Source organism: Dipteris shenzhenensis, chromosome 4 (genome assembly GCF_047967505.1).
Source record: "Dipteris shenzhenensis isolate YYH24624 ecotype China chromosome 4, Dip_SZ_1.0, whole genome shotgun sequence".
Taxonomy (NCBI): domain Eukaryota; kingdom Viridiplantae; phylum Streptophyta; class Polypodiopsida; order Gleicheniales; family Dipteridaceae; genus Dipteris; species Dipteris shenzhenensis.
This window is the reverse complement of record NC_141599.1, coordinates 19,176,179-19,248,267: the sequence shown is the minus strand read 5'-3', so window position 1 is coordinate 19,248,267 and position 72,089 is coordinate 19,176,179. Positions and strand designations below refer to the sequence as shown.

General features: G+C 42.5%; 2 protein-coding genes across 6 annotated transcripts; both read left to right on the top strand.

Moving 5' to 3' along the window:
• Positions 1–8,265: 8,265 nt before the first annotated feature.
• Positions 8,266–10,699, top strand: ORC6 (origin recognition complex protein 6). The gene is made up of 10 exons (XM_087373707.1): positions 8,266–8,492; positions 8,707–8,753; positions 8,847–8,951; positions 9,035–9,115; positions 9,255–9,366; positions 9,557–9,619; positions 9,731–9,818; positions 9,918–10,006; positions 10,095–10,191; positions 10,281–10,699. Exons 1-10 carry the CDS (start codon positions 8,373–8,375, stop codon positions 10,361–10,363), a joined length of 885 nt encoding a protein of 294 aa, XP_087229833.1. The 5' UTR covers positions 8,266–8,372; the 3' UTR covers positions 10,364–10,699.
• Positions 10,700–24,613: 13,914 nt separating this feature from the next.
• On the top strand, positions 24,614–65,796 carry LOC147902558 (HVA22-like protein i). Of its 5 annotated transcripts, none has more exons than XM_087373741.1 (7): positions 24,614–24,806; positions 24,930–25,030; positions 25,123–25,221; positions 40,988–41,044; positions 41,128–41,191; positions 50,711–50,941; positions 57,709–58,270. In XM_087373741.1, the coding sequence occupies exons 2-7, from the start codon at positions 25,002–25,004 to the stop codon at positions 57,724–57,726; spliced, it is 498 nt and encodes a 165-aa protein (XP_087229867.1). In that variant the 5' UTR covers positions 24,614–24,806; positions 24,930–25,001; the 3' UTR covers positions 57,727–58,270. The 5 variants fall into 5 exon arrangements, with proteins under 5 accessions (XP_087229867.1, XP_087229868.1, XP_087229864.1 ...); XM_087373742.1 differs by having other exon boundaries at positions 24,616–24,806; positions 50,711–50,923; positions 57,709–58,269; XM_087373738.1 differs by lacking the exon at positions 57,709–58,270 and adding an exon at positions 64,617–65,795 and having other exon boundaries at positions 24,659–24,806.
• The last annotated feature ends 6,293 nt before the right edge of the window (positions 65,797–72,089 follow it).

Below are 72,089 nucleotides of genomic sequence, written 5' to 3'. Positions count from 1 at the left end.
GAAGGTAGTTCACCTACAGGTGGACATTGAGGGGGGGTGTTAGATATGCTCAATGCCCCACCCTCCTGCTAACCACCAGTGGTCCAAGGTGCTCAAGTTGTAAGGCCTCCATATGAGGAGAAGCCATGTGTGAGCTTGGGACACTGGATGGATCCTAACTTGCATGTCAAATGAGGTCTATCAATGAGACCATTGATGGTAGAAAGGTGATTGTGTGGGAGCCCCTTACTCTTGCTAGGATCTAGGGACTAGCTGGCCCCCAGCTAGGGGGTCCTAGGGGGGCTAGCGGCTCCCTTGGTGGGGGTTCGGGGGCAAGAGCCCCCGAGGTGATGGTATAGGGAATATTCCATGAATATTCCATGGATGACTATTCAGTTCCACCGACTAGGTTGACTGGTCGGCTTCACTGACTAAGTTGATTGGTCGGTTCCACCGACTATGTTGATTCGACTATCGCCCTCATAGCTATAAAGAGGCGACCTCCCCAGTCCATTGTACCAGATCAAATCTTCCAACAGAGATCTTCCAGCTAGTAGCTCTTCACCTAGTATTTGTCTAGATCGCCATCTAAGCTCCACTGTGGGAGCACACAGGTGGATGGAGCCATCATCTATACTACATCACTATTGAAGGAAAATTTTGTTCATCTCCAGTTTGCTGTGTACTCTTTATTCTTTGTTCGGTTTCTATTTTGCTGCACCGTGTAATTTAACAGAGAGTGGTGACACGAACGCAATGTTACCCATCTCCTTCCATGATAAAAAAGCTATGACAATCTTAGATGGAGGAGCATGTATTAACATTATCACAAAAAAATGTTGGGAAAAATGGGGAAGGCTCGACCGAGTCAATACTTCCTTGGTAGTTAAGTTGGGTGATAAAGACACAACTAATAGGAGTACTCAAAGACATTGAAATCAAAACCTTTGGTCTCATATATCAAGTTTGCCTTGTTGTAATGGATTTCCAAAATGACCCTACGTAAGAGGCCATACTAGGAAGTTCTTTCTCAGGATTGGTCCATGATTGGTGGTGCTCCAACATTATTTATCTAAAGAAAGATCAGCAAGTCATGAGGGTTGATATCCAAACATGGAAGGCTCACACTATGTCTAGAAATTTATTTACAATTGAATCAGATACCACTAATAGGTCTGTGCCAGTAAAGATGGTTTTAAAATATGAGAAAGAGGATAATGAGAAGAGATGAACGTTGGTGTGCTCCTTTACCAAAACTAGAAGACTCACTAAATCGAATGCATACACTGGCGACAACAGATCTACCAACTGCTGAGGGCACTTAGACGATGCACCATGATTCTGAACAACTTAACTCCATTTAGTTTCCGCAAGTATCTTAATGGCAGCTGCCGCCATGCTTGGTAAAAGTTGGATCCAAGAAACTCATTGAGGGTTGTTTGGTGATGATCATCCCATCAAGATGCACCAATCGCTAGCCAAGGATCAACATCAGCATCTACTTCCACCTCCTACCTTGAAAAGGATGCCACTAAGGAAGAAGACAAAGACAAAAGTCAACCAAGCAAATATGGGTCCAAAAGGATCTACTGAAGGCTCAAGGATACTATGAGGGTGAATCATATTTTTGGATTCCAAAGAAATGTCAACATATAAAGCCAGCCCCTCCTCTAAACATCAAGCCTCACCATCGCCAACTGCCCTCTCATGTAAATGACACACAACAAACCTCAACATCAAAGAAGAAGATGATGCAATCCACAAGACTACTCGAGCCCAAGGATATTACCTTGGCAACTCTTATATATGGGTACCCAAGCCTTTCCAGAGCAATCAACAACCCATCCATGCTTGCCATAAGCCTAAATGTGCACCATGTCCATCGCAAAAGTAGGAGCAAAGCCCCAAATCTATCAATACAAAAGCATTAACGAGTGCAGATGCACCAATAAGTCACACAAGGACCTACTCTACAAAGATGCCAAGAACAACGAGAACCTACTTGCAAGGACAAGGGAAAAGAACCAATGTAGGAGGATCATATGAAAGGACTTCATCTACCTCCTCTCAAGTAGTTACACAATAACTTGTCTTAAAAAGCGAGACAGTAACACAAGAACCTACTCGACCACAAGTCTATCAAAACACATGTCAATTTATTACATCATCTTCGAACTTGTCTTGGAAAAAGAGATAGTAACACAAGAACCTACCAAGAAACAAATAGAATCCACTTTGGGAGCCATACAATAAACTTCCTTACTGAGAAATTCGACATCTATCATCAGGGCAGCTATGCAAGAATTGGCCATACTAGTAATGCCCATCACAACGGAAGTCCCACAAGAACCTTCCAATGTGAACAATGAATTATCTTCATTACTGACAACTTTCTCAGATGAAACTTGGGCTCAACAAAAGCAAAAGATCTCTAAGACATTGTGATCCTACTCACATTTGATATATAGAATATATATCACTTTATTAGGGTGCGTATCATAGAAGTGGTACATGTGGAAGAAAGCAATGTTCAATGTTGCAACATTGACAACAAGGAACATGCCAACAGTAGATCCACAAGAAACTACTCCTAAAAATGGAGTATCTCCACAAGGACCTATTGCTTTGCTATCAAAGATCTCAAAGAGCTTCAAGCAACGCTGCTGCCAACAAGATGACAATTGCTCGCCAATAAAGATCTCCATTGATGTCTTAGTGACTCTCCTTTGAAGTTATTATCACACTTACATGAGGCCCTGAATAGCGATACAATTCATATTCCTCTGGTGGTCTACAAAATGATGTTCTTGCTAGGTCTAGGTCATAATTGGTCAATTTGTCACCGCACTCACCTTCTGATTCACTCACAGGTACTAAGGCCATTTAGGCGAATGGGAACTCAATTCAAAGTGCTAGGACTAGATGTGTCCATAAAGAGCAATAAAGTTAACATGTGGGAGTCCTACCTCTCTGCTCACGTCAAGGCAAGTCCTAGGTGAAAATAGGTGGTCAGCAGAGTCTTGAATACCTAGAACAAGTGATTCTACATCAACAGCTCCAAAAGATGCATTCAATTGCAAGGTGGAGTTCAAGACATCAATATGGGTTTGGATGAGTTTCTTGTGACTCAAAGCTTTTTTTCCAAATTCCCTTACATCAACCTCTACTAACAAGTTTTTCCTAATAACTTACCCCTTAGATTTTTCTTTTTCTTTTTCTTCTTCCTTCTTTGAATGGTCACAATTACACAATTTGGCTCACTCAAACCCTGAGGTGCTAGTTCCAAAAGAATCACTCATCCATACTTCTAACAACAATTCCATAACAAGGATCCACTACATCCCTCTATTGCAATGTAGGAAAAGAAGATTCAACCCAGTGCACAAGAAAGACTACTTTGCATGATCCTCATTGACAACCCTCCAACAACCATGAAATTTGCACAATACGTACAACTGGATCAAGATCAGGAAGGGGCAAACGTGTTAACCGATTGGTTAATAATATGCCACTGCTAGTTAGTGATGTCATTTGATGGATAGTGGCAAGTCCATTGAGCTAGGATTGTACCTTGGATCCAAAAAGCCCCAAGGTGGTTGTAAAAGAATGAGGAAAGAGAGTGGTGTAAAGGGAATAGGGTTGGCCCTCCCTTCAAAAGGTGGCATGTATAAAAGGTCAAGTGGTTGACTTTGGTCTTCATTGTTGGATGCACAAGTTTGGAATACAAGCTCCCTCTTCTCTTCCAAGAGTGTTTTTGGGTGTTCTCTTGTTTCCTTTGTAGTGCCTTTGTGTTTGCCACTCCATTCCCCTTCATTCCCATCTTTTTCTTCCATTTCTCCTCTCTTTTCCCATCTCCCATTTCCCTCTTTCTCCCCTGGAAACACATTGCAACAATTCGGGAGCCGCTTGAGTGACACTTATGGATGGCATGTGCTTTGCATTACCGTCACGAGGAGTAGCTTGGAGTGGAGGCTCCATCGGCATTCCTTCAAGATCCCCACGACAGGTGAGTCACCATCAAGATTACACAATGATTATCACACGAGTTCAATAGAAAGACATATTTAGTTTCATTTTAATCATTTCCACTTATAAAAGGGTGCCATAAAAAGGATTTTGGGGGGGGGGGGGGATTAGACTAAATAGATAAAGGGTGCCTTTTATTCATGAAAAATTCATAGATAAGGGGTTTTATAAATAGGCCTTAAACAGACACGAAATATAGGGTTTATACATAGCGAACCCCCCAATCTAACATTCTTGGCATCATGTTTTGGAAGATTCACAAAACCTAGATACTGCATCAAAATACTCAAAAGATGGTGTCTCTTCTGTAGTTTAGAAGGAAAGATGGCCTCTCTGTTGTAGTTTAGAAGGAAAGACCTCCAACACACCCTCCCCTATGTATGGAGGGGAACACCAAGGCCTGTTTTAACATTATCCCCATCACCTTGGAACCATTGCTGCACATCATCACTCTCATCTAGCACAATATCATAATCCGTAGTGTCAAAAGATAAACAAGTTGTATACAAGTCCCTTCAATGACCTAACACATGAGTATTCAGCTTCTTAGACTCAGCAAAAATCTTCTCAAATACTATGGTAAAACTGATTCTATCTGAAGAACTTATGTTTGATATGCTCATCCCGTACATCCTTACATTCATCTTTTGCAAGCAATGGGGTCTCACAACCCTCAGCAAATAGACATAGGTACTTTCGGTGAGTTATGGTGAGGGGAGTTTGGTGTGGCTATGAGAATCTAGGGTGGTATCCCTGGGGGCTAATGAGTAGAGACAATTGTGAGGTGGGAGGTTCTAGTTAGGGGGAAGACTTTGCTCTAGCTGAGAGAAGTATTAGAGAGGGGAATAAGGCTGAGCGAGAGGGGTTGACAAGGGATTTCACGAAGGGATCGAGGGAGGGGTGAGAATTGTTGTAAGGGGATGGGTACATAGGAGAGGCCAAGAGGAGAGGTGGGAGAGACAACATGGGAGGAATGAGGAGATGGGATGAGGGGCATATTGAAGAGGTAGCGCGAGCTGGCAGAGAGGCTTAAGAGGGAGAGATAAGAGGGACTCACAATAGCAAAGAGGAATTGAGGTTGGAATGTATGAAGCGAGGACAAATGGGTAGTAGGGCACACGGCGGAGAGGAGAGTGAGTGGGATTGGGGAGAAGTAGAAGGAAGGCAGCGGGGAGATTGCACAATTGAGAGGATAGGGGAGTAGAGGAAAAGTATAGGCAAGAGTAGAAGGATGGTGGTGGGAGGGTGTGTGACAGAGAGGAGTAAGAGAGTGGAGATTAGAGGTAGGGGGAAGGAGGAGGGGGGGGGAATAGGAAAGGGGGTGGTAATTCACTCCAGTAAAAGGGAGAAGAGCAGGGAGGGTGGGAAAAGAAATTAACTCAAGGGGGGGAATATTTTCCTCCTAATAAACAACTACTATTTTATTTTCTTCTTCTCTCTTTTCATTGCTTGTAATGATCAATATAGAAGAAAACACAGCACAATAAAAGGAGAAGAGTAAGAGAGTGGAGAGTAGAGGTAGGGGGCGGGAGGGGGGGGGAATAGGAAAGGGGGTGGTAATTCACTCCAGTAAAAGGGAGAAGAGCAGGGAGGGTGGGAAAAGAAGTCAACTCAAGGGGGGGAATAGTTTCCTCCTAATAAACAACTACCATTTCATTTTCGCCATCTCTCTTTTCATTGTTTGTAAATGATCAATATAGAGGAAAACACAAAGCACAAAAAAAGTAGAAGATCCATAATATTTTCATGTCTCCATGAAGGATATACATGATGTGTGTCGTGGAGATTCGCATCCCAGTATCCACCAAAATTGGGAGGGAATTTGGAGACCATCGTGGTGTTGCTTCGTAGTTGCCAATGTTCATAGTGGCGGCATTAAGAGCACCGCAAGTATTTGAAAGGATAAAATATTGACAAAGGGGGATGAGGATACAAGGAGAAAATGTGTAGAGAGAGTGAAGAGGAGAGAGAAATCCATGTGGAAAAGAGGAAGAAGGCTTACAATATGTACAAGAAGGCTTAATAAAAAGAGTATGTTGAAGAGTACAAATGTGAAAGCGTGCTGCACCAAGTAAGAGCCTCCATTTTATAGCCAATTCTTCCTCATTAATTTAATTGGCATCCCACAAGCACAAGGTGGGAAGGGGTATCTTTCATGTGGACATCTTTGCCTAATATCTCTCAATGGGGTATGAAGATCCTTAGCCTGTGTTCCACATAAATCAAGATCATATCTCCTGAGTCATGAGTGGATGACTCACGTCCTTTGGACCCTTATCCTATTTAAAAATACACAAAAGCATCTTTAAGAGAGAAGGTGAGGGCTACCCTTACATCGCTTGGTGACATTCCTTTGGTGGAGGACCAACAACCTTAGTTGGATTGGGCATTAAGAAAGCCTCAAAAAATAGTTCAACGTACAACAAACCACGTGTATGATATGATGATGAAATAGAAGCACTAGCTCACTTAGAAGGCTAATTCAGTATGACATATCCAAAAGAGTGGGGCAAAGTAGAAAGATATTATTTTGCAAGATGCGTGCTCTAAGGCTCCATTTCAAGGGATGGTGTTTACTTGGTGCAACTTAGTGGGAGGCCTGGCCATGGGAGACCAATTATGAAAGCCACGGATTGCTTTCACTCATTGTGTGTTTTGTATTACATGCTTGGAAATTTCTCTGCATCTATTTATTTCTTTCCCAATGGCAACAAAGGTGTGGGATCTCATTTCTCACATACAGACCTTGTTGACCAATAGGCCCCTAAAGGTTTTAAAAATAAAAATAAAACAAGCTGAATATATTAGGGGATGGTCAGCCCCAAAAGAAGGACCTTAATACAAAATTTGGCCTCCTTATTCTAGCAAAAGCCTATCCCAACACAAAATTGGCGTCTACTGCCATCATGGCCCCTAAAGGTTAGGGAATGGGTTTTTAGCAAGCTTTTGCACACCCAAACTTTGTAGTCTTCTTTCATTTTTTAAGATGGATAAGTTCATGGTATTTTTGGTTGACAAGAATTATGGTGATTTTGGTTGACATGGATTGCTTTCATACTTGATGCAAAAGTTGGGGTGGCATCAAAGGGCTCTTATTTTAGCAAGTTTCTTTCTTAAAGTTAGCTTATTTGGTGGAGAATGACATTGCTATATATTGTTTGTGGGTACTTAGAGTTGGTCCAGTGGTTTGGAATTTGTAGGAGGGATAGCTTGGATATCAGATGGTGGCAGCGTGTGAGATAATTTTGGCAATATATCTCTATTATGAAGAGAGAGAGAGAGAGAGAGAGAGAGAGAGAGAGAGAGAGAGAGAGAGAGAGAGAGAGAGAGGCCGGGGGAGGCCTTTTTGGGAAGGAAAGTGCCACACCAGTGGCAAGGGGTTGACGATCGCGAGCTATTGGCCAAGCACTTTTTGACCCAAAAATGGTCGATTCCCCGAGGTGGAGGGTCCTGGGGAAGCGATTGGAAATTTAAAAAATTGTGTCGTGGGAATTTGGGAAGTACTTGTGATGGGCTAGGTCATGGAATTTACTTGCCTCAAAGGGCTAGCCATATTTTTATTCTAAAAATGCCTTGATCCAATGGCTGATCTCAGCCGATCTGGGACCTTTATGTGTTGAGAGTGTTCTTCATTATAATTGGATGGCTCCCCTTCCTATCGATCCTTGCTTGCTAATGTAGTTCGTTTGCATCCGATTGGCTTTCGTTAGACATCTGATTGCCTTCCTTATATGAAGCTATTGAGAGTGTTCTTCATTTCTATTAGATGGCTCCCGCTCCTATTGATCCTTGCTTGCCTATGTAGTCCGTTTGCATCTGATTGGTTTGTGTTAGACATCCGATTGCCTTCCTTATATGAGAGTGTTCTTCATTTCTATTGGAAACCCATTCTTGCCGATCCTTGCTTGCTTGTGTAGTGAGTTTGCATTCGTCAGGCATGTTCATAAACATTCGATTGCCATCAAGGTCGGGGGGTGCCACTATTAAGTGCAAAACCGGCTGCATTGGACTGGCAAGAGCGTCACATGTCCACCTTGACGCCCATTAGGTGTGAATGAAGAGTGCCAAAAAGTGCTACATGTGAGAGAAGTGGTGAGTAAAACAGATTGAAAATATGTGGGAGATTTCCCGCCTGCCATGTTTGTTAGGAAAACTGAGGCTCAAGAGCTAATGAGCTATGGCGCCTTTCTTCTTCTTCTTCTTCTTCTTCTTCTTCTTCGTCATCTTCTTCTTCTTCTTCCCGCCCTCTCTGCCGCAATTTCATCTTTCCCCCTCCTCCATCGCCATACCCATTTCCATTTATCCCTCCTCCATCGCCATAGCCCCCTCCTCCTCCTCCTCCTCCCTCTTCCCCTTCCTCTTCCCCCATGGACTTCACCCGCCTTGGCTCCCAACTCGCCTTGGCTTCCTCCCCCTCTGTCCTTCGCAAGGCACAAGAACTCCACCGTATCAGTAAAGTCCAGTTCGATTCCGCCTCCTTCGGCTTGGTACCCCTCCCCTCCCTCCTTTTTTTTTTGCCTGCCTTGCTCCTGCATGCTCTCCTTGCCAACCCGCTCTCGTACGTTACTTGCGTCGCTTTTTCGGAACTTGCATTGTTGGCCCGATCATTCCCAACCTGTTCTTCTTTGCATCCCACACCGATAAACGGAAGCTGCAATGACAATTTCCACTCTGACTTTATATTTTTGTCGGATTTAACAGGGCGAAGTCTGCAAATCTGTTTTGTGCTTCGAACTAGCCTGCACATTGTAAGTTCGCGAGGCTAACTAGAGCTCATTTCCCCCTTACATCCCGTTCAGCAGGCGCTTGAGATCTGACCATTGTTTAAACCTCCTCTGCAGGTTGCATGTGGATTTCGATCGACAAAAGGCTATTCGTGTCAGTGGATTGTCTGAGAAAGCATATATAAGATCTTTGACAAATTTACAAAATGCCCTCGGCGTGAGGTAGCCTTATTACTCAAACGAAGTTATTTTTTTACAGGTGACTAAAGATCTACGATGTGCTGAACTTTGTTCAATTTTTGCAGGCCCAATTTGGACGTTCGAGAGTTAGCTGTTCAGTTCGGTTGTGTGAGACTTATAGGTTCTGTTCATAGAACTCTTGCCCAGTAAGTTGCTTTCTTGGGTGGGTTACTTACGTTTTGCATTTCGGTTCGATCAATAGCGTGTTTAACAACAAGCTGCCATGTGTCACCCATAATCTTGTGGAAATGTGTTGATGGTCAATTTTAAGCTCTTTATAAACAGGTACAAGCAAAGGTTTGTTGCTGCTTTGCCAGAATCTCGTAAAGGCAGTGCCGATTTCGGGCGACCTGTTTTTACAGCCGTTGCTTTCTATTTGTGCGCAAAGAAAAATAAGGTGGTTTGCTCGTCCCCGGTCGATCTTTACATTAGCTTAACAAGTCGACCGCAGCGGATGCCTAATTATCTCGTTGTAATGTCCGTTGAGCTGACGTCTTATAAAGTCTTCTTGGTCAATTGCTCTCTTCGCGGAGCTCTAATTGTTTTTCGTGCATAGTTTAACATATTTTTGGATTGTGAATCTGCAGCTGAAGGTGGACAAGCTACGATTAATTGAAATTTGTGGCACCTCAGACTCAGAATTTGCGACGGTATGTTCGTGAAATGAGCAGCTTCAAACTTTATGTCCATGTGTCTAGAGAAGCTATTACCCGAGAGAGTTGCATCCTTCATTTGATGTTACTTGCTATGATCTCTTGCAGGTATCAACATCCATGTTGGATCTATGTTTTGATATGGTGGGCATAGAGAGGGAAAAAAAGGATCCAAAGGCTATAAAATGCAATAGAGGTAACAGTAATATCTTAATACGACGTGTGCATGCATGAGACCATGGTAAGCAGCACAGTCTTGATACATATTGTTGCTATGTTGGGTACATTCGGACAGACCTGCTGGATGCTCTCCCAAGCAAAAGGAAGCTTGAACATGAAGATTCAGAAAGTGATCTTGAGCCAATTGATGAAGATGGACCTGAGGTTAGTGTTGTGCTTGATCCCTAAGCTTTGCATGGAAGTGCAGATTCTTCTGTCCCAATCTTATGCGCCTAGATTTACATGTTACTAGGTCCCAGGGATGGGCACGTCAAAGAAGCCTAAAGCTGATTATGAGGATTGGAAGGCCTCAGTCATGGCAGCTAGGGAAGCTTCAAAAATAGTGCCAGGTATCACTTGTTCGACTTTCTTACAACTGTAGCACCAACGTGGAGATTGCTTTACTAGTTATGCTGACTCTTCTGGTTGTGTACTACAGGGAAATGTAAGAGAACCAAACAGGTCACGCTTAGCTTCATTAAGAGTCCACAAACATCAGCATGTGCTCTTCCAATGTTGTAAGCAGACAGCAAGAAGGTTTTCTGACATGCCATGTGCATTCAATATTTATTCTTACCTATAGCCTTGTTGAAAATTTGGCTTAAATTGAATCTTACCAGTACCGGAATAGCTTTTTGTACCTGAGTTCATTATACGGAAGCAGAGTCACGTGTCAAGATTTTTTCTCATTGCGGCCCATTCTCCAACAAAAACCACCCATCTCCTGGTGAAGAAGGGTGCAGTGCAGGCTTCTCAAGGTTCTGTGCTTTCAAGCTCAAAGGATGTGGTAGTTCATGTTGGAAACATCAAACTGTATACAATAGTTATCTGATTCATTCAAAGTTTTCAAAAATTCAATTTGACTATTATTTCGATTACAATAAATTATGGCTGGGAATGCTGTTTCATGTTGATTCCAATCGCCAAAGTCTTGTTTGTGAGAATTCTACAATGTAAAGGAGAGCCATAAATTGGTTCACACTCATTCTTCTTATTTGGAGGTGTTGATGCAAGTATAGATTAGGTCTAGCAAGGCAAGTTCTGAAGTCTCCAAACACTTTTTAAAATGCATCCTGGAGAGTACAAGCAAGCACACTGAACTGTAATCCCTTTTGCATACAATGTGCAACAGGGAGGCTCTTTGCATTTCCCTTGAGGTCTCCATGTCCTGTTCTTTTAAGGGAGGCGACGAAATTGTCAACAGGAGCTGCAAGGAGAGCACAAAGGCAAGCTGGTCATCATACAAGTCGTCTATAATGGGGTGCAACTTTCCTTGCTGCCTTGGAGGACTGAGGATGGACTTAGGCATCTGTAGTAATTGACAAGGGAATATTAACAGGCCAAAGGACTCTCAAGATTGCAATAAAATTGTGGATTTAAACCAACAAGGCATAGTGGCAGGACTTAATTGTCCATGTGTATTCTGATACTCTTTCATAAAAATGGAATATAAAATCTTGGCATCCATGTGCCAATATTTGGAGGCCTCTATTGCAATTTCTATTACATCATGCAAATACAAGTTTTTGAGGATCTATTGTTGGACGATTATGGTATAGAAAATTTTGCATGCAGCCAACTTCTGATTCATATGTTGGAGGTATATGGACCTTGGCTTAGATGGATTCATTAAGCTAATATTACCATTATACATGATCAAAAGTGGTTTTGGATATAACCATTAAATTTCACACTTTCTAGCAGGCCTTCCTTGGATAGGTAGGCTATAGCAAAGACTCACCTTTAACGAAAGTGAAAATTACATTTTGAGGAATTTGTGCACACATTTTTATTATTGGGCTAAAGTTGCACTTGCGAGATTTGTATCCTTGATCTAGCTATTTGTATCCCATCTTTTTCTCCCCCCTTTCTCTGTCTCTCTCTCTCTCTTCTTCTCTCATCTCTCTCTCTCTCTCTCTCTCTCTCTTCGTCTTCTCTCAACTTTCAATTCGCTTCCTTTCTGCGCACCATCTTGGTAGGTCACATGAATGAAGTTCATCTTGTTTTTCTTCTACAACTCTTGCGTTTTTGGAAGCATAACTAGAAAGCTCTTTTCTTTTGAGAAAAAAAACTTCCCTTTAACTTGGTTATTTGGAGTCACATTTATCTAAACTGAACTTGAGGTATGGGTGTAGTAAGCTTTATCCAATCCAGCAAGTTTGATCACATCAACTCAATTTAAACCTTTGTTATGTACTCCTTCTGGTCACTTCTTAACCAAATTTGCCTACATCTCAACCATTTGACATCTAATGTTCAATATGTACATTGGTGTCTTCCAAGAGTTTCAAAACTTAACACATATTTCAAGTTTAATCTTACAAAAAATGACCAAGTCTTCTATGGAGATGCCAAATTAGTCCATAACCACTCTCTAGTTCCATGGTAGCTACTAGAGCAACATAGAGCCAAAGACACCATGGAGAGCCCATGGATGAGGATCTATGAACCATCCACCATCACTAAAGACGAGGGTTTTGACATTTTGCGAGTTTGCGAGTTTTTTAAGTATTTTTATGTGAATATTATAGCTAGTGGTTAGTTATAATTCTTGCATATCACCATGCAAGTATAAATAATAATAAAACCAGGCAATATATTTCTTAAACATGGGAAACACTCAATGGAAACTACGGAGCTAGTTTTATTAGGGGACAAGAATTCATCATAAATACCTTGAATCAATAGCTCACCGTTAAGCTACAAAGGCAAGCAAGCATTAGCCATGCATTCGTGCATTCGTTGAGCCAAGCATAAGGAGCTTGATACAATAGCTTGCCAATGAGCTACAAAGACAGGGTGTCAAAAACTTTTCTCCCAGATGGCATTTTGGGGTTTCATCTAAAGGTACCCATGTTTGCAGTCGTTTTCAAGGTTTTTGGCCCTTCTGGACTCATTTCTAATGTCAAAGAGGTCAAATTGTGCATGTATCAAAAGTTTTGTTTTGTTCCAAGGATTTTATACCCCTCTGGTAACATAGTACAAGTTTTGTTTTGTTCCAAGGAATTTGTATCAATGGAGCAGAGTAACGATGGTCATCCATAGGTCAAACATTTGAACATCTGTAATTTCTAGTTTTGTGGGAGATGTGTTTGTATTGGGTCCTCTGCATGTAAGAATACAAGTTGTGCACATAATATTATTTTAAATTTCTCCCAATGTTAAATGCATAGTTTAGCTTAGATTTTCCCATTAAAAAAAACATTATGGTTGAGTCAAATCAATCCTTGTAGTTTGAGATCAATGTGGTTGTAAGAGTTCTACACCATACGATCTTTAATGGCATGCCATGAGTAATAGAAATTTTTAAATAAAAACTTGCAAAACTCGCAAAATGCCAACCCCCTAAAGATGACCACTCTCAGAGTATGAAGAATAGCATCATGACTCGGCTCCTTCTTTGTCACACTAAGCAACCTCCTAAAGACATGTCTCTCCTCCTTGGTGCTAAAGAATGAAAAATGAGAGTCTCAACGTCTACAAGCCACTCATGACCAACTCCAACTCGACCATGGCCTTCTACTCCACCAATACAATGAGGCCATGGGAATTCTCAAAACTGCCTAGGAAACCATAGCCTCCTAGTGCAAGTTGATGGTCCATTAGGAGTAGAGGCTAAAGGCTCTCAGCAATGGTCACACTGAGTTACAATAGAGTAGGGGAGAGAATAAGGCGTTGCGCTAGTGGGTTGCCCAACTCAAATAAATCCAGGCACTACTTCAGGACCTAGAATAGCCATTAGAGCATCCTAGCATGCCTCCAAGGTGGAATGACCAGAAGACGACGTAGATGCTGTAGGCCAAGGTGGACCACCTCATATGTTCTAGCACAATGGCTCAACTCATGTGGAAGATACTGCGGATAGATCTAGTGTGGCCACAACAATCCCCGTCATTGCATCAAAAATAGTTTAGTAATGGGAGCCGCACACTCCAACAAGGTGGATGCAGACATTGAAGATCAGAGCATCACCCAGCCAATGCTATTTTTAGATCCCGAGTCTCAAATGAACATAGGGGTATCTCATTTTGATCCCCTCAGGTTCTTTGATAAAGAAACACAAACCTCCCCTCATCATTTTGGTACTGAAAGGTTGACACATTTTGAAAATATGAAGTATGGGATAGATTGTATACTAGGTATACACGATAGAAATGAATAAGTTGCCTCAAAATACCCAAATTTATCTATATAGTCCCCCTAGGTCATCGTATATACTTGATAACAAATGGTTTGATCTCCCAATGCATTCCTTTTGGTTTAAGCTATCGATATCAAGGGAATTTATCTGTGGCCTCTTGAGTCTCCAACTCAATAGTGTGAAAAGAGTGGTAAATCCCAGGACTGCTGTCTTCATGGGAAATAGTGCAATGACCAGTTGCTGATGACACCACTCATCTTGAGATTGCACGACCATTCTTGATGAGAAGCCCAAGGTTGAAGGTTAGGCCGTGCTAGTTAGCACAACAGACCTCCTATGCAAGAGAGCCTTTGCATCCACTTTGAAGAGGAAGGCTACATCAAATGAGGAGTAGCAATCCCCACCACGCAAGTGACACAAGCGAGCATCCAAGCAAAAACATACTATTAGCACATTTGAGTGGAGGTTGGAACGGGTCTGAGAAGATGAGATATGAGGCCATAGCTCATGCTAAGTCGAGGAGAGTGCTAACCCCTAGGTTAATAAGCGACTTAAGTCGGGTCCAAACTACTCTGGTTACACCAGCTCAGGTGAAGATCATCTTGAAAGGATTGGAACGTGTTGTTGAGCAAAGCGGTATATCCCTAGAGATCATGGATGGATGCAAACACAAGGATTAACACTGGGCTAATTAGGGGATGTGGTCCAATAAACAAGGAGAATGAGTTTGAAAGGCGGTGAACTCAATTGCCTTAGGGTGGGTTTAGACTGCCCGCCCAAATATGGGCAAAACAAGGAGAATAGGGTAGTAGGTCTACTTGGACCAATAGTGAAGTAGGGCCTAGACGACTAAAAGAAAAACAGATGTCCGGTGTAAGGAGGCCACCCATGGAGTGGGCGACTCAAAAAAAAATACCGCGAAACAACTCCCCCGCTAGGTATTGAACCTAGGCCACCTAGTCAAGAGGAATCTACTTTATCCACCAAACCAATCACATTTTCTTGACATTCAATGTCATCTTAGAGTAATTAGATTGTACTCCTGGTGGTGTGAACCACCCTACTCGCCTTCCACCTTGCCATTTGTTTTCTCCTCTATAGTTGGGCGTGTGGTTTGAACCTGGTCTTAGTTCAAGCAGCAAGTTTAGATACATAGGAGATAGAAAGTGTGTTGAAAAGGGGAATCTAATTTGGATTCTCGATCTAATCTTGACCATCCATGTGTTTAGAGACTAGAGGTTGGACGATAGAGTTTGAGCTACTTGCTCATAGAGTTCAAAGTCTAAGTTGAGGCCAGGAAAATTGAGTAGAGAGAAAGAAAGAAAGAAAGAAAGGTTATTAAAGTCTTCAGAAGACCGATGGGTCTATGAGACTATGAAAATCCTGGTGCAAACGAGTTGTGGTGGTGGAGCTACTAAATGAGCATCCACACCAATGCAAAATGCAAAAAATGCAGAATGGTAGTACTAAGTACTAAGTACAACATAGTCATGTCAGTGGTCGACTATATATAAATCTCATCATCATCATCATCATCATCTGGACATCAGGGTGGATGAGGCAATGGAGGCATGAGCGATAGAGGGTTGTCGCCCACTCACGGGTTCGACGTCTCCTGGTCATAGCTCTGCACCTAACAAGGGCTACAGTAACCCTTGTTGATCGAGCTCCAACTCTAAACAGGGAGGGGATATCCCCAAGTGTAATTTGCATGTGAACCCTCTATCTGAGCGGTCAGGTCACTGGCTTTGGGTCACGGTCATGTCGAGGCCTCATATTGTGGGGGTCCTAATTTGGCTGAAAAAACTCAGTGATAGAGCTCTGAGAGGGATCAACCAAGGAAGAAGTCTTCTCCTATCTCCGTGCTCGAAGTATCCTCTTGTGGTGTGTGAGTACCTCATGAATGAAGCCTACCAAACATCTTTGGTCTAGGTAGGAGAGGAATCGGGCTATCTCTGAAGAGGCAGTAGAAACTCCCTTGGATCTCATAGTAAACAAGACATCTGAAGATGAAGTGCTCCTCTGTCTCAACCTCCTGCATGTCACATAATGTGCATATGCGCCTCTCCCTAGGCACTCTACTCTACCGCTCTCGATACGAAGCCTATGTGAAGCTGCCCAATAGAGATCCTCAGTGAGTGGGGTAAGTAGATCTGTGTGTACCTGGTGGGTCAATGAAACCCTCCTCTGTGATATGTAAGAAGTGATCTCTATAGAAGCTAAGCTATACTGGGAGTTCGTGCCAACCAGGTCCGGAATGTGTGTAGCTGTAAGAGATCCTCACGGATAACCTGGTTGGATTCATGTGATAGGAGGGGAGAAAACGGAGCATCCATGCTGTATTGGAAGGGAGGAACTCTATCGATGTGGATCCCCAGTTGCTCAAACCATTTGTCTGTGTGTGCATACTAGCATCTCTAGTCCCCTCCCGCTGAGAGTGCCATAGAAGAGGACAGTGCTAGCCATGGTAGCTTGTTGTGCCCAAAAGTGTAATCCCCATACTCCTTGACTCGGTACAGATAGGTGATGACCTAAAATGCAACATCTAGTTGTAATGGGGATGACCAAACTCAGCCTAAATGATCTGGTGAGGAATGGATGCCTTACCGTGAATCATCCATGATAACATGAGAACTTGTAGCCGCTCCACACGATCCCACTCTGTATCTGACAATTCTAGCCCCCAACAGGGGTTGCCATACATCCTCGATGGGCTACTTGTATTTAGTTTAAACTATTAGATTAATACAATCACTCATTGTTAAACTGTGTTGTATTCCTATGGTATTTCCAATTTTGCTTAAGTGAGTATTATACGGTTTTCCCACACAACACAAACCCCCATCTATTAGAAATTCATGGTTGGCATCGATTTCAACACCCCGTATGGAGTGGGAAACCTTGCAGAGTAGCCTTAGAATTGCAAGAGAAAGCATCTTCTTCTAAGTTGTGCACACACCTACATTGAGTTGGGCATAGTTTAGTCAATAGTCAAACTCGGGCTTAAAACTCGGGTTTACAGAAAAAGACCGTCAATATTTTGATACTATCCCCTATCTCTATGGTGTAATTTACACCACCCACAATTATCTGCTATTCAATGATAAATAAATTATGTATATAGTATAGTCCGTTTTTTTTGCTATAGGATTTACCACAAATTATGTGGCTCTCTAGGCTAGTTTTTGCTTGGGACTATTGCATAAATAGTCTATCTGCTATGCCACAATTTGCATTGATTGTAGGTGCCTTGAAAGGCTAGTATCTACTGCCCTATTGCGGAAAACAAGGCTTGGAGTATCAAACAAACACCCAACCATAGATCTCTTCTGGCTCAACCCCAACCCATGATAACTATTCAAATGTAGTTTTTGATGTGCATGATTACTAGCACATGAATGAAACTACCACATTCTTAGATCATGATTGTCCTTCTCAAAGGGACTTTATATACGTACATTCAGAAATCAGAGCTTTGTGTTGCACCATCATACTTGAGTTGATGAATTGCAAAAAGAAATTTGTATCAACTTACGAGAAGATAAATTGCAAAAAGAATAAACAAGGAAGATAAATTGCAAAAATAATAAAACAAGAAGATAAATTGCAAAAAGAATATCATTTAAAACTTGTGAGACCAGCTCTCATACAATGTCATTTCATAGACGATATGGTCCTAAAATTTAGGGTTGGGCATTTGCTAGGATCAATCAAATACGACTTAGTAACTATTTGACCAAATTTCCTCTTCTTTGTCCCCGCAAGGAGAAGGCTACCTAGAACTACACACACATGCACATAAACACAAAGACTTTCATATATGCATGCATCGACATAGAGTCTCTCTCACTCTTGTTATCTAACACTCCTTTGTCTTTACCCTTTGCACCCTCTTACCTCTTCAACAGGAGTTGTAGAGTTCTTTTTGAGATTTGAGTTATCCCTTTTACCTTGATCAATATAATGGATTTGGTTGGTCCCCTTCCACCTTGATTGGCTAAGAAAATAATTTCATTTACAAATATGACCTCAGGGTCCTTTAGGAGGACATCATACTAAAGCATGGATATGAACTCATTGGTATAATTTTTGTCTCTCATCCCTCAAGAAGCTAGGTTCCTGGTTGGTACTTTGCAATGCTCCCTTTAGGCTGGATACCCCACCTCATGGAAATCACGCTACTTCTTAAGGTATTATTTTAATTAGACTTTTAAATACCCTAGACATTGTGACTTGATTCTTTCTCTCTCTATTGGGAAATGAAGGAAGTCATTCATGATGCCTTATCACCTTCACTATGATCCAATACTTGAGGATAAGAACTATTCAATTCTCTCCATGATTCCATGGCCGGCAGCCTAGAGTGTACTCCAAGCTTTTGTACATTATTGGGGAGGGATTTGGGTAGGTCCAAGAGATTCACCAACTTTTATGTGCCCATACATTAGCACCAACAATATCTACCTTAGAGGGAGATGCACCAAGAATTTGAGCCTTGACTTAAAGCATACAAACTTTGGAAATACTAGACATCTGTGATGACAATGTCTTTCTTCAGACACTTTATAGGATCTACATAGACATAATTATAAGAACCATTGCCACCAAATATGTATTATGGCACCTCACATGAGATTGCCCTTGGAGGACCAAATATACCACGAGACACCTAGGATAGCCCCCTAGAACAACAAGCCCTTCTACATCCTCCTCCCAACACCCCCTAGCATTAGGCATAGGTTTGGAACCATTGATCCCGAGATACATGAGAGGCTTGCGATTGCATACTAGGAGTAGGTAGCAACTTTTTCACCATATATTAGAGTATCAATACCATGCTCTAGAGGCGTGTTCTACCAAATTTGGTTGAAGATATAGCCAACACTTCTTTTCCACCATGGGACAAAGACATGGTAGCGTGGGCGTAAGGTAGAAAGGGCGTATGTAGCTTCAAGATCCTCATCAAGTTCTTTAAATAGAGCACCAGATACTCAGATAGATTGCGCTTGGATCTTTTATCACTCATTGGTACTCAATTGTTGGTAATACCATCACTATAGACTTCTAAGAGATTTAGGATTTTGGTTTCATACCTCCCTATCTCTCAGAGAGATTGTTCATCTCAAGAGGGGAATAGGATGCTCATCTCCCAACGGAGGCTTGTTACCATCCTTGGCACTCTTTACAAAATCCTAGCCAAGGCAATAAGCCTCAAAGTCCTTCCATCCCTACTTGATCCCATACATGACACTCAAGTTGGCCTTATCTTTGATAATATCTTCTCCTTTAAGCAAGATATTGACCATGCCAAAGGAGATTCATCATTCGTTGGCCATGTTCCTAAATGCCTTTAAAAAGGCATACTACATGGTGGGATTGTCCTTCCTTTGCACTATACAATAGTACTAGCATGCATTTTTTCAATACTTCTACACAATAGCCCACTTGTGCCAATCCTTCCTTTGTCTTTGGATTTATTTGGCATGTCCATGTAGCTCATATGCACAAGTCATCAAGATCATGAGCTATTGGAAGTGTCGCTTGATGGATACTGGTTCACTGAGATGAGGATCAACAACACCAACACATAAGCTCATAATAAAAAATTACATTGGAACTACAACTTCTAATGCAAATACCATTGGAGCTCTTCAACTTCTAATGCAAATACAATACAAAATGCAGTGACGTTGGTCGTTCTTGTCACTTTTCCTCTCGTTTCCAAGTTTCAAGGGTGTTCGTCACCTATAGTCATGCCATTGCTTATTGTAGCATACATGTTCACAAATGTAGCATAGGTCCTTGGGTCATGTTCTAGTCAGAGGTGTAGGTTAAAGCATGAAAAACAATTCTTGGGTGTGCTCAAATGAGAAAGAAGCAATGATAACTAATATTGAGGGAGGTTCTCACCTCCATAGAAATTCAAGGGTTTAGGAAAGGGTTGCAGGGTCTAGGAGTAGGGTAGGGTTGAGAAAAGGACTAGGGTTCCAAGTTTAGAAAGAGTTCAAGGTTGAGAAAGAGTCATAGGGTTGAGGAGTGGAAGCTTTTCCTCTCGTTTCCAAGTTTCAAGGGTGTTCGTCACCTATAGTCATGCCATTGCTTATTGTGGCATACATGTTCACAAATGTAGCATAGGTCCTTGGGTCATGTTCTAGTCAGAGGTGTAGGTTAAAGCGTGAAAAACAATTCAGGTTCTCACCTCCATAGAAATTCAAGGGTTTAGGAAAGGGTTGCAAGGTCTAGGAGTAGGGTAGGGTTGAGAAAACTGACTAGGGTTCCAAGTTTAGAAAGAGTTCAAGGTTGAGAAAGAGTCATAGGGTTGAGGAGTGGAAGCTAGTCTCCTCTGTGGAAGTCGATTTCCAAGAGTCTTTGAATCAAGGTCGTCCTTTAGCAAGGTCCCTGCCTTCAGGCTCCCACACTTGTGAGCCTTCTATTTGGGCTTTGATACCATGTTAGAAATCGACCAACAGAGGGTATGCACAATGAAAGACTGATAAAATATCCCGGTAGCTCACACAATGTGTGGGGTGAAAGGAATCACAAACTTTTTAACTTATGTGCTTCAAATAGATGTGCAAATTCATAAATAGACAATGATCCAACCAGATATAGAAGCTACTGAAATAATATATTTTTGTCCAAAGCTATGGACATAATACAAAAGCGATAGGTCCCAAAGTCCCACCAGAGCATGGTCCTTTGATCTTACCCACCATGTAATTATACTATCTGTCGAAGTCTCTAGAGCTTGAACCTGTGTGCTCCGAGCATATGTAGACTCTCCATCCTTTTACCTCAGCTCCTTGCTCCCTTGAAAGACAACCAAGGAACTAGCCCTATGTGAGCTCAGTCTGCAGCCTTTCTTGGACTCCTTTGCCTCTAGGATGTAGGCCTGAGGGTGAATGAACTGCTGCTCCTATTGCTCCTTGATTTGTTGGATTGCTGGATAGGTGAATGAGGCACTAAGCCTCTCTTTTGTAGGCCCTAAGGGCTGCTTGAAATAGCCAACCAGTCTGCCCATAATTGGCCAACTAAATTAGCCCTAAAACTGCCCCCACAACTCCTATAAGTGGGGGCACATATCCCCTGGTTGTGTGTACTTGGCTCAATTACATACTTGACCAACTTTAACCAGCTGACTTGCTAGTTGGCCTAGTTGGAGGCTCTCCTACCTATTTAAGGGCTCATTCTCAGCTCTTTGTGGTGCTACTGTTAGGCCCTTTTGCAGGCCATTAACTTGCCCATAGGCCAGCTCATCCGAGGCACCTTTGGCCCAGGATATACCTCTTACTTCCTGCTCCACATTTGCCTCCTTCCAAGCCAACTCCATTCCTTATACCTGGGGCCATTTATTGCAGTCTTCTTCTCTTGTGAGGTGTTGCCCATGTGGCGGCCCCCTCTCTCTGGCATGTCCTGCCCTAGGTCTCCCTCCCCCATGCTCTCCTCATTTGGGGGCTTATAGATGGGGAGGTGACCTTTCCAACAACGACATGCTTTTTTGGTGTAACGTGGAGTTCGTAGTGTGGAAAGTGGGGCTAATGGTTGGAAAGTAGCTTTGAGTGGTGACTCGTCAGGTCTCCCCTCAACTTAGCTTGTTGGCCTTATATTTGTGTTGCTATGATGCTAGCTCTGTGAGTTGTTAGAAAACAATTAGGTTTTTGTTTGAATGTGGGTTTAGGGCATAAAGAATCGATGATTGTGGTTGGTTTGACATTTATCTTTTAGGATCTAAGCTGGATGACTAGCAAGAAAGATGGCTTAATCAGCTCATGTTTGAGTGATGTGGTGTATGTGCTATTATCAAAATCAATGTGTTGTTGTGGTGCAGCGTAGACCATGCATGGACACTTTGTCCCAAGGTTGATGGCCAAATTTTGTATAGTGATCTTTCTTCGGGGACCGCCGACCTCCCCTTTAATAAAGGCCCATACTTTATCTCCCCTCCTGCCTGCCGCCACCCCTTCCTTCCCTCGCCCCCCAACCCCCCTTTAAAAGGAAAAGACAGGAAATGGATGAGTCTTTACATTATGGATTCTAAATGAAGGTTCTGATGGGTCCTTACAGGGGGGATATGTTTGCAAGATAGATTTTATTTATTGCATATGTTTCATTAAATAGGTTTAAGCTTACACCTAAATATACTAATCAGCATTTATATATGTTTGTACATATGTTTGAAACAATAAAAGGATATGAAGTCATAGCTCAAACCTTCCTATCACGTCAATGCTTCAAGAGCTTGCATATCTCAACTAAGAGAGCTAAATGTCCCTATGCAAGGCCATACTCCTTCTGTCCAATTGTTTTATCACATATTTCTTCAATTGATTACCTTGTTGCATGTCTTTGAAATTTAAATCCTATATAATCTAAGAGCGACAGTAATAGTTCCTACGTAATTAGCTAAATCTATTGTAAAAGACACAATTGATATATGTAATTACAAAACAATTTCGCTTTATCATAATTGTTATAGATCTTGAGCATTACACATTGACGAGCTATCGCATTTGTTGCCCAATGCCTAAAATTCTTTTTGGCCACATCATTGTATATGATAGCACAACTTTAAAGGTACTCTATTCTAGTACCCCCTCATACTTTAATGGAGCAAAAAACGAGAGAGGCAAGTTCTTTAATGGGGATGTTTATAGATGTACTTATTGACTTTTAGTAGGGGTCTCACTTGTATGAGTACCACTAGAAGAAATAGTTCTATTAGTATGATAATAGTATATGAGCCACTCTCAAATTCAAACGTCAAGTGATTTCACTTGAGGAAAGAGCTAGCTGAAGCTAGCAAAAATTTTTACACAATCATTGTATAAAAACACACGCAACACATGCAAGCAAGCAGGCATTTAGACTAACCTTATATTTATATTTGTTTGTTTTTAACAAACTTTTTTACCTCCTTCTGTACATAGCATATTTTGATTTTTAATTTAAAGCCCCATTTGTATGCCTTTACATCTTCATAACCCCTTCATGTTTGTATATCTTACATAAGTCCCAATTAAAGAAATCCCCCCCCATCAACTAACAAGATATGTTACATGTTCATAAATTAATAAAAATGGAAGATGTAAGGTGGAAGATAGTGGGTGGAGGGTGTAATTTCAAACCTTTAGTCTCTACCACTTTCAAAAGTCTAATCTCCTCTTGCTCTCCTCCATTGTGGGACTGTGGAGGAAAGTGTGGCCCTAGAAATTTGCTAGCCAGGTTGAAAATCTTTTTCTTGAGGTTTTTTTTTGCGTAAAATGCAAACTTATATTGGTAGGACACTCACCCCAAAAAAGATCTAAATACAAAGTTGGGCCATAATTTTAGGCACCAAACCTTCAAAATCTATGTGCATAATGTTGCTAAGGCATCACATCCAAGAGGATTCTTCCATATTTAAAAAGAGCATATATAGTGAGCTTCCCATTAGAAAAGATAGTAGAAGATTAGCATTGTCACAAAAGAAAACACATCTCCATATTTTGTATAGTACAATAGATTACTAAAGTAAACAATTGTGAGCATAGTCCCCACAACAAAAGACAAAAAGTTCTAAGTATGAGGAGAACAAAAACTATGATAAAAAGATAATTAAAGAAGGATTAGCTTTTCTTCTGCCTTATTCTTTCTTTTATATAGACATGGCGTTAAGGAGATAGAGAATGATAAATGTTTAATATCATTAACCAATCCATTGTTCGAGAATGTTAGAAGGATCTTGCAAGCCCGAAAAGCTTCAAAAAAAAAAAACATATTGTTATACCCCTCTAGTTACAAGTATCATTATAGGAAATGACCAAGATTCCCCAAAAAAACATAGTGTTACATGTCAAAGAGTTCAAAACAATATTTCTCTTTTCCATATTTGATGCAAAAAGGACACCTGGAAGCAAATGCATATGATGCTTACACTGATGAAGATACTTATGCTTAATCAACTATGGGATTTTTTTGGTATGGACATCACTATGATCGATATGTTGGTCATATAATGTAGCATGACGAAAGACACAAAAGAAGCCATTTTTGTTTGCACTTCTCTCCACCTATGTCATTCCATGTAGTGCTTGAGCTTAGATCGACAGACCAAGTGTATCCTATTATCGTGCGTGTCTATAAGTTGGGGGTTAAAGGTTGGAATGAAATAAGAAGCAATTTTTTCATTTTTTATGAAACACAAAGCAAGTAAAAGCCAATGATCCCTTAAGACCCCTCCACTCTCACATAATAAGGAGTAGTCTTTTCATGGCTTATGAAACACAAAGCAAGTAAAAGCCAATGACCCCTTAAGACGCCTCCACTCTCACATAATAATCAATGACCCCTTAAGACAAAGCTCCAGTTATTTAAAGATTTTTAGAGCATATTCTATGCTTTCAGATATGAGTTGTGTGGTGCTTTGAGTGATAGCGAGAAGAGGAGATGAAGTATGCTGATTTCTGAAGTCTTTGAATAGAGTGCAAATATGGAAGCTTACAAATAAGAGAAACGGCAAATTAATTTAAGAATATTCCAAATTTAGGCAAATGAAGTGACGTGTCCGGGAGACTTGCCTTGTCAACAAATGTGGATGCAACGTGCGATGAGTGCCAAATCAGCAGCCCCTGGAAATGCACGGCCAGGATGTAAGCTGCGGGCTGTGCCGGTTGCGGATGATGCATATCAGGGGAGTTACCGGCGCTGGCCGGTGAACGCAAATGCCCGAGGGTATTTATTCAACACACTTGTCCGAACCGTAACCTTGCCAGTTTAGCTTTCATCGATTCCTGCTCGCGATCATAGTTTGCCCGATCAAATTCCCAGCGATGCTCTGTTACTCAGGTTGCATCGATCGCCTTTCAACTCTTTTCTAGCTGAATTTTCTCTGAATTTTCTTGTAGACGTATTTGATAGTACATGCGTCATTCAAATTCCTTTTGATAGATTCGTTTGGCACGAATTTAGACCCCTGGTAGATGCGGCTTGAGCGGCAGACTTTCTACAGCCTTCTGTAAGAAAACCTGACAATTATTTTCTATGGAGTCCATATTGATGAGATTTTTAATGTGAGTCATTCTTACACCAATTCCTTTTATGGCTATTCTTTGTGTGCTTTGCTTTCTACTTGTCTTCTCAGTTGCATTTCTGGTTGCTACAGATTGGTGTTGGGCTACACTTACCCTGCCTATGAGTGTTTTAAAGCTATAGAATTGGGCAGGCCTGATAGGGAGCAACTGGAGCTTTGGTGTCAATATTGGTATTTCCTTCTCACCAGTATTTCTGCTCCCTCTTTTGTGACTTTTAAACTTAAAAAAATACAAGGTGACATCTGTGATAGTGAGATTTTTCTCGCATCCAATATCCACCTGCAAAACACTCTATCAGTACAAAATGCTTCCGTGGACTGAAATGCACTTTGTTTTTCCCAAAGGGCTGAATACAAGTCTAAATAAATAACTAAAAGGACTACTGTATGGAGGGGATGAACCCTCACTAAAGGGATGAAGCAAATTTTCTGAGTTCTTTTTTGTAGAGGGCCAAAAATATTATATTATTGTCTCAGCTGAATGAAGAGAATATCGACTACTTTTTCTTGATTGTCTACCGAGGCCCTATCTTTCATCTATAGATGAAAGTAAGTACAATTACCTTTATATGAACTAATGCTCATGCTTGTGTGATGTGTGTGATAGCAAATGTTTACACAATGATCTACATCGTCATGTGTTCTCCCCGTCTATAGAAAAAGAATTTCTGCACAGGCTGAATGATATTGATGGGGTCAGTGTTGATGCCATCGTCTGTAGTCCGTGCTTTGTATTAGCTGCCCTTTCCATTTGTTTTCAACGAGTACTTTGGGCATGTTCACATATGCATTCAAATATTATCTGCAAGATATCCGCATGTCTAAAGGGGATGTTGCTAAAGAGTACTTGGGTCTTGAAGCTACCTTTGTGTACATAGAGTTCTTTATGGTGCATCATATGGATAGGAAGTCAAAGTCAAACCACTTTGTCCAATATAGTACCGGTGTTCTTTTGTCTACGAGGAACATTTTGCCATCCCATAGACATATCTTTCCATATTTTTCAGAGAATGATCCTCTGCAGTTGTAAAGCCCTTATTCTTAGAACTCTCCATTTATTATCAACATAGTCAGTACTTATCCTGCCAAATTTGTGCAACAGCCATATCACGTTGCTTGTTGAGGCACTCCTGAGTCCTCCATTATGTGCATGACCCCAATTTCGAATTCGGGGTGTCAGGCTGTGTAGCAAGATAGCCTCCATTATTCTGACATGGCATCAAAGCCCAAAAGTCTGGCATCAGTCATCTACCACAAGAACTGAAGGGGAAGGTGACTTCAATTCATCCAGGTGTTCCGTTTGTTCCGTTGCAATGTCCTTTTGGGTTGGGGATGTCTTTCACGATTTTGCCATGGCATCATCCCACATGTCACATCTTAGTGAAGAAGGATGTTGGATGGGGCCAACTATCGAAGTGATTAAAATTCGGAGCCATTTGGTGGCAAGCATATTATGGGAGCTTATGAAACCCAAGGACCAGGTGGATTGCACAAGCAAGGTGGTGAAGGCTGCAGATCCAGGGAATATCAGGCAATGGGTGCTCAGCAATGCAGAGGAACTTTTATGATCATTGGGGCAACTGCAGATTTGGTCCTTCACACACATTCAACTGCAGTGATTGTGTGAGGCTCGGTTGCACTTAATGCCCACGAAATAAAGATCATCTCCTCACATGTGAGCCCCCAAATGAGGATGACATTGGAGCTAGGCAGCTGCATGAGGGTAGTGGGAGCATGGGCTGCCACATGGGCATGTTTTGGTGTTGTCACATGGGCAGATCTAGAGACAGCCATGAAGGCTGCAAACCTGAAGCACTGTGGGCTGCCATATGGTAGCCTAAAATTCCCAGCCACGTGGGATGGGATGGGCAAGGAAACCGGCTGAATGGCAAGGTATGTGGATCATATATAGGCTAGGGGATGGTCAGCCATAGCAACCAAATCAGTCAGGAGAAGGACGAAGTGATGTGTACAACCAAGTAGACAGGAAACTTTAGTATGTGTAATTCACAATATTAAGTACAAGTTTCCTTCTAGGTCCCTCACACTTGCAGCCACGAGGCTGCTCCTAGATGAGTACCCAAAATGGGGGCCTGCTCCTACACAAGATTTCTACACTCTCTCTCATTGCCGCATGCCTCTCTGATCACTTTATCGGTTTGTTTGTCAGGAGTGTTAGGGCCCAAGGGCCAAGGCCCCTTTATATAAAGGAGGGGCACATGACTTAACCTGCCTTGTGGGCTGGCCCACATGTAGGGCCAGCCCTGCTCAATATTTAACCACCACAAGGACCTCGTCTGGGGCCCACCGACCTGTCCTAGCCAACGTCCTCCTTGTAGCTGACATGGCTGCTATGGCCAACCATTCCCTTGCCTATATAAGGATCCCTTGCTGTATGGCAGGCTTTAACCCTGCCCATATGGCAGCCCACAATGCTACAGATATGAAACCTTCATGGCTGCTCTTGTAGGCTCTAGATTTGCCCATGTGGCAGCACCAAAGCCTGCCCACATGGCAGCCCATATTTTGCCCTACCTTCTTGCAGGGGTCTCTTGCGGATGTCCTCTTTTGGCTGCTCAAGCCTCACATAGCTTTATATGCCAGCAGGTGATTAACAAACCCTTTTTTTTTTTTTTTGGGCATCGATCTTCATGCTGAGCCATCAAAACACTTGCCTTCTGCTAGCCTAGCAAGGTGTTGGATTCATTTTGTTGCTGAAGCATTGGTAAGAGTTCTTTAACAAGCTAGCAAGGAAGGTCTCGTGGTTGCCATTATATTTTTAACTGTGAGGCTATTGGACAGGTCATTTGTAGATGAACTTTGATCTCTAACAATGGAAATGGTCAAAAGGATGTCAACCTGGATTCTAGTGACCTTCTTTGTTCGCATTGCTTGCTTCCTTAGCTTGCTTTACAACACGATCACCATGTAGCTCCCATTGTTATTAAGAACTGTCAGTGAACGATGTTAGTTTATGGGTGAAATATCTGCTAGAATGCTCTATAAATAAATTATTTTGAAGCATTTAAGCTACCTCAAAAAGTAGCTCACCTTTTGATCTTAAGGATTTTGTGAGGTATTTACATATAGCATTTGCACACAGCCTTTTTCACACCTTTCAACTTGGCTTTACCTTCTCACATATTAGTGCGAGTGTGGCCCCAATTCGCTCATGCTTGAGGATAATGTGCTTTATATAGTTGCTATGTTTTATTTCCTCACAAGGTGGAATAAGGACCCCAAGGGCTCATGTAGTGAGTGGACCAAGGTGGAAAGGCTTCACTATGGCCTTATTGGATGGTGCAAAGAGAAGTTTCACTTTGGTAGTCAGTCGAAGTTGTCCCTAAGTGCATCCTATTCATCTTTTATGGAATAATCCTTAATCCATGTAAGTTCACCTAGTTTTCTCCATTATGGTGATGCCTTTATGCAACAAAGTGTATGAAATAGAAAACTAAAGCATTCATTTCCATGTATCACTACTTGTTTTGCTAGGAAAGTTGCTATGCCATTTTGGAGAATTCTTTTCGCTAAACTATTGGTTTCCATGTATCACCACTTGTTGTATGCCATTTTAGAGACTTCTTTGGGATGAAAATAAGGCAACCAGTCATGGAAAGTGAATAGTGGAAAGTTGGAGGAGCATGAAAAGACCTGGAGGAGGGGAAAATTTGTTGGTTCATTCATGTTTGCCACATGCATACTTTATGTTGAACCAGTTAACGTGTGAGATCCTTTACATTGGGACATACTCCTAATGTCCCTCTGGCTATCAGCTGTGGTCCTTTATGTTACAATGTGATAACGGCTGGCTCTTGCTATTAGTGAGGTAGGAGCAGATTTTGGAAAAGGAGGAGAAGATATTGAAAGGTGGGAGTTGGAAGTGTGTGTGCTCACGTGTGCATGCTGGTGTGCTATTATAACAAAATTTGGCAAACCGTCTAGCAGAGGTGTGTCAGATAGTCCTCCGGCCATTTGTTCATGCATCTCAGACTGACCATCTGTTTTAGGATTGTATGATGTACTAGGAGTTAGTAGCGTGCCCAAGGATTAATTATTGCAAGAAATGATACAGAACCTTTGCATCGCTATTACTGACAATCTTGTGAGGCAACACATGGTTTCTTAAACAGATGATCTTTGAATGACCAGGCAACCTGCGATGCTAGGTAGGGATGAAATGGGCTTATTTGGTAAGCTTGTTGACCACCAAGTAAATGTTGTCCCGTCTCCTGTCAGCCCTTTTAAACAATCCATGTTGATATGTGTCCATTTGCCTCCTGGAATGTCAAAGGCTGCAGCAAGCCAGCCAGAAGCTTGTTGTCTACTTTGTTTTGCTGGCATGGCAAACATTCTGAGACAACACTACAGCCTCTCTCCAAAGACCTTACCAATGGAACTCTGGTCATCCTGGTCACAGGTCTTTGTTACAGCACAGAAGAGCGCTTTGTTACAGCACCATCACAGGTCTTTGTTACAGCACCATCACAGAAGAGTGCTTTTCCTGCATTTTTGAGTCAATTAATTGTGTCATTAAACTACAATATTCCATTGAGCTTAGGATGAGTCTGGCAGAAGGATCCTGCAAACGTCTGCTGCCCTCAAATTCTGCATGAATACCATGCACTCAAAATCCTAGTAGAAGTGAAGATAACAGTTAAGGTGCAAGTTCTCATTTTGGTGGACACCGCATCTGCAATCATATTTTCTTTGCCTTTCTTGTATTTAATGTCAAATGTCATAGGACTGCACCAATCCAGACCACGTTTTGAGTTCTATTGACAAGTTTGGCCGCATAAGAAAGTATCTAATACTCCTATTTTGTCTTAATGTTAAGTTTGCTTCCGCATAGTAATCCTACTCGTAAGGCATTTAGGATGCTAGCATTTCTCACATGGTTAGTCATGAAACTTGTTGCTCTCAAAAGCTATCACCTGATGCTCTTGCCCAAAATGACTACCAGTCCGTTGCCACTGGTATCTGCCTCCACAATGAATGGTTAAGAAAAATCGAGGGACCCCAACATTGGGGCATGCATGAAAGCAAATTTCAGATCTTCAAAGCTGGACTATGCTTTGTCAAATCACAAGACAACCTCCTCCTTTCTGTTTGGCAATGAACCTCTTGTAAAAAGAGGCAAGACCCAAAATCCTCTCAAGAGAATGGTGTTGCTTTGATGTGGCCATTCCTTCATGCATTTACTGTTGTGGGGACCACTATGATCTTGTTGTGGCCTCTTTTGGGGGCTCCTAGATATTTCACCTCTTTTGCCTTGGCATGCATTCTCAATATTTCGAGCACTTGCTTGACATGCATGATTTGCTCCTGCTTACTCTTGCTGTAAACAAGGATCCTATCAAAGAAAGCCAGCAGAAGTCAGAAAAGAATTGGCTGCAATATCTAGTTCATCAATCAGTGAAAAGTGAGTAGTGCATTTAGTAAATCCAAAAGGCATCACTTCAAACTTATGTAAGTCTATTTTCGTGTGTAAGGATGTCATGCTCATCACCTTGATATGATGGACGACCTTACATCTAATCCTGTAAAGTAATTGAGTTCACGCAACTCCTTCCACATGTTGTGCTTCTTCTTTGCTTTCCACCTTAGAGAGATGATATGGAACTTTGTTTATTGGCTTGCTTCTAGGCTCGAGAACTATGGCATGGTCTAGATGTCTCTTCTGATGAGGCATACGAGTGAACACCTCAGCAAAATCTGAAAGTTACTTACTGCATGTTGGCATCCTCCACACACGGATTAGTTAGTATGTGGCTTAGTTCACAGTAAGGCATACAGTGCACTCTGTTGAGCCAATTGCCTTGTAGTAAATTGCATTTTAGCCCTATGAGACCCTGCAGTGTCACTGCCTTGCTTTTGTGTGATAAATGGAGGGTAATGGCATTCCAAATCCACACAAAACTCCCTCAAAATCTCATCAAGTCATAAACCAGGATTCAAATCAATGGATCCTCATAAACATCTCCTTCAAATGAGTACTCATGTGAGAGTTGAATGTGTGTGTTCTGGCAAACAATAGGCCGATCAAGTGCTATCCATTGGGAACCTCAACTCTGAACCCTTTCCTGTGGGGTGGGGGTGGCTCTCAAGACATGGTCAATCTCATTATTTGAAAGCCACTTTTTGGAAGGTCCTTGTATTGATGAAAATTTGGGTACTCCTGTTGTCCATGTGAACAGTCCTACCATCGATTTTTAACGCACGCCTAGGACTGTATCCCAATATGCTCCTCTTGTCATCGGTATAATTGTTACCTGCTGCATCATTTCCATACATGGAATAGCCTAGCATTGCAATGCTCAAATGATGTGACGGTAGAACCTGGAATAAATCGCTAGCAACTGTCAAAAGTGAACCCTCTTTTGATCTTTGATTCGAGTGGCATCATGTGCTTGATGTTGTGCCACCCGGGTCAAAAGGAAAAGAGAACCTGATCGAAACTCTAAAGGTGGCCCAGCATCTTGGGCATTGTGTGTTTCCTCATGAGTTCATAACAAGGATTTTAGGGGCAGTACAAGAGGCTCCACCCCTTGCATATATCCTTTTGGTCAAGGTAACATTTCTTGATCACATTTAAAGCATAAATTTGACCTCTTTTTGCTGTTCATGATGGCTCTTGAATGCTTTTGATTTTTTGGTCTCTACTACATCATTACTCTTTGCACCAAATTTTGCATCTAGCGTTTTGGCTTGGCACAAGGGCACTTTGTTGCCAATGATTGTCATATACTTGGGAAATGGGATTTTGCTGCAGCCCCCTCGTCATGCCATTCAAGTGTCTTGGGCCTCTTTTGCCTCTAGTGCGCTTCCATATGTGCTGTGCATATATGGCTTTTACATGTTAATGTACTTGGGATTGACAACCTTGACAAGCTTTGGAAGAGAAGGCAAAAATGGTTGGTGAATCTTCATGTAATGCCACCAAGTGTGGGCATGATCCTGCAAGTGCATCTTGGCATAGATGATCCTATGCTCATCAGATAGAGGCAAAAGTAATCTTCCGACTCTGTGATCCAACTTATATGGCTCCATGTTTTTCCCTTGAATTGATGCACTGTGAACTTGTCTTTCATGTCTTTAGGAGGGTAGCTCTTGCTCTGACTTCCTCCATGCCCATATGCAACCTGCATCCTCGTACTCAAGGTTGACATAACGATGGAAAGGCATGTCTTGTATGGTGTCCTCATGTAGGGCATGATATGACCGAAGCATATCTAATTACATAATCAAACATTGGCTATCCATGTTGACCATTACCAAGGTAAGGCTTGGCATTTCCCATGTAGGGCATCTTTTTTGTGCTTTGCCATGCGGCACAAGATCTCGAAATTGAATTCCATGACTCTCATGCCATACTTTTGTTGCCTAGGCATGTACAGTTGTGCAATGTCATTTGTTCCAATGGCTTTGTGGCACGAAATGCTGGTCAATAGGCTTCTGAAAGATCTGTTTGCATAAGAACAACCTTGCAGTTGGTGACTTGCTAGTGTTGTGTTCATGATATGAACATGTATGTAGTCCCATGCTCATTGTCATGTGCACGGATTGGTATCCGACGTGTACTGGGTACACAAGACTTGCTCAGGTAGCCTGGGGAGGCTTAGAGCTAGGCAGGCTTGATTCTCGGGTTGAGTGGCAAGGGTACGAACCAGTTAGAGGTCTTCACTATTTTTGGCTCTTGGGGCCCGAGTCTATAAAAGGGGCCTAGAGGTTCAGTTCTCAGGGAGCCGATGGGAGCAAGTTTCGTTCCCGCGTGCTAGGTCTGATCCTGGATTGAGGCGCGGACGCGTGCCTGCATCATAGCGTAGCCCAAGGCCCAGTAGCAGATCCCAGGCTTCATAGCGCCACGTGGTGGTATGGGACACCAGGCTGGTTAGGATCTGGTTGGGAGTTCGTGCCAGTAGCTCAGCTCGTGGCTCAGAGGGGACATCTCTTGATTCGGGATCACATCCCGTAGATGTCATGGTTGGGCGGTGTGGTATCAGAGCCAACTCCTGAGGTAGGAACTTTTGTTGTGAGAATTTTGGACGATTCTTTCTCCAGGTATGCCCTAATTTCGAAATTCGTGCTCAAACCGTGCAAGTGTTTGTTTGGTTCATTGGGTTTTGGGAAGTGGTTAAGATTTAGGGAAAGCAGGAAGGAGAGAGAGAGAGAGTGCAGGGTGATTTCGTTGCAAGAAGTGACAGGTTGAGAGAGAGGGAGAGAGGTGTAGTTAGGAGGAAGTAGTGGGGTCCAGGTGGAGGCGTCAGAAGGGAGTCAGGAGAGAGCGTAAAGTTGGGGCGAACCCAAGGGGATCCCGCATGTCGGCTGGCTGCTCAGGGGTTGTGATGGCAGGTAGAAGGGGAGCGCAATTTGGGTCAGTTGCTTTTCGGGGGGGCCTGGGGGCTTGAAAAAGCGCTACCCCTTCGTTTTTGGAGGGTGAGCTTTTGAAAAAGTAGGGCTTTACCAAAAGCCTGCTCTCCCGCTATAAGTTCGGCCAAATTGCCTTCTCCCATAGCCTGTAGATTGCGCAGAATTCCAGCCCCTCTACACCTTCACGCCCGGGAGCCAGAATACTTGTACGGCCTGCTACAGTCCTTCGTACGGACAGCCAGGAGCGGAGTCCCAGGTTCCAGAATCTGAGCTGAATCGTCAGCTCAACTCAGCCAGCTTACCTTCTTCTTCGACCAGCTTTCCCTTCTTCCATCGCCTCCTTCTTGGCCAGCTTCCACTTCGTTTCTACCTCCTAGCTCCGAGGCCACCTGCTTGTTTCTCTTCTCTAGCCTATCTTCTTTTCAGATCAGGTTTCAGTCATGGCTGATTCTGCAGACCCTGAGCTTGGGATGGGAGACCAGGATTTGAACTACCATGCAGAGGATGACCAGGGTCTCTATGATGATCTTATTACGAAAAAAGCCTTCAGTGAATTCACCACTGCTCTTGATGGAAAGTTTGAGCAAGTTAACACGAATCAAACGGGGTTGACACAGCAACTCCAAGGGATTCAGACTACACTCACACTTTTGACTAGCATTGTTCAGGCGCTCACGCATGTGGATGCCATGGCTTCAGTGTTAGGTTTGAACATCACTCCAGATCCTTTTCCCGGAGATCAGAAGTCTCGTACCAAGGAGGTTGTTGACACTTGGTTGCACAAGTGGCAAGTACACTTCCAGTTTCACCCTTATCCAGATGACAAGAAAATACAGCTTGCAGTCGGGTTTATGTCAGGAAAGGCTTTATTGTGGTGGAAGGAACTTCAACCCAAGCCTGCAACATGGATAGAATTCGATGGGGTCTTCAGGAATGAGTTTTTGAAGAAGGAGGAAGATGACGATATTGTAGGCAAGCTCAAAGCTCTCGATATGTCCAACTTGAATTTGACTTTTGAGGTTTATCCTCAGAGGTTTCGGGATTTGCAAACCAGAGCTACAAAGATGGATCCAGTGACCTTGTTAGGTTTCTTTGTGGATGGTTTGCCTGACTCCTACAAGTTACAGATCAAGAACAACAAGTGTACCACGTTGCAAGAGGCCACGAATTACGGGTGTATTTATGATGATACCATGGCCAGTGCAAAGGGAACCATAGTTGCCGACACGGGTGGGAAGAACAAAGTTCTTCTAGTCTACCACTGGTACCGGGGAGACAAAGTCTACAGACAATGCCTCCAAGAAACATTTGACTCAGGTGAAGAATGGTCATGCCCGTTTCCTTCGTACCTTGAAGTTAAAGAAGGAAGGACGTTGCTTCATTTGCGAGGAGCGGGGCCACACTAAGAATGATTGTCCTAAGTGCAAGAACTAGAAGCAAGTGTCGAGACAGAAGCTCCAGGCGGGTCTGGGTATCAAAGCCAAGGGAGCTAATCAAGTTGTGATGACATGTATTTTTGTAAATGTCATTACTTGCCCACTTTCTTGTAATTGCACTTTTAATACTTCATTATTTGGTTCCCATGATCTTTTCCGAGTTTATGGAGAAGTTAGGGACCAAAGAGTTCACATTCTCTTTGACTCGGGCAACTCTCACAACTTTGTTAATTACAAACTTGTGCAGAAGATGGGGCTGTCCACGATACCTAGTGATCACACCTATCAGGTGCAGCTTCCAGCTGGGAAGCAGTTTTGGGATCGCAAGATTGAAGCCCTAGAATACACTGCGGCTCTTACGTGATATGTCATTTACTTGGAGCATGTGGACTTGTTAATCGGAATAGAGTGGTTTAAAACCCACGATATTCGGATTGGATGGAAGGACCATGCTCTTTCTTTTTTGGAAAAGGACACCCAATTTTGTATTTAGTGTGATAATATTTCCTCTTCTCAGGGACTTATTGTATCTGCGATGCAGCTTCGGAATATATTAAACACTTCTCATTATGATGTCTATCAGTGTGTTTTGATTCCGCCTTCTTCATTTGTTGTCTCTGTTAATAACAAGAATGATTTAAGTGTGTTTGAACACCGTGAATTGAGAATGTTGTTAGATGATTTCATGGATGTTTTCCCTGCTCAACTGTTAGAAGGTTTACCTTCAAAACGGGCAGTAGATCATCGCATAGACTTAGTACCTGGGGCTCAACCTATTAGTGTTCCACCTTATAGGATGAGCCAGCTTGAGGAGGATGAGTTAGCTTCACAGCTACATGATTATTTGAATATGGGTTATATTCGCCCAAGTAAATCACCTTGGGGAGCACTTGTTCTCTTAAGAAAGAAGAAAGATTCTACATGGAGAATGTGTATAGATTATAAACGATTGAATAAAGTGACAATTAAGAATCGATACCCTCTACCTCGTTCCGATGATTTAATAGACCGTTTGGCCGGAGCGAAGTATTTCACTAAGATTGATTTGCGTACGGGTTATCACCAAATCCGTATCTATGCTAAACACATAGATAGAACTGCATTCCGAACTAGGTATGGCCACTATGAGTTTCTTGTATTACCTTTTGGTTTGACCAATGCTCCTGCCACCTTCCAGCAAATGATGAACGATTTGTTCCAAGATTTTTTGGGCAAATTCGTTGTAGTGTTCTTAGATGACATCTTGGTATATAGCCGAACGCTAGAGGATCACATAGGACACCTCCGGATTGTCTTAGTTATTCTAAGACAGCATAAGCTCTATGCCAAGATGAGTAAATGTGACTTCTTTATGAAGGAGATCATTTATTTAGGACACAATATCTCTTCTGAAGGTATTAGCATTGATCTGGATTGTATCTAGAAGGTTTTAGAATGGCCGATCCCTCAGACTGTGAAACAACTTCGTTCTTTTCTAGGATTTACGATATTTCTACGGAAGTCTGTGCGTGATTATTCACACATCACGGCACCCCTGACAAACATATTGAAAGGTCGCGGACGCAGGTCTACCCAGTCGATCTCTTGGAATGATGCATTGAACAAGGCTTTTGAAACCTTGAAGTTAACTATCAAGGAAGCACCTGTTCTTGCATTACCCGATCCTACCCGGCCTTATGTTTTAGAGGCCGATGCGAGTGATTTTGCGATTGGGGCAGCTCTATTCCAAGAGGGCAGACCTGTAGCTTTTGAGAGTAAGAAGCTAGACGACACCCAATATCGTTGGCACACACTAGAAAAGGAACTCTATGCAGTAGTGTATGCCCTTAAGGTTTGGAGACACTACTTGTATGGTTCGAAGTTTTTTGTATTGACCGATCATTAGTCAATCAAGTATGTGTGTGATGGGTCAGATTTGAGGGGACGGAAAGCTAGATGGGCAGAATTAATGCAAGATTTTGATTTTGAAATACGTTATCGCAAGGGTTCGTTGAATAGTGTGGCGGATGCCTTAAGTCGAGTCAAGTTTGTAAATGCTATGTCATTTACAGAAATATCCTCAGACCTATTTCAATCCTTGAGAGGGCTTTGCGCAACTGATAGTCATTTTAGTGCTTATTGGCAGAAAGTCAGGATGGGAGCTCCATGGTTGACCAGGACTCAGGGATTGTGCCACCTACGGTACAGGCGGCGGGAGGTCAGTGGATGATTAGAAACGGCTTGCTGTTCCGGAATGGAAAGATTTGTGTGCTAGATGTTCTGGAACTTCGATCCAAGATTCTTTGGGAGTGTCATGATGCTCCTAGTGCTGGACATCCGGGTATACATCGGAGTCTGTCTCTTGTAAAGCATACCTTTTATTGGCCTAAGATGCGTGCATTTATTGAAAACTATGTGGTAGGTTGCCGGGTTTGTCAGGTTACTAAGGTAGAACGCCTTAGAAGCACGGGTTTATTACAGCCATTGTTGGTTTGCCACGAATGCGCAAGGGTCATGACTCCATTTGGGTCATAGTCGACCGTCTGACAAAAATGGCTCGATTCTTACCTACTAGAACAACTATTTCAGCTGTTTAGCTGGCTCACGAGTTTGTGGACCACTTGTTTAAGCTGTATGGTTTGCCCTCTGACATAGTCAGTGACAGGGACTCAAAGTTTACAAGTAACTTTTGGACACTTGTTTTTGAGAAGTTAGAAACTACTCTTAAGTATGAGTTCCTCATATCATGCACAATCCGATGGCAGTACAGAAAAGGTCAACCAATTGGTTGAAGATATGCTTCGAGCATATGTTTCTAAGAGACAGTCTTCATGGAAAGATTATCTGCCTATGATAGAATTTGCTTATAACAGTGCAAAGCATTCGAGTACAGGTTACAGTCCTTTTATGCTTATGTACGGGTTTCAACCTAAGTCACCAGTTATGGTTGGGTTAAAAGGAATCCAAAATGATGCTGCAAAGACCTCCTTGCTAGACATGTAGGAAATGTTGCAGTTTGCCAAGGAGTCTATTAGAAGTGCCCAAGATCAGGACAGATTTTATGCTAATAGACATCGTTCACCTAGAGAGTTCTCTGAAGGAACGATGGTATATTTGCGAATTCCCAAGGAATCCAAGAGCCTAAGTACTGGTTCGGTTTTGAAGTTATCCCCCAGATATTGTGGTCCGTTCAAGGTTATTAAAACAACTGGACCAGTTGCATATCGACTAGAATTGCCTCCTGTTGTTAAAGTACATCAAGTCTTTCATGTCAGTAGACTGGAAGAAGTATTGGGTGCGGATGATCAACTTGTTTCTCCTCAAGAAATAATAGACGTTACAGATTTGACTTTTATTCCACACGAACCTGAGTGTATTCTTGAATTTCGTGAAAGATTGATTCGTAATCGAACTATCACGGAATACAAGATCAAGTGGAGGGATCGTGTTGAGGAGGATGCAACATGGGAGACATTATAGAACCTCCAGAGGACATTCCCGGGTTTTTTAGCGAACTCAGGAGTGAGTTCTTAGAGGAGGGGAAGTATGTCATGTGCACGGATTGGTATCCGACGTGTACTGGGTACACAAGACTAGCTCAGGTAGCCTGGGGAGGCTTAGAGCTAGGCAGGTTTGATTCTCGGGTTGAGTAGCAAGGGTACGAACTAGTTAGAGATCTTCGCTATTTTTGGCGCTTGGGGCCCGAGTCTATAAAAGGGGCCCAGAGGTTCAGTTCTTAGGGAGCCGATGGGAGCAAGTTTCGTTCCCAAGTGCTAGGTCTGATCTTGGATTGAGTCGCGGACGCGCGCCTGCAGCATAGCGTAGCCCAAGGCCCAGCAACATATACCAGGCTTCACAGCGCCACCTGGTGGTATGGGACACCAGGCTGGTTAGGATCTGGTTGGGAGTTCGTGCCAGTAGCTCAGCTCGTGGCTCGGAGGGGACATCTCCTGATTCGGGATCACATCCCGTAGATGTCATGGTTGGGTGGTGAGCAGCCTGCTCATGTTGTGTGTGTTCTTGTGTTTGCTTGCAGATCAGAGGTTTCAGGAGTGCTGGGATTGTGTCACTCATGGCATATCCTCACTCTCTTATTTTTTATAAAATCAAATGTATGTACTTCTAATTCCTTCTTTTTCTCCTCTGTTTCTATACTTACCCTCCTTATCTTTCCTTAAGCCATTGTGGGTAAATGGATTGATGTAGGCAAGTGACGATTTTAGCAACATAATAGTGCTTTACCTTTTACTTTTGGAGCCAATTTTTTCATGACACTTGCTAGGTGGCTGGAATGGGAATTTTTGTGGCCCTCAGGATTGATCCTTGAGACTGGGCAATTGCTCCTACTTTTGAGTTTTGAAGCCTATTCCCTTTAAGGGAATTGTTATGGATGCTTAATTTATATGATTTTGTCCTTTCCTTTTCCCTTTGATTGTAATTGATGGTGCTACTGTGCAACAATTTTAATTGACCCATTTGGTCATATTCTTGAATTCATCTAAATATACATTTTTATCATAAGAGTGGTAAGGCTTATGGAAATGTTGTCCAAGTTGTAGCATGGTGACATTGTGTAATTCTCTCTCTTTTGGTGGTTGTGAGTTTCCCTATCTGCTACCCTTTAAGGCTTTTTGCTTTGGACTATCTAATTGGGAGAGGCAAAAATGGAATAATTTAGTCTTTAGATGAAGTTGTAGCTTGTATTAGAAATATCACACTTGTATCCAACCAGCCATAACCTACTTGCAAATTTAAGATCAAGAGGTTTGTTGCAACGTAAAGCATGCTAGATCCTTCGTATTACATGGTACATGCCTCATCTCTCAGCCTTTCCTCATCTCTCATGTCATGGGCATAATCTGTGTTTTTTGTGGGGGACTGACTTGGGTCATGTTCGTCTGATCAAAATATACATAAATCAAGTTGTGAATCACATCATCATGAGCATGCTCGCTGGGATCTCCCTTTATTGCTATTTTCAATCTGGCACGGCTAGTTTGCTACATGACACTGCTAGCTACCTAGCTAGCACTGTTAGATACCTTATCTAAGCATTGCTACACGACTATATAAAACTGCTAGTAAGCTCTCTAGCACTGCTAGGTAGGTGTTTAGTGGTGCAGGGCTAGCATGGCTAGATACTTAGCTAGCACTGAACATCTAACTAGCACTAATTTAGAACTTATCTTCTTGGTACCTCTTGCTCTTGCCTTATGTGCATCTATAAATGTGAGAGGGTTGCACCTCATCTCCTTGGTACATCTATATGTGTGAGAGGGTCACAACTGATGAGGGCAATTGTACAATGCGATTAAGTGCCTAACTTCATGTATATTACTAGCAGATTCTTTCTCATCATGAACTTAAGATCATGGATGTCCTTCGCATGTTTGAGAGCATAGGTTTATACAATGGTTTGCACCCACATTCAGTGAGGATTCCATGATAGCTAGTTTGCACCCACATTTGGTGAGGTTCTTTTTTATTGTAAACTGAAGATCATGGATGTTCTTTGCATTTTTTGAGAGCATACGTTTATACAATGGTTTGCACCCACATTTGGTGAGGATTCCATAATAGCTACTTTACTGTGCATAATGTGTTTGATGGTTGTTAACCTTATGGCTGAATACCATGAGGTTAGAAACTGCATTGTTCTCTTATTTGCTCTTGCATCAAGAGTTTGTGCACTGTGTTTTAGATTCATCTAGATATCTAATGGTTTGAAGAGGTATCACCTTTGAACAATGTCTGTAATTGAATATTTTATAATTATTTTGTTTCCAGTCACAATTTGAAAGATTTTCTGCTAACCTAAGTTAATGTTGTATGAAGATTATTTGGCCGTATAGGTTTGGCATTTGAGATGACTGCTTTTAGCTTGCAAGATCAGACTTTTATTTACGCAGACAAATATGGCATTTTTCTTGTAGAGTTTAGATCCTTCTCTAATTGGAAATGTTAATATGCGTTTGGACTTAATTTATTAAGTAACCATATTGGAGCTTCATAGTTGTATTCCAATAATGTCATCCTTTGTAGTTGCACTGCTATGTTATTCCTTTGCTCCAGTCTTATTTTTTCTTTGGAGAGTATAATACTTTCTGGTTCATGACATTGATTGTTTTAATCCTTTGGTATATGTGCTACAGGATAATTTTGGCAATTCTTACTGTTTTGGAGAGGGTGGGAGATATATTTATATCGTGGTGCATGACTCATCTGAAGATCTTTGCAATCAGATTGTTCCAATTTGAAGCTATTCATTGCTGATGCCTTTTTCTTCATGCAGGCTGCCTTTATATAGTCAGATGAAGCTTGCATTCATAGTGTATTTGTGGCATCCCAAGACTAAGGTATGAGTTATAGGCTCTTTGCAAATTTGAGTGCAAACTGTGGAATGATTGATTTCTTAATTTGATGCTGCCCTTTTGGTTAACCAGCCCATCTTTCTAGTTATGTCTTCAATGTCGGAAATCACAGGTGAGATTGGAGAGTGAATGATGCATAAAGCTGAAATGGTTGTTATTATACATAGAAGGTTGAGCACACACAAAACCAAGGCAAGGAACTCTAATGAGGACATGCCTTTCCTTAGGATGGTGTAATTCTAAAACCCTGACTTTTAATCTCAATCGCTTGCTGCTATAAAATGTAAAAAACGTTTAGTAGAGTCTCAGAAAGATTGAATGGCTGAAAAAACTAGATACAATGAAAAAACCTGAAGGGGTGGGGTCACCAAAGCGTGCATGCACACCCAAAATTAATACCATTATCTATCTAACCCCTGAAAAGTAGATATACAGCGTGATGTCACTAAGGGGAGGGGGTGCATGGCTATCATATCATATCGTATATATCATATCATATTAGTGAGCCGGGAAAGCTGTGGAGAGCTCACTATTGGAGGGAGGGGGTGCATGGCTATCATATCATATCGTATATATCATGTCATATTAGTGAGCAGGGAAAGCTGTGGAGAGCTCACTATTGGGAGCAGGGAAAGCTGTGGAGAGCTCACTATTGGGGGGAGGGAAGCATACTGTCCAGCTATGCGGCAGGTCCTTCTGTATGTTGTCTGAGGGACCAGGTCCACTGGCCGACTAAGAGTGGACAGGAGTGTCTCGGTGGACAATGGATCCAGTGAAGGCTGGTCTCTTTCAGAGAGAAAACCCGTGCTGGTGACCGTCGACATGAGTAGTCCTCTATGTAGTATGGTGGCATTGTAGTAGTTGCACCAAATACCGATTTTCTGCTCCAGGGTTATGTAATGTGTCAACAAGTTTGATTACAGTTCCTACGTAAATCTGCGGTCGTGAAGAAGCTATCCCAATGGGGGGCTCTGGAGGGAATCCAACCTCTACTGCTCAGCTGAAATCTCCTGGCATTACCAACCGTGAAACGAAAGAAGGGAATCCCCCTCTCTCGGTGCCCATGATCTATCCACTCCCACTCTCCTGGGTCCCACCGCAAGCACCTGATAGGTGCACCTCCATATAACCACAACCTCCAGGATCCCAGAGGAGAAGCAAGGAGGGGAGGGAGGGGGCAGCAAGGAGGGGAGCAGGAAGGAGGGCAGCAGGAGCAGTCTCGCAAAACTTTTCTCAAGTTGTTACGTAGTGGCTTCATCCATCCCAATAATTCACCATACGCTCCTTTGGGTCAAGAAGGACAACTTGCTTGGATGTTTGTGGATTACTACGCACTAAACAAGCTAACCATCAAGAGCAGGTTCCCCATGTCGAGGATCGACAACATCTTGGAGTGCCTGAATGGAGCCAAGATGTTCTCAAAGATTGATATGAAGAGTCGGTACCACCAGATCTGGATTCACGAACCGGATATATGGAAGACAACCTTCTGCACTGAGAAAGCCCAGTGTGAGTTCGTGTCCTTCAACCGTATGATGCTCCGGATCTTTGAAACTTTGATCAGTAAGAGTGTCTGTGTTTTTAGATGACGTTTTGATTTTCTCAAAGGATCCAATGTAGCATGTGAAGCACGTTCAGCAGGTCCTTCAACTTTTGAAGGACAACTAGTTGTACATTAACGCCAAGAAAAGCAGTTTTTTCTTGGAGGAAGTACATTACTTACAGTACATCAGTCACTCCGATGGGTGTTCACTTGGAGTCTGGACCCAGCCAAGGTGAAGGATATAGTGGAGTGGGAGGTGCCTACCACAGCTCAGGAGGTTTGGACGTTTATGGGCATTTACCAGGCATACAGGAAGCATATCAAGGACTTAGCAAAAATCGCAATGCCCATCGCCGACCTTTTACGGGGAGTAAAAGTCAGGAAGCAGCCTATCACCTTTGCTCCAGCAGCTCTTTCAGCCTTCGCCCAGCTGAAGGAGGCAGTCACCATAGCACCGTGCCTAGCATTGGCACAATGGGATCAACCCTTCGACGTACGGACTGATGCCGACAATTATGCCATAGGAGCAGTTCTAGAGCAGAAAGGTCACTCAATCTCATTTGAGGGACGCAAGTTGATTCCAGCATATTTAGTGTACAACAAGGAGTTATGTGCAGTCATCCATGCCCTCAACACATGGAAACATATTTTATATGGTCAGGATTTCATAGTCTGCATAGATCATCAGGTTTTGCGGTGGTTTTATACCATGCCAGTCGCTCAGTGGTCAGATTGTCTCCTCCACACCCACCATACTGGAGATATGGCCAATAGGAGTGACAGTGGCGCTTGTCTGTCTCGCATACCCATAGCTAGGAGACCACAACAAACCACACATACAAATAGCTGTTAGCGCTCCATCACAGGTTTTATGCCGTCACAGCAGCCTCATGCATCGCCAACCCCCTCCTAGGCTTGACATCTCCGTTAGCTCCCAGATGATCATCATAGTACCGCCAACCCCTCTCCTCTCCATGTGCTTAGAGAGTTCTCTCTATGTATCGGTATCGTTATGATTATGCGTTCCTTTTGTACTCATTATGGATGTTGTGTCGGAGGTGAGCATCTCCTGATGTCACTTTAGTGAGAGAGGGCCAGTGTTTGTGGGTGTGCCCGCCCAGTGAGTGAGGGTAGCATAGAGAGAGAGGGCCTGTGTTGTGAGTGTGCCGGTCCCCGTGAAAGTAGGACTGTGTGGCTTTCCTCTGCTTCATGCATTGCCACGTAGGTCATGGAGGTTCCCGGGAGGGGTGCAGGGCTGTCTGGGCAGATATGCCCTGTTGTGCTGCATGGGTATGCCCTTATAGGCGCCCTAGATGAGGGCTGTAGAGCAGAGGGTGGGCCGACGTGCAGGCCGACCACCTTGGCTGGTGTCAGCCCCTCATAGGCTAGGGGAGAGCCCCTCCTTTATAGGGCTGTGGGCAGCCCTAGTGCTGGGTCGGCCCACAGATGCTGGTTGGCCCTACTGCAGGGGGGTCGGCCCCCTTTAGATCAGCCGACTGCGGGGGGGGCGGGGGGCGCTGCCTATATATAGACCCCCCATTCTCATTGTTTGGCATCATCTCTTGGAGCAGTATAGCCACTGCTATTCAGTGCCTTGTGGAGCAGCATAGCCTGCCTTGTTGAGCAGTCCTAGGGCAGGAGTGTGGAGCAGTCCATCCACTCTTTGTGCCTCCATTTCTTGTGGTGGTTGAGCTGTTTGTCTGAGCTCTCGAGCAGCCTGTTGGTTCCGAGGTTTTCCCCCAGTTGTAGTGGGGTTTTCTCTAGAGATCACTTGCAGTTCTCCTGTGCCTCTCTCTCTGTTCTCTCCTTCGCAGTGTGGTGTGTATGTGAGGCGTGCTCTTTCTCTCTCTCTACCGTTCATTTCCACTGCACTTCTCACATGGTATCAGAGCCACAGTTGGCTTGAGACCCGAGGGGCGGAGGGAGTGTTGAGCCAACACACAGAGAGGAGGATTAGGGTGCTGTTCGGAGTTGTCTTTTAGGAGGAGTGTATTCGAGGAGTGGACTGTTTGGGTGACCAGCAAAGGGGTGACTTTGAAGGGTGTTTTCAGATCAAGAGAGGAGGTGTTTCCAAGGGATGGAAAGCAAGGTGTGAAGGTACATTGGGCTGTCGGCCCTTCATCCTCTTCTTCCGCCTTCTCCTTTCTTCAACCCTCAGATCCCTTCCATCCCATCCACCTTCTCTTTCAGTTCATCATCCTCTTCACTCCGACATGGCGACTTTGTCCGAGATGGTAGAGAACAAGACTAAAATTCCAGTGTTGCCCACGTTCCCGGTTGACCAGTAGTTGGATGGGCTCAATTACGGCGTTTGGCGGGGATGATGGAATCTGTGTTATAGTCATATGACCTAGCAGATTTCATCTTGATAGGTGTTGCCCGACTAGATCCCCTAGCGAAGGACCTTGGCATCCTGGAGCATAAGGAGCTGAGACCCTGTCTCAGTTGTGGGACCGTGCCAATGCCCAGGTATGATCATTCATATTTCTTAATTGTACTCCTTAGGTGATTAATCACGTGGAGCACATGACAGTGGCCAAAAGTATTTGGGAGCATTTGGCATCCATGTATAACCAAACCTCTCCCATGAAGAGGGTTTCAGTGGAGGTCAAGATGAGGTTGTTGGATCCGAAGAAGTCTTCATCGATCCGAGAACACATCAACAAGTTACTGGAACTTCAGCAGGAGATCCTCCAGGCAGGGAAGCAGATTTTGTTAGCGGACATGGCCATTACTTTCTTGTCCCAGTTATCCTCTCAGTATGGGGCCTTCTATTCATCCTTGATCACCAGTGGTAGGGTGAATGAGTTGACTTGGGAGGAATTGGTCCCCATGGTGCTTGACCAGGAGGAGTGCCTCGTCGATCGTACCTATGACCGTCAGCCAGAGGCTTTGACAGCTGATCAAAGAGGAAGAAAGCAATTGACAGCTGAGGAACGAGAAGCTCTCAAGGCATCCCGTACGTGTAAATGATGTGGTGAGAAAGGTCATTATTGGCATCAGTGTCCCTAAAGGAACGCAGAGGGGTCCAGTAACAAGGTAGCCAATAGTGTGACTAGTGTGACCATGATAACTCCAGCCTGTTAGTAGCACTTGGCAGGAGGATTGCTTGCTTGTTTGTGGCAGCTAGACTTGCCGATCAGGTGCACCGAGCAGGGAGTCATTTATCGAGGTAGGCTTTCAGGCGAACCTCGAGCCATGAGGAGTTGTTCCCGCTGACTCAGGTGGCAGTATGCTACCAATTTGTATTTTGTTTGGACGTTATGACCTTGCAGATCTAGAGGGGGTCTCCTAGTGTTCTGCTGCAGCTATTGTCTGATGCTGCTAGAGATCCGGATGGGTCAGTAGATTGCCAGTGCGGGAACCCGGACACAGTTGATTGATCCTTGTGAGCTGTTATAAGCCCGTTGCCATTGGAGCACTGAAGTTCATCGATGTGGCGACAGTATACCAATTTAGACTTGAGAGGGGGCTATCTAGTTCTACGATATAGGTGCCCATGCATGGAAACAGACCTTGCATTGGAGGCAGTATCAGTTGGATTATTGTTCCAGGATCCTTTGTTGGAGTCATGTACCAGTACCAACAGGTGGATTGTTGTACCAATTGACCCAGTGTACCATTACAAGACCAGAGGAGTGTACCTAGCACCTGTGGCCTGGGAGCAACAGTACAAGGTTTCCAGTGATCGTGTTGAGGCGGTTCATGCCACGAGGGAGCTTCTTCGATAGTACCTGTGGCGGTCTTCAGCGGTGGAGAATCACATGATGGATTCCTCTAGTTGTTTTAGCGGCACACCCAGCTCCTTGACGTCTCTGTTCCATCCAGGAGTTGAGAGGGGGTGTTGGAGGTGAACATCTCCTGATGTCACTTTAGTGAGAGAGGGCCAATGTTTGTGGGTGTGCCCGCCCAGTGAGTGAGGGTAGCATAGAGAGAGAGGGCCTGTGTTGTGGGTGTGCTTGCCACCATGAGAGTAGGACTATGTGGCTTTCCTCTGCTTCATGCGTAGCCACGTAGGCCATGGAGGTTCCCGGGAGAGGTGCCCTTATAGGCATCTAGATGAGGGCTGTAGAGCCGAGCCTATGATGATCATCTGGGAGCTAACAAATGATCATTTGGGAGCTAACAGGTGATCATCTGCTGCATGGGTATGCCCTTATAGGTACCCTAGATGAGGGCTGTAGAGCAGAGCCTGTGATGATCATCTGGGAGCTAACAGAGATGTCAAGCCTAGGAGGAGCCCTTCTCCTCTCCATGTGCTTAGAGAGTTCTCTCTATGTATTGGTATCGTTATGATTATGTGTTCCTATTGTACTCATTATGGATGTTGATGCCCGCTTAGAGGCTCCACCCCTTAGCTCATTGTATTAGGCTCTTTTAGTCTCATGAAATTTCTTCTTTCTTTCTTTCTCTCTCTCATATGTAGAAGGCCTCTATTGAGTAATAATCTGATCGTCTCCTCCCAATAGAGTACCCTCACCCCCCTCTAGGGAACTGGGCTGCTCCAAGTGCATGGGGGAGTGGTTTGACATCGTTGTGCCTATCATAATTTCTATGGCTTCTTCTTTTTGTATCACTCAATTACCCACATAGAAGTGCTTCATTTGCTACAACAAACTGTCATGGCGGAGTTGATCTGATGAATATTTAAGACTTGCCTTGTAGTTTGATGAAGGGATCCCACCTATGGGAAAGGTCTCTAATGGAAACGATAACTTGTTCCAAGAAATATTACTGTGTAAGTAGGATATTTGAGGTGGCGGCGCCTCCTCATAGATCCTACCTTCAACAAACTCTTGATTGTGGAACTACCTTCAAGAAACGAAGAGTCTACGTCCATTGTTTTTTCCATACGTTACCATACGCATACATCATACGAGTACGGAAGTATGATTGGAGTATGGTTCAGCCCCTGGGCTGAAACATACGTGACCCTAATTTTACCCCAAAAAAATCAGAAAAATATAGATTGTACGCATTAAATTGACATAGAGGTACTAAACTTTCAGCTTGAAACTTGAAACTTGTATTTACTATTAATTTTAAAGTCATCACTCATGAGTCATGATTCATCATTCATGAAAGACTCCAGCCTCCAGAGACCGTAGTTCTAGATTTTGATACATAGTGTCAAATGATGGAATCATAGATCATAGATATTGCAATCATCAATACTACACCAAAACATCATGATTAAAGGAAGTAGGTACTAGTAACTACACCAAAACATGAAGAATAGGGCGAAGGGCTTCTTATATAGCCCCTTGAGACAGCAAAGTCAGCAAGAAGAGGAGGTACGGGCGAGTCGTGTGTACGGGCATGGTCGGGAGCCTCTGAAAACGGGTTACAGAATAGATAATGCACGGTCGAATCATGTTTTATAAGGTACGGATCCTGACCACCCCTCCCTCTCCCACCCCCGCCCCCCCCCCCCCCCCAAAAAAAAAAAAAAAAAGAGAGAGTCACGTACATATGGCGTACGGAAAAACCATTCTTACACGTACGGACCTAACTATGTCTACGTCCAGCAAGCAACTAGTACACTATCGCTAAAATGGTCCTCTCTATGATTTGTAAGTTGGACTGCAATCCTTCAAGATCCCAACCTTGAGGTTACCTACTCTCAAAACCCATCCGTATAGCTTGTCCATCAATAATCTCTTCTTAGTAAAAAACATTGGTGCTAGGGATGGACTAAGTGAGATATAGACTCCTCTACTTGGTCCAACCACTGGAGATCAAATCTCCTGGACCCCTGAGAGGAGGACCTACACGTGTATTTTTTTGAGAACATATGCTCATGCAGCATAACAACATCCATCGGGCACCCCACTAGGGCTCTTTAGAACCCTTGTAGAAGGTTCAGGCACTACAGCTGCGTTTGACACAAACGTAGAAGCCGTGCCTCATGATGGTTTAACTCATGAGGAGGATGGGGTGGGGATAAACAAGGCCTTCTAATAATTTGAGGGGTGTGTGACAATGATTGAAGGAATGGAATTCTCTAGTGAATAATGCAAATCAATACGGTGACGATGAGCTAAAGGCATCACTGGTTCCAAATCCACCTTGTGGCATATCCGCCTCCAACTAGATCACAGCCACTAGGCTGACCTGTCCTTTGGAAATGAAAGCTGGCTGTAGGAACTGCTTCCACATTTAATCTAAAGATTCTGGCCTTGTTTGACCCAACTAATTATCAAGCATAAGCATCGTTGGTGTCCTCATGTCTGAATCAAGAACCAAAGGCTGCAAAATCGAACCCAAAAAAGTCAGGCTGTGCTTCAAATAACCCTAAAGGTGCCAATTTCTCAATAGCTGTATTATCATTGTCACCTCAAGAGCAAGGGTAGGTCTCTAGAATCTTAGTGTATTTTTTAGGAGCCTAGATGCTAGAACTCATACCAGAGAAGGCGTTGAGGTGAGGGGGTGGGTTGCTCCTCTGGCTATGAGACTATGCCCACAATTGAGGGGTTCCCAAGGCACTGGAACTGTTTCAGCCTTTAGCTTCTTTGATGTGTACCAGCCTATTCTCTTTCCCTACACTCTAGTCCAAACCGCGACTGTGGGATCCATTGCTAGGGTTTGAACTTTGAGAGTGCCCTTGGGGGGAAATACTTCCATAAGGACAGTCGCACAATGGGGGCAGGATTTGGTCAGGTGGCACATCACCCTCCTACAGTGTAGGCAGTTTCTAGACCACGTGTGCAAATAGGCATCTTCCATCTTGTTCCTCGTTGCTTTAGTCGCCTCAGCTTTGTGCAAAAACAGAAAATCATGATGAAATGCAGAATTTGGAGTGAAATCTGCAAAATTTAAGGAAGAGCAGATTTAAAAGAGGGAAAAGGTAAGATTAGTGGATCAGGAGTGAAATCAATTCCTAGCTTACAATAGAAAGTGCTCCCCATATGCTCCTATTTGGCCCTCTCTAGTGACATGTTCCCTAATGCTCACCCCACGAACTTAGCATATTTCCCCCTTCATTACACAAAAAATAGTGATTTTTGTAAAGAAGGGCTAGAAACTCTAGAATTGCTTGTAGTTGATGCAGGTGACCTCTCATTGCTGGCTGCTCCACTACAAGGATCAAAACGAGCTGTTGAATTCTGTTTTCTTCACAGCTACAGCACGAAGATGCTTTCTTTGAGCTATGATATTATGTTGGGGCATGTTTTCGAGTAGATGGAAAGAAGGGGAGAAAACAGTTGGCTTTCATTTATAATGCTCTTATAATTGAGAGGCACAGCATACGCATGAGTATGTGAGAAGAACGCACGAGGCAAGAGATTAAACCTTTGTAGTTTTTTCACAACCCTAAATCATGTGGTAGCCTTGTGTTTCTTAAAAGACAAGCTGCCCTGGCTGAGCTTAGGTTATGTCAAAATATATCGACCATTGGGTGATTAAAAAATGGTATTTGTAGTATATCAATACACTTTTTGCGGACTCTTGACCTGCTGAATTTTTTAGGTTACTGGAGTACTGGAAGTACATTTTCCACTTTACTTTATGAATTACAAAAAAGAACTAGTTAAGGAGGGTATAGCAGACGTCTACCTTACATACTGTGATTAAGCTCAAAGAGAACGGCTGCACCAAGGGAACTTCTTTCGAAATTGAACGGTAACTAGGAGGATAATATTTAAAGCAATCTTTGGGTAGCCAACACATAGTTCTAATTCTTTGGCTGGTAGTATGCACACCATGTAAGAAGAAAGGTTATGAAGTCTTGTACTAAATGTGCTCTTCAGGATTAATTAACATGTGTTTCATGCCCCCCCACACACACCCACCCACAAACACCTACACCCCGCTTTCCCGAAATAGTGTTTTATGCTCTTATGTTACAATGCCTGTATTTGTTTGGTGCAGCCGAGTTACCATTTATACATCTGTTTTGAAATGTTTGCTTCATTGGACGATTCAACACCCTCATGTTTTGATTTGGATTTTGTTTTCAGGGGACTACACACGTTTATGCCACATTTTTAAAGCCATTTGTATCGAGGCATGTAGTAGATATTGATACAAAATTGCTAGTTCTAAGGCAGCGGACATTGGAGATGTCGGGGGTTTTCTGGAAGAAGTTTTTAGTCTACGCTGAGTTAAAGTTTTTTGAACTTTTGCAATACATGGCTTCACAATCGCCCCATGCAGCTTCCCATCTTGGTTTGGTGGGTATACGTTTCAATGTGAGATTTGTTTCATAATATCTTTAGCATTTCTCAATTCATAGACAAGATGAACATGCATATGGGAAACCTTTTTAAATCTAATCAATTTGAAATAAAGATAGTGAGCATTATATGAGAAATGGGTGAAAGCTAGCATTTCTCAAGTCATGAACACGATGAACATGCATATGGGAAACCTTTTCAAATCTAATTGATTTCAAATAAAGATAGTCAAAATGGCACAATCGATCTTGGATTTAAGACATGATGAGTGCATAGGGGAGGACAGAGGACAAAATCGGATAATGAGATCCAGTACCTCTCTTTGATTTAGGGCATGATAAGTACATAGGGGAGGACAAAATCTGATAGTGAGATCTAGTACCTCTCTTTCGGTGTTGGTGTCTCTACATGGTAAGAATGATTCTTTTCTTCTAAATAGTAAATGGAATATGATGTTGCAAGTTAAAGAGCTGGTTAAGGCTGCAAGGAGGAGCAACATGTGGGGCTTGCATATCTACATGTGCGTGAAAATTTAGAGGGGCAGCCTTCAAAAGACCGAAGGGTCTGGCAGGTTGATTAAGAACTCCTTTGATATCCGTAAGCAGTGATCCCTATAGAAGCTGAGCTTCACAGGAAGCTCGCTAGGGGCTAGCTGGGTCCTAAATGTGTGCGCGTGTAAGAGATTCTCTTGGATAATGTGGTTAGCCTTTTGGCAGGTGAGCGGAACAAAATTGGCGTCAAGGCTATATCGAAAGGGAGGTAATCTCTCCATATGCATCTAGATGATCTCAAACCATCTGCTTGTATGTTTGTACGATTGGAAGATAGAGGTAGCCGGGATGTTGCAATGATGGCACCTCGGATGGGGTGGGTGCTTGTTGGGGTTGTGTCCAGTCTCATGTTGACCTGGTGTGCTTGAAAACAAGGTCTCCATCTTGACATCTCTTATCCGTTTCTTCTCTTGAAGAAGAATACTATTGGTTTGCTCCGTGGCGGGTCTCATGAGTCTAGACCTAAGTTGGGTGACCTCCTATATAAAGAGTGCCTTTTTTTGGTCTGAGTACTCAATGACTTGTCGCTCTACTCATATCTGTGTATCCATGGGAGAAAGGTAATGGTATTACCTCGGAACTCATAATGTGTGGGCATCGTATCATCCAGACATGCTCCTTGGTCTTCACTTGGTGTGTATCATAAAGGATGTAGAGCCTCAATTCTCTATGGTGTTGTGTGGTTGCAATCTTGTGACCTACTTAATAGATCTAGAGTCTATGAGATGAGGTTCTGAGCTAGCCTAAGGTGATCCGTATTGCATGGGAGAGATGGATCTGTAGACTTGGTGCCTGAATAAAGCTGTCCTTGCTCATTAGGAAAAAATGCTCTTGTAGAAGGCCCTCTTGGTCCCATGGGGCTGTGTGGGAGATATCCATGTCTTATGGATGTATACCTGCCATTAGTTATCTCGGATGATTTGATGAGTCACCTACTATGTTAGACGTAGGAAAGGGGCATCTTTTGAGTATTGATATGGCGGTAAATGGTCGATAGACATGTCTTGCATCGCAACTATATGGAGACTTATGCATATCACCACTGCTCATCTCGCTCTGTTGCAAGCTGCATAGACAATTCCAGGTTCCTCTATGGTAGTCTTTGATGGCCTGCATGTGTCCAGTCAAAACGCGTAACCCATTCCAAATATGTGATGATCTGGAAGGAGGCATCTGGGTGGAGAGGTCTCACAACAAACTTTGCCAAAATGATGTCGTGTGGAGTACATCTCTTCCCTTAAATCATACGAGATAGAATCATGACCTATAAGTCTCGCAAACTCTGTCGTGTGGAGTACATCTCTTCCCTCAAATCATACGGGATAGAATCATGACCTATAAGTCTCGCAAACTCAGTCCACTCGTCCTCTTTGATGTCTATTGTCCAAAATGCTGTTGTATATAAGACTGCTAGTCGAACAAGAGAATTGAATAGATGTGATTTTGGAAGTGAGCCCAAAACATTGTCTCTCTAGTCTTGATAATGATGCTTGCGCTCTAGTCATGATAATGATGCTTGCGCTCTAGTCAAGCGTGCTTGCACTACTAGTTTCATGGTAAACTTGTGACATGTGAAAGTGCCCCCCAAGTATACATAGGATCAATCGGCTCCTCTGCAAGTGTGAAAGTCTCATGTTAGAGCTTCATTGGTGTCAAAGATCATAACCTTGGTTTTACTGAGGTTGATGTCCATGTCTCGGCTCTCATAAAAAGCCTGCAGTGTTGCCAAATGGGCTTGTAACATCTTTGTTGTGTCTGAGATCAGCGCCACATTGTCTGCATATACTAGGATGGGTATGAAAGACTTGCTAGAGTCGATCCTCAGCCTCCTAGGGTATCCACACAAAAAGCCAGCTCATCAATGTAGAGGCCATTGAGGGTGTGGAAAAGAGGGCATCCCTACCCTACCGCAATGGTGTTGCTCACCTCCTTTGATAACCCTTGTGTGGTGTGCACTTTGCGTGCAACTCTGTCATGGTTTCCCATATAATATTTTTTACAATGTCCAAGGCTCGGAGCCGTGCAATGAGGAGAACCCATAGTACTGGTGATAAGAAAAAAAAGGAAAGACAACCAGGAATTATGTACTTCACCACGTCAGATAGCTGAGACTTCATAGGGATCAGCTGCAATGTGGGCTCGTAGATGATGAGCTTATGAACCAGATTCCAGAGTATGTGTCTTTGTAATAGGCACCGAGACAAACCCCCACAAAAAAAACTGACTGAACATGGATCACACAGACTCAAAGAGAGACAAAAGACTACACAGCCCGAAACAGACTGAACTTAGAACTGAACTTTCCCCCAAAACTCAGAAAACAGTCAGCCTTAGAATACTATGAACCCACAGCCCACATGAAGGCTATCTTCGTGACTCTTCAAGATATCAACCCTATCATATCATTCCCAAGATCATCATCGAGCACTAGCAATGATGCAGCCCGCCATCTCTAGAGATTCTATCAGTTGAGGTCTCTGCAGCAACACCCGGCACCCGCCTGTGGCCAAAGGCCTCACTATTTCGAGCTTTGAAGCAACTGAGTGCTCACACCACAACTAGCCAACCCGTGCGCACATTGCAGCACCCTCTTACTCACACACAACCTCCGTCCAAGGACCTCCAGCCAGCAGAAATGATGCCACAGCCATATAGCTCCTTCCAAAGCAAACTGCCCGCATAGTCATCCTCCTCAAATCCAGCAGCTCCCAATAAGAGCAATAGCTAGTGCTCTCCACGCTAGTCTGCTGCAGCTCGTCGCTCGTCTCCACCTTCACGACTTCTCTCATGCTCATAGAGCTCATGGAGCTCACGCTTCTTCAAGGTCCTTCAGCCTATGTAGTAGCGACGCCTTCCCCATGAAACCAAGAAGCGCATGGTGCATACTCTTTGTCACTCACAGGCCTCTGCGTCGCTCTGAACCTCTAGCCAGCAGAAGCACCTCAAGCAACTACCATAGAGTTTGCTACAAGACTCCAGCCAGAGCCAATTGTGCCATAAAGTTCATCAACATGAAGCACCTGGAGCCCATCTACTCCAAGCTCCTCCAGTCGAAATCCCAGACCTGTCACATACACAGTCACCACCATAACTTCCCTAGCTCACAAAGCTCTCTTTGTCAACACACACGATGTCTTCATGCACAGGTTTCAGCTTCCTGCTCATGCACGACCTCCCATCAACAACTGCGAGCCTCTCCCACCTCTCTGATCGTTCCACCTTTATTTCTCACAGCCCCTACCTACGTAGATTCTTCCAGCGTAAAACCGAATTTGCTCCCAGCCGCCATACGTAGATCCAGCTCACAGCCTAGAGGCTCCCCTTCATCCATCACGTAGCCACCTTGCATGTGCAGGATGCCTTCCCAATCAGTCCAGCCACCTCAGCCTAATTTGCCACCTCATCAGTGACATTTTACTACTCTCAAGACATTTCCCCCAAATCACATTAAATGCACATTTTGGACCTTTAGTCACACAATTCCCACACACATTAGCATGCACATTAAAGCTTGCATGCAACCCCGTACACACACATGAAAAGCCCTTTGACATGGACACCATAACATATCAAATTCCTGTAACATGCAAGTGCACATTGACTTAGGAAAATATAAAAAAAACCCTTCATGACTTGACTTTACATGACCCCAAAAACATTTCGCTTGATCACACACTACTAGGCAATTAAATTCTAGGACCAAAGTGTGCAAGAGGGGGTCCAAAAGAGTGGTGCAGTTAAAAAATGGCTTTTAGGGGCCAAAAGAGTGGTGCAATTTTAAAAACACTGCTTTTTGGAGCCTAGGGCTTTAAAAGGGGGGGGGGGGGGGGGAAGCTCTTCTTTTGGAGGCAGTTGGCCAAATTAGTTCCAGAGGAGCCAGATCATTTGTAGAAGACTTATTAAGTAATTTGGCTAGGACTAGAGCACGTATATCCCACCCATGGGTTAGGAGTCCTCGTTGGAGGGCCTCCTAATCGTTGGCTTTGCCATTTTGAAGATTCTATAACGACCCTTTTTAAGTGTGCCTTGGTGAAGAGCGTGGAGGTGGTAGGATGAGGGATGTTCTCTAAGTTGGCTATGGGTTGCTTAGGGATGTCATAGAGTGTATCTGTGCAAGCTTTCCAAGACTAAGGTCCTTGATAGGACATGGTGACCTCCTTTCTAGAAGCTTTATCCAAAATTCATTGGAATACTGCTGTACAAGACACTCGAGTTCTTGTTCATTGCGGGCTAGAAATTGTCATTTCTTTCATCGCACCAAACGTCAATAATCTTTCCTGGTTTGTTCTTGGTCTGGGTGTCCTTGTTTAGTCTTGGATTGTGTATCCGTGCAAGAACCAATGCCAAAAATATTCAACAAATGTGACTGTATATGGGTGGCATATGTGTGTGCAAGAAGAATGCAATACTCCTAGATCAAAGAAGGAGAACTCTACCAAGTGTCACACTAAGTGATGAACTGCTGAATGCCAAGAGAATTGAACCGGTGTCATACGTGTAAAATGAATACCGATGATGGATCCGATGGGATTGACGCTAGTGGGAACTAATTGGGTGATGTGAAAATGACTAACTTGGCTTGGTGGAGTTGGATCTCCTCTATGGCATGCTAGTCTACAGCTAGAACACATGTCGAATCGATAAATGCAGCAAATGAATTTTATCTTGATTCATTTTAAGTGCTAGGTACGCAGCAGTGGATTAGGAGGTCGTTTCGATGATGAAGATTTGATGATGCTGACCGTGGACCCTTCGGGCAGCTTTCCTATGTGCTTAATTTTGTAAGAGGAGTGTTGTGTTGCAATGTGGATGGAATTAGTAAAGAAAGATAGCTTTGGCATCTATGTCAGGTTATTTATCTATGCTCTTAGTCTCCCAAGATTCACCTTCTCTCGCCATGGCGTCTCCATGATTGCAAGGCCTCTCCATTGCTCAAGGCTGTGATCTCATTCTTGATGCTTATCCATCTTTAGAGGAAGACAAGATGCGGGCCAAGGAGGATGGGGCTCTGCTCCACAAGTGTCGAGGCAGTGTCGGGGGAGCTCAGCTCCAGTTCCCAATTCATGTGATGACTTATGAGTCATATCATATGTCGACATATAAGCTCTTTATTGTATTTAGAATTATAATATGTACTAAGTGATAAATTTCTGCAGCTTTACTTCTAATGGCTCAAGGCAATTTAAACTTCTATAATGTAGGTTGACGAGTGATGGTTATGTATCCTATGAATACATATACATGTCTTGTGAATATGTGATAGGTTTAAGTCTACTCTCTCCTATCCCCCTCCCCCTCCTTGCAAGATTAAAAAATAAAAACATAACTAATGCCTGTTACGTCTCTAAAAGTTAATAGTCTTTGAAGTCTTGTATCTTATGTGCCTGTAAGAGGCATGCCTCTTTAAATTTAATGGTTTGCTCTGGTATGATTTTTTCTTTCTTTCTTCTCTTTTCTTCTTTCTTCTCTTTTCTTCCTTCTCCTCCTCCCATTTCACTCCTCTAGTACCTTTCTGCCATTTCCAGATGACCATCACAGTGTTGCCAGCCCCCATCTTCTCCGCGAGTCCATGGATTTCTCTTTATGTATCCCTATCGTTATGACTATGGCTCTTTTTGTATTCGTCATGGGTGTTGATGCGTATTTAGAGGCTCCACCTCTTCAGCTCGCCGTATGAGGTTCTTTCAGTCTCATTGACCCTTTGGTCTTTTGAACTCTTTCTTTCTTTCTTCTCTTCTCTCTTCTCCTCCTGTTTCATTCCCTTTTGTTCCCCTTTCAGTAGTCAAGGGAGCATTGCTTTGATCTTTTCTTTTAGTTACTTTATATTAACCCCTAACATGGAATATAGTAGGTTTTTGGCACCTTGTTGTTTTTGAAATAATTGAGGTTTGGGTGTGAAGCTTTCAAAATAAAGAAAAACATGATATTTTTTGGTCTTGGAGTTATGTAAGTGGTTGATTTTTTTTTTTGGGGGCGTGGGGGTGCAAAAGTGGTTGAGTGGTTTGGACACATGCGCGCACAGAGAGAGAGAGAGAGAGAGAGAGAGAGAGAGAGAGAGAGAGAGAGAGAGATCACTGGATGAAATGTTTGCGAGATTATTTTGGTTAAAATGTTCCTGTATGTATATCATTTGTGCTAATATCTTCTTCTATACACGTGCCAATGTGAAAATTCATAGAGGTCAATGCCAAGTCGATGTGCTAACTACTGTATGCATCATGGATGAAATAGGCAAAACGCGATGAATGACATTGGTGTGCACTCCTGCCGGATGTCATCTCCTTAAACTGCTTCAGAAATATTAAGGACTTGGGAATTTGGTATTGTGCTTTGCAAAGTTCACACACTGCTAGCTTGCCTCTGAACCCCTGCAAATGACATCAGAGCACAGGAAAAGAGCCGAGTCTATGAATTGAACTGCATTCACCTGTGGGAGTTATGAAACTGGCTGATGCTGTGATATATTTGAGTATTGTCACAGAGAAAGCATTTGATGGAAAGATAGCTCATAATGTTTTGCCAACAAAGGGCATGATGAATCAAGTCGCAAATTTACCTGACAGGCTTTGATTATCTTAGTAGCTTTCTTTTATGCACTCGTTATAAGTTGCCATTTACATCAAAATGTGGATTTATATGTGTTGTGAAGAGCTCTAAACTTATGATGGTGTCCCAAAATAGTCTACAGGAGGAAGTGCATTTGACTGAGTCTATGGGTTCTTGGTGGTGTAATAATTAATAATTCCTGAGCATATTTGCTATATGCCTAACTCTTTTGAACTACGGAATGAACTTTATAGGAAAAGGGAGAACCAGATTTGCTTTGGTTACTTCCCGTCAGATATGCACCACTTTTTTTATGAATTTAAAATGTGTTCTTATTTTAATGTAATTGAGAACTAGGTACATCAGTGAACAAACCCGTACCTTCTTGAATTTTATGTAACAGTCTTTCTATAAACAGAACTTTTCCTTCTTGAAGTCATAGCATCGTAGGCATGTAACTAGAGTCAGCAGTTATATGTTCGAACACTTTTTGGTTGATGCCTTATTATGCCCTATGAATGTCATCCGATCCCATCCAACAAAGACTTAATTGGTTTTAAATCTGTTGTCCAAGTCTAACCTGACCTAGGGTGATTTGTTTTCTCGTCTTCTGAATCCATCTTGAAATTTCTTAGTTTCGGCCATGTTATCTTCCATAGGTTATAACGGTTAGCAGCACTTACATTAAGAAATGGTAAACTATTTCAACTCCCATAAAAAAGTATCTTAACTCATCTTGCTTGCCACTAATGATCTACAATGGTACAATTAGATGAGAAGCATTCTTGATTTACACTATCAATTGACTTGAAAATACAAGGAATGGAGTACAAAGCACCAATGATGACTTCATGGGACTTCTTTGCTGAGTTGTCGCACCACTACCCTTGATGCTATGCTAATCCAGTAGCTCTCTTCCAGAGAACGCCAAAGAACAACCTAATCAATGCATCCACCACCAAGCGGTAATGCTGTTCTCCTTCTCACACCTTTTGGGAGGCTCTACTTCTAAGGTGGACCACCACTTAGGACATGTTTAGTGGGCCAGAGTACCGCATTACTAAATGTGTTTGACCTTGGGTTTCCTCAAAACTAAGGTACTATTTTGGCACCTTTAGGTTTATCTTTGAAGTCACCCCATGGTAAGAGTAAAACCATCTAAGTCTCTCATCCAATCAGGCTTAAGAGAGGTCACCATCACTATTACAGGTATGTATTTGTCCCTCCCATGTAAAAGCTCTTTTACATCCTTAAACAGAATACCGTTGTGGAGTGTATCTCCCTTTGGACTTAACCAGGCCTTTTTATAGTTACTCTAGGCACGTCCATCTTGTGACATGCATGTTGCTCAATGTGGAAGCAATCTTTCATCAATAATAATTCATGCAAGAGAAAGAGAAAGTAGATTCGTATAAACACAGCCCAGTCAGGCTGAAAATGAATCTCTGCCACAAGTACAATTCCTGGAACCACGGTTTCCTCTATTGGATGCCAGTAGCCATCCTTGCATAAGTCCTGAGACTGCAAGGATGCACTATGCCTTGGACACTCTTGCTCTCTTCAAGGGATGGAGATGGAAGAGAATGAGATGAACGAGAGTTGGAGTGGAACTCCCACTTATATAGACCACTAGATGGGCAGGGCACAAGTAGCCCAATTGACCAGCCAGCTGACTCTGTAGCCAACCAGCCAGCTGTCTGGCAGCCAAGTTCCACATCAGCCAGCCGACATGCCACATCAGGTTCTGCTGCCATGTGTGTTGGCACATCAACTCTATACTGGCTGCTTGCCATGCCAGCAGCAGTCCGTACAGCTGTCACATCAGCAATGTACTATCCATACAGATGCCACGTGTCCCGTGGGCCATGTAAGCATCTTGGGGTACTGTGTGGGCAAGATGCCAAGCCTTCATGTCGGATGGCTGTGTGCTACCTTTGCATCGCATGGAGATGAGCTGGACAGCCATATGCCGTCCTGAACATGCAGCCCATTTCATCAAGATTATGGATGCTTGCATATAGATGCTTATGCATCTCATCTTTACCTACCCTACATGCTCATGGCTTCTCCTCATTTGAGGGACTTAAGGTGAGCAAATAAACTATAGTGAAGGGTTAGCAGAGATTGGAGCATTTAACTCCAGTACATCTTTCCTTACATCATGGGGCCTGGAGGATAATGAATCTATAAAGACTCAGATACCTTAACATTCTTCTATGAGCATCTCCATAACTTTACGTCTATTGTACTTTCTTTGGAATGCCCAATCATTCGATTGATGTCATCATGAAAGTCTTTTGCAGCCTGTAACTTTTTCTACTCGTGCTACAGCTACTAAAGCCCTTGGATGAAGTTCATTTCTTGAATGTTTGGGCAACCCTAAGTGTGGAAGTTCCCTTCCCAATTATCCTATCGCTTGTTCACATATGCTCTCAGTATTAACTATGCATTAAACGTTTTAAAGACAAGTCTTGATCATAGAGTTGTGCCCCCTTGAGTCTTGGAGAACGATATTAGATGACTTTTTCTTTGGTTAGATGACATTTTAAAGGGCATGTAGTAAGGCGCCTATCTTAAGGCACTTTGCTTTATGTATTGGGCAGTAAAACAAACAAAAAACATCATCTTGAATGCCATTACCCATACTCGGCTAGCAGATTTGCCTCTTCAAAAGAGTACAAGTCTGTAAGATATTAGGATGTTCCATGCGTGGACAATCATGATGCCTTGATACCTAATCATTGGGGACACATACTCTACAGGTCTATTGGTAAATAACCATATTGAAAGGGTATATTTTTTCAGTGGAGTCCCCTATTTGCACCAAGTTTTGGCACACGAACTTTTGGTAATACTATTCGAAAAACCCGACCACGGTCACTAACCTTAGGTGCTATACTACTTACTCTAACATCAAGTGAATATGGATGTCACATAAACTTGAGCCGTTTCACTCCCAAGCTCCTTTAACTACTACCTTCCAAACATCCAACTAGAGGATATCATTCTCATTAAGGACTTATAGGAATCTTTATGACATGGAGTCTAGAACTTAACTTGTTCACCATAGGTACTCAGCTACCACATTTTCTTTCCCTTTCAACACCTTAACTAGAGTCAAATTAGCCCATTTGGCTTCCAGGAGCGGGAGTGAACACTGTCAGAAATTGTAACAAAGGTATGTTGCTGAAAAACAAGTTGCCTCTTTCTCGCCAGGGGATTCTTTCTTCAGGGTTGGAGTGTATCACAAAAGTAAAAAACGAGGCTCTGATACCATGTCAGAGGTCAAGAGCTTGCTGTGGCACCTGTATGCAGCAGAAAATGACCATGAACTCTTTCCAAAACACACAACAGAAAATGCACCTGTATGCAGCAGAAAATGAACATGAACTCTTTCCAAAAGACCCAACAGTACACTGTAATGAACCAGCTTCACCAGTGGGGGACCCTCACCATCCCTAGTCCTGCCATTATAAGGCTTAAGGTTAGCATCTCTTACTTAGTCGGTATTGAAGAGGGAAGACAAGGTAGAGTTGATAAGGCAGGAGGATAAGCCCATTATTAAAACGTGAGTGTATAGTTGTAAAGTGAAGCTAGGAGGCTTGTAAATATGGAATTTCTTGAGATAGGAAAAAGTGACCATAGTGGGCCTTGGAGAAATTACCTTAGGGCTCAGGGGTGAATTAATATTAACATGTTGGAAAGTAGCAGTCGTCACCTTCTCCACGGCCATTCTCTTCTCTCACTTTCCAGTTCCTTCTCACTTCATTCGGTGGTGTGCATATCGAAGAGAGCTCTTGAGCTGAAGCTCAGCTAATTGTAAAGCTATTGCAAGTGTGAATAGAAGCTGTGAATATCGTATAGTATCTACTGCTCTTACTGTTTTTGAGGCTACTACTCCTACTGTTTCTAAGTTATGAGCTCATGTTGAGTGTGTGAGCTACTATCTGAACTTGTTTGCTGAGTGTTGAACCTCTAAAATCACTGTGTCTGAGTGTTCTAACAGCGAGCAGAATGAACTGAATGAGATGGAGTATGAGCAGTTGATTTTACTGTTGAATCTGAGACAAATAATGCTAGTATGAGTATGAGAGAGTGAGGATTGGTTCTCCAAATCTACAGCTTTTGCAAAATTGTTTTGGCTGAATTTTCTTGAGCTAAAGACTAGGCTTTGTGTGAAGTTTCAATCTGGAATATTGCTTGTTTGAAGAGTTGATAAGAATCTTAGTTTGAGATTGCTATAAATCCTGACAGGTCCTCAAAACATTGGGGCATGATCTTCATGGCCTATCCTTCCATGACCTGTCCTTTGGTGTGTAATGCCCATAGAGAGGGAAAAATAAGATGCCAATGGGAGGACTGATCGCCCCCCCTCTCCCCCAAAGAAGAAGAAGAACACTCAATTTATGATTTCCAATCTCATTGGGGTCATTCTTGGAGTAGGGCCTCTCAAGAATGCCCAGTAAGTTGGAGTAGGTTTCGATGGGGCTGTGTCATATGTGTAATGTCCATAGGGAGGGGAAAATTGAGATGGCAATGGGAGGACTGACAACCCCCCCTCCCCCACAAAATTGCTCCCCCTCCCCAAAAGAGAACACTCAACTTATGATTTCCAATCTCATGTGGGTCATTCTTGGAGTAGGGCCTCTCAAGAATGCCCAGCTAAGTTGGAGTAGGTTTCGATGGAGCTGTGTGGTATGGGAGACAGTCTTACTGATGTATGGTGTTTTTGCAGATGTACTTGGACACAGAGACGGTCCTAGAATCCCTAGGTTAGAAGAGACAAACCTTTAGGTCGTGTTTCAGTGTGGGCTTTGGCGCAAGTGACCTATGCTGTTTTACCGGCCCTCCTTGACTACATAGGCTAGGGAGCCACTATCGGCCTCAAATTGGAAAGCCTGGTCGCCCTGGGTGAGCGGTGTGGTCATGCCCAAAGCGATCACTTGAGGTGTCTTGAAAATGTGATGCAAGATTCAGATGCATTGAACTGCTTGAATCTCTAGAGACAGTGCTGAAAAGACTCATATAAGATATCAAGGCATGCTATCTCTCCCATGTACTTAGCTAGGGGTCAATGCAGAGTCTTCCATGTGCTACTAGACAAAAGCTCTAGGAGATTGGTGACTAAACTTTTGTTGGCCAAAATCTGGAGAGGAGATTGACTGGGACTTGCTGATCTAGTGTGTGTCTCGCGAGAAGGCCACGAAGGAGTAGGGTAACTGAAGGCGATGGCCTATGTGGGTTGTATAGTGAAAATGACACTGGCTTTGGCATGGGAGGCCCCACGCGAAAACCACACTTCTAGATCACTCTGCACCTCCCAAAGTAGGTGGCCCTCCCATAATTAAAGTCTCAGTAAGGATTCCACATCTCCCAAAGTAGGTGGCCCCCCATAATTAAAAGTCTCCGTGAGGATTCTTATGCGTGAGGATTCTGCATAAGACTGCTTGGATTTGGATTAATTTACCCAGCAGCTCCTTTGCTGACCGATAACACAAACCTCTGGAGGGGCCAATGTTATGTCTGCTGCATGGAGATGCTGTGACAGAGTTTCTAGCTGAAGTAACCCCCATGCGCCATCCATGATCCCGAAAGAAGTGGAAGGCTGTAATGATTGCCTCTAACAGGAAAGGAACGCTGGTCCTAGACAACTGACCCTGCTGGCGTACAAGAGTAGAGATTTAGGAGCAAGTAGGTGCAGTCGTTGAGCAGCTAAGGAGCAGAAGAGGGGATGTGGATAGTGAGAGGAGTAGTGCTCCCTTCCTCTGTACTTTGTGAGGTGGCATTTACTTAGCCATGAATGCAGTGAATTGGAGACGGCTTTCCTCAAAATGGGTGCTTTTTTGGCTTTTCTTAAACATTTGTCGGTGTCGGCAGTTTGTGTTGGTGGAAACAGGAAAATCAGTGGTAGGGGAGGAACTCAGATAGAGGATCCTCAACTGTGTGTTGCATAAAGAAGACAGCCCATGGAGGGGGTCTGGAGGGCATCTTTCCCATGTTCATATGGGAGGAAAAATGCTTCCTATGTATGATTCACATACATCTATGTTTCTATCTCAACTACCTCATGGGTCTGCAAAGTGAAATTGCTTTCAAGAAGAGATTACTAACTACAAAGTGCTATATGTTTGTTACTTTTAGGTAAATTTCTCTTCTATTGGCATGGATACTAAGGTGTGAATATCATGGGTGGCACTTACTGCCCCCGGAATTTTTTTGCCAGTAGTGTTTTGCAATGCTTTCCTGCTTTACCTGGAGAAGTAAATGTTGTGACAAACGTGTGCTTCTTGGAGATAAATACATGGGTTGAAACTTTTAGTGCCTCTCTGTTGGCCATCTCTGTCATAACGATTTCGGTTTTACTTCAGATTCTGTTCTGTGATACCAATGAGCTATGCTTCAAGTTCTTTTTGATAACAATAATGATTGGCGTTCTTATGCATTTTATTCACATTGCTGTTTTTAATCTATGTTTTGAAACGTTGTGAGGCTCTTTTCCTTCTTCAGGCACTAGTCAATAGTACACTCTGTAAATTATACTCTGTAAAGTTGTTGGGGCTATTCTGATCTGGTATTTTGAATTTTGTCGACAGAGTGCCTCACAACCGTATCCACCAGTTTCCAAATTTGTCTATTGGGTACAGGAACCTCACTTTCATCAGCCACAACCACGACAACCTGCCCAGATGCCTCCAGGTTGCCAGATGCCACTGCTACAACCTGCACATGAACTGCAACCTTTGGCACCCAAAGTCTCGCCAGGATTGTCACATGCACAATTGTCAGCTTCTGTAGTTCCTTTTGAGCACGAAAATCATGAGGAAGAGGAAGAGATGGATTTTGAATGGGTTGATGCAAATGAGCTTGCAGCACCTGTATTGACCAAAACAGAGGATATACCCCTTAGCAAGAGCACACAATGGATGCATTTTAACAGATGGTGGCAACGATCTTACATTCAACAGTGAGGCTACGTTCTCTCTTCAATAAGTGATTGCACATGATCTATAATACAACAGTTGTGGTAGAAGCAGGAGCAGCCAGTCTATTCAAACGTGGACAGGAACTTTGTACAGACAACTACTCGACTCCTATGCTTGTGTGTTGGAAGCGATGTGCTGTGTTCATGATGCAATTGTGCCTTTCAATCAGTATGTGCTGAACGATTGAGAGTGCACAAATGGTGATCTATCAGATGACTTCTATTTACAACGCCTGCACAAATTTCATATTTCCATGTCCATATGCAATGATAGGATTAGCACCACAACATGTCGTTTCTAATCTCTTTAGAAAGAAATGGAAGGCAATATGTCGAAATGGGTTGCACGAGGCTAAGGGCAGGTACATAAGACTACTGCTTATGTGTATAATTTGTATATAGAGCACAGATCTCTAAGATGGCAACTTGCAAGTGTGATATATGGGATAAAATGGAGCTGTTCTATTGCAATTCCTATTTACGCTTCAGACATAAATCAATTAACTTTTTGGAGTGTAGTTGCAAAACTCTGATTTATTTCTGAGTTACAGAAGAGACCCATGCAGCTAGATGTGTGACTGGCTTATGTTATAATCCTATATCCATGAGAAGTATGTTAATGGCTCTATTCATGCTGAGAAGAGACTACCTGAATATTCAGCGTCTCTAGAACAGTTGTGTTTACTCATGACCATGGTTAAATATCTGATATATGCTTGCGCTTCTTTCAGACATGTTTTGCTGAATAAAATATTATGCTGATTGACGATAAGAAGACAACCATGTGAAGATGCTCAGTATTCTAGAGCTTGTGCAGGTGCGTGGGCATTTGTAATAGCAAAAACGCTAACTCATCACAATGGTTAAATTGCCGATACATCGTTGAGTTTCTACTATCTCATCACAATGATTAAATTGCCGATATATACCTGGAGTTCCTTCTAACTCATCACGGTGGTTAAACTGTTAATCTCTGTTCACTTTGCAGACTTGGTACAACATGCAATTTTAAATATAGGATTACGATGTCAATGCAAGGCTAGAAGAGGCTTTCCCTTGAAGATGCTTAAGTACGCCTACAGTAACAGTTTTTAGCTTATTTATCGCATAACAGTCATCATCGTGTGCATACATACATTTGCATATGCGTGTACATGAATCTCTTGCTTTGACACTTCATCTGCTTGCCATTTGAACAGCCCATGTTAGGATATAATAATATCTCTAGAGGCATCATGCTCACTCTTGGGAGATTCGTTAGGGTAACATTGCAGAATTAAAGATCAGAACCTTTCATGCTCGAATAAGAACAATTATTCTCAACTAGCACAACACTTCGTATTCTAAGAACAAAATATGTTTGCATTTTTAATCTGTTGTTGTGCCTTTTATCACTTAATATGTTTAAAACAAGAACAATTAGTCTCAACTAGCACAACGTTTCTTATTCAAAGAACAAAGATGTTTGTATTTTGTGGTGCCTTTTATCATTTTAATATGCCTTGCCTCTTTTAGAATTTTTTAAATGTGACCACTCTCTCAGGGTTCAAGATGTTGGCTTCAATATAGTTGTTGGACATCAAATTGTGAATGATTTTGTCATCATATGCCACTTTTGTTTGAGACAACGGCCAGGAAATGTAAATGTATTTTGATTCAAAGAGGGAGAAGGAAAGGAAGCAAACCGTAAATGATGGTCTCACATGGTTTTCCTTAACTATCTCTATGTCCACAATCCCATCTTTTCTTAAAGGTATTCTACCCATCCCTTTGCATGTGATGAACATTATGTGTTTGTGTTGTACTTATTGTAAATTGGAACCTTTGTCTCTTCTTTGTCCACAAAGTCTTAACTATCATGCTCATTGAGTTGCATGGTACAGGGAAATTGCGTTCTTTCTTACATCTAGGAATGGGGGATAGACCTCAAATGTTGCTAGTCATTGTGCATTTCAAAGTTGCTATCAAAGGTTCAGTCAATAAAGCAAAGGAGAGAGAGGGGCGAGCCCTAATTCATTGTTTTCTTTTAAAGTTGAAGCACAATTAAAGGTTATATCCTGAATCTACCAAAATATGAGCCCAAAGCCGTTCTTTTTCAAAATTGCCTCTTCACTCATTTGTTACCACATAGGGTGTCTCCCATTAATAACATTGAGATGCCAGAGAAATATTTTCACTATTATACCTCATACGTTGTGAATGTAAAGTTATCTTTTATTGCAAAGATTCATTTGAAACTTCTATTTTTCTTGTGAGTCTTAGGAAGAAAGAGTTGGACAGAGCATTTTTACCTCTTTTTCAGCCTATTTCTCTTTTAATTGAACTGAATTGCTTTGATCACTCTCTTGTACTTTACGATATGGTCTTCTAGTTCACACAAATGCTGATGAATTATGCATACTCTCATATCAGTTTGTCTTCAGATTCCAATAGCTATCACCTCATAAGTTCTTGCCCTCATTCTTCTACATGCTCGGCCAAATGATTGGGGAGTTCATCCTAAATGTATGAAATATTATGTACGTTCTCAATCCATAAATAGAATATCAATGCATAATCTACATTATTATTCACAAATTGTGCAAAATGTTTGCCTAGGTGACATACGTTCAAAATGATTACGAGGGTGAATGCAAGATTTGTACTTGGCATAAAGTCTTGTGCTTTAGCAAAAAGTCTTGTGGTAGCGAGAAATTCCAAATCTAAATTGAATAGGCTTCATTACATCGAAAAAAAATGTGTGTGTTAAATGAATTGCTCACAGCAAAGACATAGAAATAAGTTTTCCATGAATTCAAAAATTTGTTGATGCAGAAATAAAAACTCTAAAACCAAACATCATTCTTGAACTTTATAGTACCCTTGGGGAGAACATAAACAATCCCATGCATTAGGGAGAATGGTGCTAGAGCCATTGAAGCCCATTCTTCCCAAGGGGCTATGGAAATGTAACATTGTCTTGATCATGTTCACAGATTAACCAATCAAACAACATACACAACAATCAAGCACCAAAGTACATAATTGGCTAGAAAATAATGAATGTATAAAAGAGGTATAATGTCTCTAATCAAAACCCGTAGTTTACAAAATAGCTTTTCTCCTGTACATATATGATCTACCAATATTTTGCAACATCTACTTTCCTCATGGAGACATATGAAGCTGGTAAATCAAGGGAAAGTATACTTTTATCTTTGGTTGAGTGCAACTCATCTCATGAACCTTAGTGATGTTTACAAACAAATTCATATCCTTTACATTGTCGAGACTTGCATTCCAAGAGATTTGGATTGAGCGAGACTCATCTTGTGGACCTTATGGTGTGTATAAAAGCCTTGATAGCCTTTACATTGGGAAGACTTGCATTTCATAAACACCTTGATAGCCTTTACAATGGCAAGAATTGCATTTCAAAGCCAAGCAAAATCTCCCATAGGGATCCAACATCACGCCGTAACCCTTACCACTACTCATACAGACCATTTTGAAATTTCCAAGGTATGATTCATAGCCCATGAATTTGCAATCAGTGCCGATCCTCCATAATCCAAGGGGTAATGAAAATTGTTAACTCTTGCCTTGACCATGTTCACATGTTATTCAATCAAACTTCGTATACAACAATTAAGCTCAAAATTATACAATTAGTAAGAAAGTAACCATAAAATTGCCTTGATTATGTTCACATATTATCCAATTAGACACCATGTAGTGACAACAATTAGACACCAAACTACAATTGGTAAAAAAGTAATAATTTTGATTAGTAATGAATGTATAAATGAATACAATGTCTTTATCAAAACTCATAGTCTACATATAGCTGCCCCTCTGCACATATATCATTTATGGATTCAACACAAATGTGCCTCTATTCTGCAGTATCTTTTTTCATTTGGGAAGTTAGACCATGGTGGAATATCAGGGGAAAACACATAACAAACATTAAGCTCATCCCCAAAGAAGGGCCTAAGGATGAATTTAGGAATTGGAGACCCCTCACTATGCTGAATTGTAAAAAATCTTTGCCAAAGCTTTAACTCTCAGAGTCCATTAGGAAAAATGAGAGCTCATTTTGGGGCCTTGAGAGAAATTGCTATATTTCTCTTTTTTTTTGCTTAAAACATGGAATACCAAAAAGCAAACTGACAAAGTACGTGCTCTAGGAAGTCGTGCATTCAATGAGGATACATGAGCTACTTTATTAAATCTGACATAGGGTGCAAAATTTGGTGCTTTTGACCTAGTACCCAACCTGTCAACCGCTCCGAATGCAAACTCGACGGTCTTTCTTTTTTTTTCTCCTTTTTTTTGTTTTTTCCAAGTTTACGTTGGTCCTCATTTGATTGGCGAAGGGCTATTTTCCCTCTAGGCTAGAAGGCCTCAAAATGACCTCTTATTTTTCCTAATGCCAAAACAAGATGAATGATTGGATCTTATAGGAACAGGAAGGATACATTAAGGGCAGACACCTCCTTGACGCCATTATCAATATATGGGAGGGTTGTGAATATTCCAAAGAGACTAAACAGGACATATGTTTTCTCAAGGTAGACTTTGATAAGGCATATGACAGGCTTGAATGGGATTTTCTTATTCAGTCTTTGGAAGATATGGGGCTGGGACATACAATTATCTCTTATGTGAAGCTCCTGCTAACTAATGCATCAACCAAAATTTGTCTGAATGGTGAAATGAGCCAGTTTTTCAAAGAGGTCAATCAGACAAGGCTGTCCTTTGGTTCCGTTGCTTTTTGCAATTGTAGCAGATCCTCTAGGGTGGCTGCTTCAATAGCAGGTCACGGAAGGCGGACATAGAGGCATTGAATTGGCCTCTCGCAAGAAGTTAGTATGCCAATAGTTTGCAGATGACACCACCCTCACACCTAGAAATACAGCACAGGATGTCGAATGCACTCTACAATATCTTGATATTTTTTGCAAGGCCTTTGGATCCAGGATCAATCACACAAAGACTGGTTATTCCACTCTCAATGGGGGTGAGCAAGAAATCCTTAAGGGGCTCGAATGCCATAGCATCACTAAGAGAGATGTATTCAGAGTACTTGGAATTCCTATGGGCTTAGGTATTTCTATGAATCAAATGTGGGATTTTTTTCTAGACAGATTCTAGAAGAAGATGGATAAATCATAGGGCTTTCAAGCCAATCTTGCACGAAGAAGGTTGGAGCTCAACAATTGCATTTATCCTATATCAATTTTCTACTTGGCCTGTTGCCCCCTTTAAATTTGGTCTTAATAGATTCATTAGGACCTGCAAGTCTTTGCTCTGGGGGGGAAGGGAACACTAGAATCTCCAAGGTGAGGTGGTCCTTCTACACAAAATCTAAGGAAGAAGGGGGATTAGGTGTGATTGATATAGCTCTAGCTACCAGGAAACTATCTGCAACATGGGTAATTAAGGCCATAATGAACCCAAAATGTGATTAGGCTCAACTTCTCCTTAGAAATATAAAGCTGGTCAGATCTGTTAGGGCACCCAAGTGGAAGAATTATCCCACTCTCTCTACCCTTATGTAACCCTAAACCGTGCAAGACTAAAGGGAGCCATTTGGCAGTCCATATGGAAGGCCTTTGAAGAAATCAAGGATTATTTATTGATCTCTAGAAAGGGGGATTTTATGGCTGTTGACTCTATTTGGGTGTCTACTATTTTTAAAAAGTATTCACCTAAGTTATGAGGATTTCACACTGGCTAGAACCCTGTTTAAGAAAGGGCTTCAAACTTGGGACAATTGTGAAATGAGGAATAGGTTAGATGGAAAAATTGGCTAGAAATTAGAAGGGAGTTTGCTTTAAACAATCAAAGCCAGGCTTTAGTGTTAAGTAGATAGCGGAAGGGAGGGATTTTCTTGATTTCTTGCAAGGAATTTAGTTGGTGGGTAGTTCGGCCTTTTTCCCAATTCCCACTACTTCTTCTGACACTGAGTATGTTTTCAAAACCCTCAATGTAAGGTGGCATTTACAGGGTAGCAGGGACAAATGGAAGGAAAGATTTAGAAAACTTTGGAATATTAGTATACTTGAGAAAATGTCTTGTTTAACTTGGCTCATCATTTACAGACTAATGCAAGAGGACTTAACATAGGGAGAGGAGATGGAAGATGCAGGAGATGTAATGGGTCAATTAAGGACATTTTCCACCTTTTCATTGCTTGCCCTCATGCTAGAAAAGTCTACAATGCATTCAGATGGCAATAGGGGAACCAAAAAATTGGAAAGCTATTCTGCTAAGGGATGCCTTCAGGACTAAACAAGAGATTTGGATGCATATAATAGCACATGCACTGTGCTTCATTTGGATTTCTCGAAATGTCTTTCAATTCAATGATTTTGTGATGAATACTAATGCTATTTTCATGTCTTGGTGGGACAAGAAAAAGGAAGACTTGATATCTAGATAAGTGCCTACAACAATGAATACACCAAGCTCAGTTAGGACCTGGCTGAACATATTAGCAGGTGTAATTTGGATTCCACCCCTGAGCTACCCAAGTATTTTAATAGGGGTGCCTCTACTGCTTAAGGATTTGCTGCTACTAGACAAGATGCTCCTAAGACTCATCAAGACAGGGACCCTTCTTCTTCCCACAAGAATGATAAATTTGATAAATTTTTTACTCCCTCTCAAAGAGTTGTTGCTTAAGCATCATGTCTACTACTATTCTTTTTTGTGTGGTTCTTCCAACAAGTTTTATCTTGCCCTTTTTTCCTACTATGAAGGGGAGGCTTATGATGTATAAAGCTTCTATGATGTTAATATAAATATCTCTTTTTTTGCTTGTTAAAAAACATTTGGCTTTGCATTTGTATTTTTACTACTATTGATAAACCAACAATGTGCACCATATCGTTCAAAGGGACACTAGGGTCCTCTTGGATGGACTACTTATTTAGCCTTGGATGAGCTCTACCTAATTCTTTTCAATCCTTGTATGAGTACTTGTCACCTCCATAATGGAGAATGGTAGTCCCTCTCTCGAGGGAATCATGCAGAAATAAGCGTAAGCCAGTACCTGCAACTCATGCACCTCAAAAGACACATGTCTGATCCAAAACAC

Bases quoted from the DNA above. Each gene is read 5' to 3' on its own strand.
- LOC147902558 (XM_087373739.1), top strand. From the start codon at position 25,002: ATGGAGTCCATATTGATGAGATTTTTAAT. The intron at 41,192-50,710 runs GTATGAGTTATA...TTTTGTTTTCAG, and splicing joins TGTGGCATCCCAAGACTAAG to GGGACTACACACGTTTATGC. The intron at 50,942-64,616 runs GTGAGATTTGTT...TTTTGTCGACAG, and splicing joins TGGTGGGTATACGTTTCAAT to AGTGCCTCACAACCGTATCC.
- ORC6 (XM_087373707.1), top strand. From the start codon at position 8,373: ATGGACTTCACCCGCCTTGGCTCCCAACTCGCCTTGGCTTCCTCCCCC. The intron at 9,116-9,254 runs GTAAGTTGCTTT...CTTTATAAACAG, and splicing joins GTTCATAGAACTCTTGCCCA to GTACAAGCAAAGGTTTGTTG. The intron at 10,007-10,094 runs GTTAGTGTTGTG...ACATGTTACTAG, and splicing joins TTGATGAAGATGGACCTGAG to GTCCCAGGGATGGGCACGTC.